General features: G+C 38.1%; 1 protein-coding gene across 3 annotated transcripts; it reads left to right on the top strand.

Moving 5' to 3' along the window:
• The first annotated feature begins 8,031 nt into the window (after positions 1-8,031).
• Positions 8,032-56,144, top strand: flrt2 (fibronectin leucine rich transmembrane protein 2). 3 transcript variants are annotated; one of them, XM_077587330.1, is made up of 3 exons: positions 8,032-8,047; positions 27,250-27,354; positions 50,313-56,144. In XM_077587330.1, the coding sequence occupies exon 3, from the start codon at positions 50,771-50,773 to the stop codon at positions 52,751-52,753; it is 1,983 nt and encodes a 660-aa protein (XP_077443456.1). In that variant the 5' UTR covers positions 8,032-8,047; positions 27,250-27,354; positions 50,313-50,770; the 3' UTR covers positions 52,754-56,144. The 3 variants fall into 3 exon arrangements, with proteins under 3 accessions (XP_077443456.1, XP_077443455.1, XP_077443454.1); XM_077587329.1 differs by lacking the exon at positions 8,032-8,047 and adding an exon at positions 35,677-35,798 and having other exon boundaries at positions 27,177-27,354; XM_077587328.1 differs by lacking the exons at positions 8,032-8,047; positions 27,250-27,354 and adding an exon at positions 47,921-48,388.
• The last annotated feature ends 15,945 nt before the right edge of the window (positions 56,145-72,089 follow it).

The raw sequence follows: 72,089 nt of genomic DNA on the forward strand, positions 1-72,089 counted from the left end.
TTGGGGAGATTTATGGAACATTTCGGCTTTCTGATAGCATCAGGTTTTTTTTCATCTATACTATAAATTCTGTATTTGTGTTTGTCTCTTGAGTGCTTTTGTCCACTGTGCTTATTGTTTGCCAATGAATGTTTCTATATGTACTAAATTTGTATTCTTTTTAATGTCCTCTTGAATTTATTATAGTTTTATTTGTGTCCATTTTGCCCTGAGTCTGTTCTGGGAATCCAAGGCATTCACGGCCGAGCTGTGTCCTAACAACTTTATATATTCATCTTCTGTTCCCGTTATCCTCACAAGAGCTGGGAGGCAATCATTCATTCATGCATTCATACCTAGAGACATTTCTAAGTGGTCAATTAGCCCACCATACATGTTTTTAGATGTGGGAGGAAGCTGGAGTACAGGGGGGAAACCACACAGGCACGGGGACAACATGCAAACTCAGCTGAGGCCGGAGATTGAACCCTTAATCTCAGAACTGCGAATTGGGCATGCTATCCACTCAACCAGCGTCTCCTTTCTACATCTTTATACCAATCATAAAACAGCATATTGTCATGTCATTTTGGCTGAAGGTATACAATATGAGCAATGCGTTCTTTGTCTTATTAGATATCTATGGTAATGTTCCACCCAATTACAAGTCATGTCTGTTTGCGCCATCACAAATGCACAACATTTTGCAATCAATTGCATCTACAACAGTTAACAATCTTATTGGGAATATCAAATTGAAATGTGTCTAGCTTCACGCAATATTCACATCTTAAATCGCGGTAGGGTTTTTTTCATTAATCTAATGTGTTAGTAAGGCTGACTGACTTTAAAGTCTCATTGTCATGCCAGTTCAGCAAGAATCACAATATCTAAAGATTAGATTTTAATAAAAGTCCATGGTCAACAGAAATGTCACATAGCATGTCAGAAGTTAATCTCTTCATACAATAAAGGCATTTCATTTGAGATCTCTTTTCCCATAATCACAAAGCTGACAGCAAGATTTGCCTGTAACTAGTCATCGTACTAATGCTTTGACATAAATCATACATTAAACAGTTTTGCAACCAAGACATTCAATGAAAGACAATGTTATGTGGTATTATCTAGTACAATATGTTTTTTTCTATGAGCTTTTGCAAAATGAGTTTTAATGAGGAAGCTTAATTTGAAGAACACATTAACTTAAATTTGATACAAGAGGCAGCATTATCTTCAGTTTTCCAATTTCCAATCATAATTTCTACTTCAACTTCCAAATTACAAACAGGGCAGGCTTTTATTCATTTATTTCAATCTCTTTCTAAACAAGACACGCTATCATGCAGCACCTATTCACTCATTTCCTTTGATCTCCACCCATTTTCAAGCCAAAGCATTGAAATAAATCATTGTGGGAGAGATCCACAATGGACCATAAGAATTAGATTTTGCAAAATCTTCATGTGTAAGAGGATGGCTGATCACCCTGGATTTGTTATTATTACAAGTGAATGTATTCACATTCCCTAACGTCTGGATCATATTGGCAAAATACTACCTCGGAAATTCCCATTGATTTGTGAGCTTCAGAGAGTGACAAGTGGTAAGTTTGACAAATCCCAAACTTCCTTGACAGGGTTTTGCTGTTTAGTGGGAACTCACTTTACAGGCACTAGCAGTGCCACCAATGCGACACATTCATTCCCTCATGCCATGAATGCTACATTTAGTGTGCTATTATCTTATTTAGCATGGTTGTGCAAAAGAACAACTGTGCTGTTCACATGTCTTATTTAGTTTAGCTGAATTCAACCAGTTTGTTTGGGCAGGTGTGAACACAGTGATGACGGTTGGGTGCATACCGAAATGAATTGACCGCGACCTTGAAAGGTGGTCTCTGTCTGACAGCAAAAAAAGATTCTTATGGTAAGAATACTATCATACTCTCATATTATTTGCAAAATCAGTAGTTTATTCAGAAAATTAAAATGCTTTTAAATAGAGGCATGATAAAAAGTAATTTATATCATTATTCACCCAGTGATAAGCCTGATACAGTGATACTTACAAAATTGCTAATTGGTCCCAGAAGTTGTTTCTTAAATTGAATTTTTCGTGACTACCGATGCATTTTAAATGTAATAGCCATAATTTGTTTCAAACGATCTAAGGTCCCCAACTACCCCTCGACACCATTTGAAAATGAAAGAGTAACAATTTTGAAAGAAATATGCGAGAAACAAACAAAAAAGGGAAATCATGAAAGAAAACTATTGTGATTGAGAGGATAAGCGGTTCAGAAAATGAAGGAATGAAATAATAATGTTGTTAAATTGGAGTGCATAGGTGAGAGGGGAAAAAGCAAATACTTGGCAACTGACAAAACATCCGGACACATGTACATAAACCCATATGTTAACAATTTTAAGTTATAAATTCAATTAACTTAATTTTCTTGGTGCATGGAGACATATAGCTCCATTAGAGGCAAGGCGAAGCCAGCGGGATGTTGAGAGACAGCCAACAAGAAGCCATCCATGTGTTAGGACAACCAATGGGCGAGAAACTTGACAATCTAAAAATACAATACAAGCCACAGGAATTATATTCACGTTTTGGGAATGTTTGATTTTTTTTAGAATTTCCATTTCATAACTTGAATTTGTTTCGCATCCTGAAAAAAAAATCTGATTGTGCCGTTTCATAACCTGAATATTTGATATTTAGAGACATTTGTAAGTAGAGTTACCACCATATATTTTGGATGGTTAGCAAGCAGAATAAACGTGACATGAGCATGGAACATGTCTCAGGCAAAGATTGAATTGGGTGTGTGTGGATGGTGGGGTGCCTTACATAGTGGACACATAGAGCTGGAGAGCATCACAACTGTTTTTCTTGTTAGCAGGTTTATGTTGTAGCTCTGCCATATTCCCTCCCCAGGAAATGTGTTTTATTAATAGGGTTAAAAGCACACCATGCCTTTGTGACTTATGGTTTATGTAAGCCAATGTGGAGGTGCATTGTTGACAGGCTTTTTGTAAATAAAGTCAGGGTAAAATTTCAGGAAAGATGGAAACAAAAACTTTCTCAAGGGGCCTTTCAGGAGCACAGGACCAACTGGTTCTCTGGCCCAGCCTCTAGGGAGGGCTGTATTAAGCAAGCCACTGCATTCCAGGTGTTGTCTTTAATTGGCAATTCTGCGTGCAATAAAGCATTTCACGTCCTTTCCCTTGTAAAGTGCTTTCATTCTAGCTCCAAATGATGTAATTACATTGCTGTCCCTGGCGAGAGGGCAGGCAAGAGTGGAGAGACTCTTGCTCTCAGCAAGAAGTCGGGAGAAGGGTTTGTGCAATGTGTTTTCACTTCAGAATGAAAACACTGGAAAGAGACATGTTCACTCACCCAATAAAGGTGCACTTTAATTTTACTTTATACCTCCCCTGCACAGTGAAAACAAAGCATAAATAAAGGTTGGTTTTGATGCACCTTAAGGAGGCGGTTCTAGAAGGTTTCACAGAGCTTTGATCACAGTTTTAGGTTTGACATTAAATCTTTAGTAAGATGAAGGTCATCACTTAAAAATGTTTCTGCTCTCATTTGGCACGGCCATCTCAGTCAGCGTTAATATATTCACAATGGCACCTTCACAAGTGATTTACTGTATTTTCGGTCTGGATCCAATTACAAATATGGTAATGTATGTAATGATAACTACCCTGCAGAAAGATGTTATCGCTCAGTATTTAGGCGAAATTCCGCAATTTAGGTGGTGTCCACTTCCCCATGAGACCCCAAGGTCAAAACCAATGGCAAGTGTTGTTCGGCCAAGCGTGTGGAGACGTGTAACAGTAACCTGCAGCCGTTCGACCGGAGCGGATCTCATGATCCACCTGAGAGTTTTTGAAACCTCAAGAACAAGTTCAGCCTGTCATTCATGGTATGTAACAAGGACTCCATTTGAACAAGAGAAAATTCACAGAAGTGAGATGAACAAACAACTGAGGAAGAAGGAGAAAATATGACTTCTTCATGAGACCTACCTGGCTACGATTTTGCATATCAGACCTGCCCAGTGGCTGTCATGGTTCCAGAAGCGGTATCATTGCCAACAAAACACACAACAACACAAAAACAAGTTGTTCGTGATTGCCTCTGTTCCTGTCGCAATGAGCCTTCAGAGGGTTTGTTAACATACTCTCCTGTACTCATTGTACAAACACTACACATCATGGCCTCATACGCAACCCTATTATCAGTCCAAGTGATTAGTTGGCACCAACTGTGAAAAATACCACAAGGGGGAAAGGAAAGGACAGGGTTTTCTGAGATTTGGCTCAGAAGACTCATTCACAAACTTCCTGTCCTGATAAAGACCACACATGCCCGCTGGTATGTGGGTATGTGTGCCGGTGTGTTGGAAGAGGAGCTGTTGAAAAGAAAGCTGGTTGGCTGCATAGTTAAATCCAACATAAAAGTAAACACATTTTTGATGTATTTAATAAGCCCCCATTTTTTATTGCAGTGTGCAAGATGGAATGACAGTTTAACAATGACAATCTCACCTCACTTTTCCTTGCCAATGATTTTTATTGGTTAATTTTCTGTTGTGGAATTGGAAATGCATAGATGTGCCAAGAAACAAATCCATTAAAGAAATGCACCTACTAATCCCCAAAACAGTGCCTGTCTAGGTCAAATGAGGGAAGTTATTTTCTATTCCTTCATTTTGTACTGAATAATACATGAATCAGAATACAAATAGTTTACAGGAGTTGTGTATGAAAGTCTGTCATATGGTCTTCATCCTGATTACTGGATGTGCTCGACTCACTCACATTTGACGTCAGTGCAAATTAATACCCTTCATAAAATGTTCTCTGTATTGCCTCAGGTACGAATGTTCCCTTATAACCCAACACACATCAAACTAAATGAAAGTAAGTAATATCAAACCTGTGCATTTTTTACCAAGCCAACTGATGTCTGTGAACTTTGAAAATAGCGTACGTGTGGAGAAAAACATTAATACAATGGGATGAGTTGTCTTGAACATAAAGCATCTTGCATTAATTAACAATACATATGGCAGATCTTTTGTGTTTATTAGCAATGGGTGAAATGGAAATTACTTTACTTATTTACAGCAAATTTAGTTTCATATATTATGGTTAGCACATAATCATAATAGGTGATTGTGAATGTGCATGTCCAACATTTGCAAAAAGGGATAAGAATGATTATTATTATGTCACGTAATTAAATGACTCATAGGGGGCTGCCATCACGCTGCAGGTAAATTCCGATGTCTTTCCCCATTGGCTGTCTCTGTTCGTAAAAGAGATGGTTCTTGTGCTGCATTCAAAACCACCCCTTTCAGAGGGAGCTTTTATTGTGTGCAAATATAATATTGCTTTGCCTGATTTGGTAAAACAATACTGCAAAAACAGTCAAATTGTCGAGTCAATTTAAAGCACACAAGGATTTTCTTTTCCATGTCAATGTATTACACGTTCCAGTCACCACAGAAAATGGTCCTGATGATCAGGAAAAGAGACAAATCTGTGTTTTGCGTCACAGCTCTCAGTAGTAATAAATCATATCTAGAATTTAAAGGTCTTCAGAGTGGTTTGCCGAACAAGGGCGCAGCTAGAGATTTCTGGCTGTGTGAATAGAAAATTACTTTGGAGATTGCCACTTGAATGGCAGAAATATAAAATACCCTCCTGGTAAGTCATGTATCCTTAAAACTTAACTTTTGTTTTCAATTTTTTACATCCCTTCTCTTGTATTCAAACCAGGTGAGCATAAACTGCATCACATATTTTCCGGTTGTTTAAATTGTGTTTTTTCCTTAGGTTGATAACAAGAGATATTTGATAAAAGATAAAAAAAAATAAAAAAAATTGGAGTTGACAATGAAAAGTAGCTCTGTAGCAAATTTACAACATAGAACAAAATAAAGAATTGGATTTACTTTGTGTATATATTTATATTTTAACATAGAAGTTCACATTCTGTATTCACTTCCGAAATATGGAGGAAAAAATAAATACTTCTTGAAACGTTTGTACCGTGAAGATAAGGTTCTTTTTTCTTAGAGTATTTGATTTTTAATCTGACCACAAAGGGTACATTTATTGAGTAATCACATGGTATTTTTACTTTTTTTTCTATTTGCACAGTGCAGTTTAATCCACTATTTACAAATGTACATATTGTCTTGCTCATGATGTGTGTATACCAGCAAACGTGTTATTATTTTGTTAACAATAGTTATTGAGGGAAAAGGCTATATATTATTTAATTTGGAATATTGTAGCATTGGAATGTGGTTCTTGAAATATGATTCAACATTTTCCCCCCAAAATTTGCAATTTGATGTTGGCTGCTCTGCTGCAGAATGCATTGAAAACCTCAAGATCAGAAATAATGTAAGCCTTGTTGTGGGATAATAATTGATGCTACTTTTATGGTTTAAAACGATTAATATCGGAAACTAAAAAAGGTTGTGTTAATGTTACCTGTAGTATTTAATGCTATTTGCAGCTAGACTGGGTCAGATTTTGCAATGACTAATGTGGGTTTTGTGCAGGGGTGAGATAACTATTCCACAAAGGGCCACAGTGGTTGCAGGTTTTCATTCCAACCCATCAAGAGGATGGACACCTTTTACAAATCTTGTGTTCTACACATGCAATCAGTGAATTGTAGTCAGGTGCTTCACGTTTCCTGCAGAAACCTCATTGGGTAAACTGTGTGCTGAATGAATCGGAACAAAAACCTCACCCACAGAGGCCCTTGAGTCCTGGTTTCCCTACCCCTGTTTTAGTCATACCTTCTCGTATTCTTCTCATAACACTTCTTATTGAGACTGGGCCTTCTTTTGGAATAAATGTAGTAAGAAAAGCAAGAAAAATGAAGAAAAAAAAACAAGGAAAAGGCAAAACAGACAGAAAATCTATCCCTAAATGCTCGCGTGTGTTGCGGTTTCATGAGTTAAGTCTTATGTAACATCATGTTTGAAACCAGCTAATCTTATGGAATTATGCATGACTCAAAAATACCAACGAAGAAGCAAAAAAAGTCATTTGATAGCTTTTTATGCACGTATCTTACTTGATGTCTCTCATCATTTTGAAACCTCACGTGTTGTTCAACTTTAGAGGCATATATTAACATGGCATTCAGAGGTTACTCAGTCTGTTTGTATATTCTGAATATTACCGTATCCATTATACGACTTGTGCTCACTTCACTTAAGATTATTCCTTGAGGCAAAGACCCAAAATGCTGAGTGGGCAATAAATTTGGCGCTTAAGGGAATTCAGTAACTTCAAGTCCACAGTGAGAGTGCCGTCCAATGTTCTTTTGGCCTCACGACATCCGCTGTCTGTGACCCCTTTAACTTCTGTTTTGTTCTCAGCACTGCAGGCCTCTCAGACTACCCCCAAATCCTCCCTGACCCCTCAGAAACATAGGCACAAGATCACCCTACATGGTAGACACCCCATGAGACAGACAACCTCTTGACTGTGTTCCTCCACACGAGCCCAGTAGCCTTTGACCTCAGCAGCACCTCTGGCTCTCTGTGTGGCTGCCCTTGCATTCCTGTGCAGCTCTGAAACCCGAGCCCACAGTGAGCTCATCGCCGGCCTGCAAATATTCAGGAGTTAAATGATGACCAAAAAAAAAATCTTGAGGGAAGAGAAAACGGGGAGAAAAAAAAGGGAGAGACATCCGTTGGTGTAAGACAGGTCTGGAACTACTTCTGTTTGCGTCTACTTGGCAAGGCACCTCAGGGGTTAAGTTACATGAGAGACGTAGAGAAGGAAGGGAAAGAACCCGTCTTTGCTTGTTGTCTGTCTCCTTTTCCTTCCCGGGCCTGACTGAATGCTACCTTCATTTTCCTCTTGACACGCGCTAGCAAGCCTCCTGCCACCCCATGTGTGCTTAAAATTTAACGACCTCATACGTGGGAGCTTTCCGGGGATGTGAAGATGACCCGATGAGCTTACGTTTGCCAGTCTTTTTCTGCGCTATTACCGCAAGTTGCTCAAAGACGGTAAGTTTACCTCTATAAAAAATATGTTGTGTGACTATATATACAAATATTTTTTTTTAAAAAGGCCACAAAATTCAAACCCATTGTGCAATCCAAATCAAGCAATATAAAACCGGGTTACAAAGATGGACACTCTTGTGCAATTTTTTGGAATCATACTCTCAAACAGGAGGTAGTCTGTGTCTAATGTGTAAAAATGTAGAGGTTTGTGGATATTTTGTCTGTACTAGAATAAGGAAATCAAAACATCAAAAGTTGAGAATTTAGATTTTTGGAGTTAATTATAGACATTTCACTTCAGGATCTCATTAAAGTTGCTACGGCCAGCACTTAAATAACTTACATGTGTGAAAATGTAGTGAATAGATACAATTTCAAACCTTCATTATGTTGTTCTCAAGATGCTCTACTCGTATATTGTTTCTTGTTCCGGCTTAATCACAGCACATATAATTAAACCAATCGGCGTCGCTCTCCTGCTGTTTGAGAGGATGTCGCAGGAAAGTATACAAAGAGAAAAGAGCAAATGGGAGGGAAAAAAGCAAAATCTGAAAGCTCAAGTGACTCCTTAAAAGATGTAACATTTTATTTCCTGCTCTCTGTCTGTTGTTTATTGACCCCATGCACTTGTCTTGTCAACCTTTTGGTTGATGTCCCTTTTAAAGCTTGCTTTAAACATTGAATATGTGGCCTAAAATATAAAAGGTTTGACAAATACTGTTTTAAAGAAACCATAGAACATCCTTTCATGGTGGTTTCACATAACCAACAATGACGATTGGTCGGAATTTTATGTTTATACTCATAAATCTGTCACCTACGTTTCTTCTCAATGTGAAAAACAATTTAAACTAATTGCAAGCATTTTCATGCAATAACTATAAATGTCTGAGGTGAAACAGCAGCAATTATCTTGCAATGGTGTTATTATTTAAATGGCTATGAATTACTCCATTGCTCTTGCAGGTAAACACACAATTCTTCTTGGAAAATAACTATGCGCTGTGATCAAAAGCGTTTTCTTTTTTTCTTTGCCAGGGATAGCTGCCCCAATAACCTCCATTTACAAAGCCTATTCAGAGTATTCACTTAACACGCTAGCAGCAAGCAACTACTGCCAATGGACATGATTAATGAGTAAACATTACAGTGTGCAGGGAATATCAGCACATAACATTGTCATCACCAACACATAACCCCAGCTCCTTAATGAATGCAATGAGGTCACTGAGGGTTTTCATGGACATTAATTTGCCTTTTAGCTGGTTAATGTCTACTGGAATTTCACTTGGGGATAAATAAATAAATAGATAATAATAATAATTGAAAATTATCATGTTATTATGTTATTACATGCTCTGGCTAGCCAATGGATTCTAATAAATGGGACCAAACATCCTTTCGCTGATCTAACCTGTCTAATATTGCAAATGTGTTTGTTTTTGGTTGGATTCTGTGATTAGTTAGTGTAGTGGTTGCTTCACTGGAATTTATTTACCATCATGGGAGTAATTGTGGTGGTAGCTAAAGTTCAACTTTGCACTATTTAACACTAATTAACCAATTGATTGAGATTGCTTATTTAATTTTAAAGATTCACTCCACTGAATAGCCTGAAGATGTATTGGTAGAATTTATATCTTGAATTATATAAACGTGGTTGTGTTTTTAATGTTTTTTTCATTTTGAATTTGGTATTGCAATGTGACTCTGGGCAAGTAGTATGTTAATGACAAATAATTTCTCTTTAGTGACTTAGAATTCATTAACTTATGAAAAACTTTCCCAAAGTCTTACCTTGTATTAGTTATTGTTCTAAGTAACTTCAAATCAAGTGAATTGTAAAAATAAATAAATACAAAAAAGTAATGTAAAAGAAAAACATGTTTTGGACATATAATAAATTGCAATTAACACAAAAAAAATTGTATTATATTATCATTAGAGCTAGTAGCATAATTGCTGTGGTGTGGTATTCAATTTTTAAATGTCAACGTGAACAATAATCAATGAAATTTGCATAGTATTTGTATAGTAACCTGAATTTTGCCAATGGGATGAACAAATAGTCTAATCTATCACTCTATTTGGTCTTTTCAAAAGTAATTTCTGTTTGAAAGGCATATTGTCTGCATATTTACATCAACTCCCCCTCATGTCTCATCTCTTTGAGGCAATCTCTATGATCAAGATGTATTCATTTATTCATTCATCTTCCATACCACTTATCCTCACAAGGGTCATGGGGAATGCTGGAGCCTATCCCAGCCGACCATGGGCAAGAGGCGAGGGACATCCTGATCTGGTTGCCAGCCAATCACAGGGCACAATGAAACAGTCCACCACTCACGCTCACACACAAACCACCGCCGAGCGAGAATCGAACTCAGACTGCCCGCACCGAAGTCAGAGGGAAGAACAACTACACCATCGGGTGGCTCAAGTATTATTATTTTTGAGCTGTTTAGAACCCACATTGTCACTTTAGGGAAAATATAGTCCTCATGAAATTAAATATTTGAGAATGTATTTTTTAATGCTTCAATATTCAACTAGATAAATATGATGATGTCAATTACCCAGTGGTTAAAAAATTATAAATATAGTAGTAATATTAATTTTCCTTGAAAAAGGAAACAAATGCTCAATGACTAAAGAAAGGTAAAATGTGTACGTTACTACCACCTCTATTTTTTAGTTCTAAAGTTACAATAGTGGACACCTAATAAAGTGATTATTTTGCAGAATTGTAAAAATAATGAAACACAAAGTGTTTGTATTTATTTCACGTTACGTTTGTAACATGAGAATATGAAATAGTGAAACATTTGAAAATTCGGAAGAGTGCAGCATTACTTTTTTAAGAAGAATGCAAGTATAATATTGTTTTTATTTTGTGTGTTTGCTTTTTTTTTATCAGTGTCTCTTTCATTTAGAGCACATGTGTCAAAGTGGCGGCCTGGGGGCCAAATCTGGCCTGCCGCATCTTTTTGTGTGGCCTGGGAAAGTAAATCATGAGTGCTGAAATTCTGTTTTAGGATCAAATTAAAATGAAGAGGATAGATGTATATTGAATTTCCTGATTTTCCCTTTTTTAAATCAATAATTGTACTTTTTCAATCATTTTTTTTCTGTGTTTTTAGTTCAAAAATCATTTTGTAAAATCTAAAAATATATATATATAAAAGCTAAAATAAACATTTTTTTTAGATCTATAAAAAACTGAATATTCAGGGCTTTTAATCCAGTTCTTTTAATCCATTTATAAAAAAAAATCTAAATTGATATCTAAAATGGTCCGGCCCACGTGAAATCAAGTTGTCATTAAAGCGGCCCGCGAACCAACCCGAGTCTGACACAAAACAAAATTGGAATATGTACATGTACATGTTAAAAAATATTCTAAAATTTTCTCACACGAACATTGGGCTCAAATTGGTTAAAATTATTGCAAAATGTTAAATTAATCCACCAACCATCAAGGGTAAAAGTGCTTTGACTCAGCTGAGGTATGAATGCATGAATCAGACATTGTCTGGACATGACCTCAAGACTCAGCCCAGATATGTAGTGGAGGAACTAGAGAGTGGTGAACAACCAGAGAAGTATTGAAATGGTAAGGAGGGGGAGACTGAGTAGAGACTGGTCCCAAGCCAACTGGAAGATTCAGCACAAGGAGAAGCTTGTTCTCGTTTTTTTTCTTCACATGCACCACAGGCACTGAGAAAAAAATAATAATTCTGAAATACCAGCAATAATGTAATTATAGGCAAATAGAAGAATAGTGTTTAATTGGAGTTAAGTATCTGTAGAATAGAAAAAAAAGCTAATGTTCACATACTGTATAAATATATGTGGGTCAAAGCGTCATCCTGCCAAGGGTGCAGAAGAAGCAGAATTCCAACTGCTGCTTTTAAAACAAACACATAATTCAGTAGTTCCGAAAGTCTGCTTTGAGTGTATATTTTTGGAAGATAATACCTGGCTATTTGAGGTCCAATCATTAGATTAGAGTCAACCTTGACGTGAGATGAGAATAACACGAAGAAAACACGGAGCTGCTTTAAAGGGCAGAGAAATCTAACCCTTTGCCATGATGAATTCTCCTCCTTGCTGTTTTTATTCAATTTTATAATCTCCCACTCGTGACTGTTCATGCACTATTTGCGTGTTTGAGCATGCATGCATGGTTTGGGGGGCTTAAAAATAAAAATGATGACCTCTAAAAAGAATAGATTACTCTTTAGTATTCATCAGTGTGAAACTTACATTTACATTTAAACATCATATCCATTCATTTTCCCTACCGCTTATGCTGGTACATGGTCGATTGGTCGCCGGTCTTTTGGTCGCCCGGAAGGTTATTGATAATTACCATTTATATTGTTGCTCAAATTCCCTAAATACAAACTGTGAGTTACTATTTAGTCATACTTAATGCCCTATTAATTATTAGGCTAAAGAAAAGCTCCAAATTTCCCGGACTTTTATTGTTTTTTTGGAGAACTTGTTAAGACCCTGACTGACGTACCTTCCTAAGGGGACAACTCATGTACATAGAAACTCTTATACACTCACACGTCGGCTCAGTGAAACTGCTCATCGCCATTGTTGGCTTTTATTGATGCGTAGACCGTGTTGTTTTACCTTTTTTTGTCGCCGGTCTTTTGGTCGTCGGTCTTTTGGTCGCCCGTTCTCGTGGTCCGGGCGACCAAAAGACCGCGACCAAAAGACCGCAACCAAAAGACCGCGACCAAAAGACCGCGACCAAAAGACGGCGACCGATCGACCGCACACGCTTATGCTCAGGTTCGCCGGGGGTGGTGGACTGCTGGAGCCTATCCCAGCCAACTCTGGGAAGTAGGCAATTGGTATGAACAGCATATAAACTGTAGAATTCAGTCTGGTTTGATAGACATTACATTACCTATATATATATGTCCCAGTGGTTAGAACATCTGCCTTACATGATCTCCTAATGTCGAGTTGCTTTTTTTAAGGTTGTACCCCTGGTCCACCCCTCGTATAAGCAAGAACATGCATGTTAATTTCCTTAAGGAAATCTAAATCCTCCAAATGTGTGGATGAGAATGATTGTTGTGTATATGTTGTTGGATGTACCTTACCTCTCATCAAAATTCAGATGGATTAGACTAACCAATGGTCAATGTCAGGTTTAACAATACAGAAAATGGATGCAGAGTTGGAGTTTATACATGTGTTTCACTTTCATTAGTAACACATGTAAGCACGGTTGGGTTGCCAAAGTAGACACTTTTTTTTTTTGCTGATTTCCGTTCTACTGAAATGACAATAAACATTTGCAAATGACTTCCTAAGATATTCATGCCACCCAAACTGAATTATTTAGTGCAATTTTCAGACATGAAAAAGTTTGACCAGAATTTGAAAGCTGTTGATTTTCTGTTGGAGAATCAGAAACCATGCTCATCTTGACAATCAGCCAATGTATGACAATCATACATAATGTGTTACTTTGATTTCTGCGCTATCCTTGTTTTTAAACGGCCTCTTTGATTCATTTCTTTGTGAAAGGCACCCTGATTGGGGTAACATTGTGATCTGCATATAACACATATGATTCATTGCTAAGAAAACAACGAAATGATTTATATAATATATCATTTGATTAAATAACAAGAGAAAAATAGAGCCGTTATTAAGTTGATGAAAATAAAACATTACCATGAGCAGCAACCTGGGGGTAATGTGTAGCCCTCTTTATATTTGTAAAAACATGTTTTCAGGTCGAGTTTCATGTGCCACTCATTAGTACTTGAAATTAAATAGAGTTGTTTTTTTTACATAATGATGATCCAAGAACCTTATTTTAAAACACACAATATTTTTTCTTGTATACTAGACGCTGCATGAAAAGGATACTGTTACCATGCCCACAATACTCTTTAATCAATGCAACTTGGTAGAATGACTAGTTTAACTGATACTGTAACTAAAGTTGATTGATTGAATTGAATTTTAATTTTGCAAGAATATTATGGTATGTGTCAGCACTAGTTTAAAACCTCTGAATCATATTGTATTTGTGAAATAATAATTAATCAAACCCATTTACAATATCTGGGTGCTGTCTTCATGCCCGTCTACAGAGGACCACAAATTGTGTCACAAACAGGCACACCCTTTGAACCCAGGACCCCCGAGTTTAATAAAAGGATTGACCAATATTGATCTATATATAAGACACACTGACGGCTTTTGAGGAAAAGTCTTATAGTATGGAAAATACAGTACCGAAAAAGTTCTGCCAGCATTTTTGAGGAGATCCAGTGTTTTAAATGAATTTTAGGAATAATTACTTTGCAGATGAATGTAAAATTCATCAGATAAAAAGAGAAAGTGAAATGTTTTGACAGGTTGAGTTTAGTTCCTTCTTAGTCTCATATTAACTTGATGAAGTCCAGCTATTTGATTGGAGTGTAACCTAAAATGTTTGGCTTGAGGATCGTTGCAATCTCAATGCAAGGAACTGACATGATTAACCCGTAGATGAGCACTCAGTCATTCATCCTTCATGTCTCCAGTCTGTGAAACCCGACAGTCCAGTGTAAATTATGGGGTATTGTATGAACAGCAAAGACTAGCAGTCGGCTCTGAGTTTGAACAATCTGGTGATTTGCCATCACATCTGGACTATGAAAGAGGTCTTATTATGGATTCCACTGCTATTCTTGGCAAGCCACGCCCTGCATACCGTGCAAGTTCTAAGACTGGCCGGAGACAGGATTCTAGAAAGCTTGGGTTTTTATTGAAAACATTTAGGTTATTTATCAGACAGTAAGTTTAGACATAATTAATAGGTATGGGGCAGTTACAGGAGTACATCAGAACCAGGATGTTGCCATCACCCGAGATTCAAATAGAGGCTGATGGCATTTGGGAATTTAGGGTTTCGATAAACCCTTCCAAAAAACCATTCCAGTACAGTTTTGGGTGAGCTAAAAGACACATTTTGTGAAATACTGTACTCTTTCTGTTGGCATAGGTTTGATATGCAAGTTTTATGGGCTGTGAGCGAGGCCATTCTTGTTTGCTTTGGAGCCTTCTGAAAGAGGCCCAAAAAGCCCTAGTGAACTCTATCCAGACCAGCTGCCAGCAGGAGTGCAGCACACTGCTTGGAGACTCCTTGTTTTGCTGCAACCACACTGAACTTTTAGCCGTCTCCGTGATGTCGACGCATTGTCGATTCCACACAAGTCTTCATCTTAATCTTTTCGTCCGTCTTCACGCCTACTAAAAAAATAAAACAATAAAAATAAACATATTTTCTCTCTTCAATCTGATCTCTAAGCATATTAATATTGCTTTGGTAACACTGATGCATTCAGTAGCTGTTATGTCCCCAGAACAGATGTAGAACGATAGAAGACATAGGATTAGAAGTTTGAAGACATTTCCTCTCACACACTTCAAAGCAAGCGATTCTTCAGAGACTAGGAGGATTAATATGTAGAGGCATGTTTCATGTGGCAGCAGCGGTGCAAACTGTTTATGTTCAAGTTCTTTACTTCAGTTTTCCCTATTTATCTTGTCATGATTTTGCTGGCAGGTCTACAGTAAGCTGAGCGATAAGACTTGTGTACTTTAAGCGGTCTCATTTCATTTGCGAGATTCCAACTGGGCAAGTTTACTTTCCTTTGCCAATAGTACCACGACACACTTGACTAAAGTAGAAGAAAGCTTAAAATCTACTATATACATCAAGCCCTAAAAACAAATCACCAAATATTTTTGTACTGAGAATTAGATATCTTATCGTTTGTCTTTTATTATCATTACATACCTGATCTATTGTCTTTATGCAAACTACAAAATGTTTTGACACACTTAACTTTTCTGCATTATGCAAACATGTATTAAAACAATTGACAGTGAGGGTATATGGTCATAGTCAGTGATAAAATTGAGCATATTCCAGTATACAGTTGTACCTCAAGATACGAGCTTAATTAGTTCCGGGACTGAGCTCGTATGTCGATTTTCTCATAACTCAAATGAACGTTTCTCATTGAAATTAACTAAAAGCAAATTAATTCATTCCAACCCTCTGAAAAAAACACCAAAAACAGGATATTGGATTGGCATTTTTTTTTTTTGTTCTAATTCGCCATCTATTAACAAAGTAACACATAACTAGTGGTTTAATGTTGCTAAAATGTGTTTAATAGTACTACTCCCAGGCTGACTCTAATCTGGACCATTATCTTACTTTTCGGGTGAGATCACACTAACAGATATGTAATGTAAATAAATCTTCTGCTTTTTCTTTTCAATCTAATGTTTGCATTTTTATTTGGAAAGATGTCACTTTTCATATACGCATTTAACTTGTATACTGAGGAAATACTCTTTACCACATGGCCACCTACAAATGATAATTGCTTTTTGTTAAAGCCAAATGAGGGAAATGAAAAGCAACTTATATTTCAATGGGTCTTGAAGATTTAAAAAATAGTACAGCTCCTATGAACTTTATTGCCATTCAGTAACTTTCTACATTGGGTAAATTGATGGTTTACTGCTGTATTTGAATGCTTGGGTTGGCAAACCGTAAGTTATTACTGGAAATGGATTGGAAGAAAGATGGGAAAAGAACAGTAGAGTTATATTGATGTATTACTCATTTTTGGAGGTGATAATGCATGTAGTAAACTCTTAGAGGACAGATTAATTTTACTGTGAGATGTAGAGAACGTTTTTTTTTTCTCTTTTTGCAGCAGTTAGCAATGATATCATTGTCATATGTTCTGGGTTATATCTACAAGTGACGTAAAGGACAGTGAGAAATCAGATTTAGATATGAAGGATAACTCGGAAATTTGATTTGAATCAGATTTCACTCCAATCTACAGCATAACTCGCAGTTATTTCTTGCCATCGCACTTGACTAAAAAGGATCTGATTCCAATCTTGGAATGAGACCCCAAATCCATTTTGTCAGCATAAACATAAGACATATTAGTCATTTTTGCCCTTTCCTCCTGTTAATCTACTCCGTCTGGCAGTCTTTAGCCTTTGTTTGACACTTTTTTCCTCACCAGACAATGTGACCTCATCTTTTAGTGACTGTCGCAATTCCCAAACAACACAATAGAAAAACTTCAGTTATAATCTAAACTCCACAAAGGTTTTACACAACAATCCAGACTTCTTATTTTCACTTAAACTTTATCTTTAATGAGCCCTTCCCACAAGATTATATAAATAAACCAATTTCTAAAATGGAATATTTGATTATCAAATTATACATTATGTATCACTTTATTACAAAGTGTTTATATGGCTGATAAAATTGTCAGTCAGACTGCCACTATTTTCTTTTTTAATTTTTATTTCTTACATGCTGTTGCAACAAGACTGTGGCACACGACACCCTTCCTGATTTTATTACATGTCAGTCACTTATTTGCTTGCCATCAGGTATACGCTGAATGATGCATTCCTTCTGTCTCTAAAGATTCACGGTAATTATACAGTAATTGCTTGTCCAGCCTCTTGGCCCACCCGCACTCTTTGTACTTTTTGAATTTGGCAGACGCTACACACGTAAAAAAAAAAGATAAATAAATACGTATTATTGCCCGGTGGTAAGACATTGACACATGTTTCGAAACCAAATTATTCAAAATAATCTCCACTATATTTATGCAGTAAGAAGCTGTCTCTCCCATGTGGCATACAGTTTCTCTTTGTTTTAGGAAAAATAAGCTTTTTTGACTGAACATAGCCACAGGCAAGTATCCAGCTGAACCACATTCCACTTTCACATGACCTCCTCATAGACCTGGCCTGGAGCAAAAGCTGCACCGTTCATTTTTTGGGGCCACACCTCTTCCTATTTGACTGCCCTAGATAATTTAAGACCTATTGTTTTTTTTGTTTAGTTTTTTCCCTTTTACCTCCTCACTGTTTACAAGCTGGACTCTATTCCACCAGGAAAGCTATTGTCTTGTCAATTTCATTTATACGCTTTTATGGCTGCATTTACAAGGACAGAAACATCTCCCGTTGGTGTGGGCCTTTGAAATTCATGATAGTGTCAGGCAATGTGCTTTCTCTCATAAGATGAATACGGTTTGGGCATAAGCATGCCCTGCAATTGGCCAGGGTTAATGACAGGAATTAATCTGGTCATGCCCAAACTCTGGAAAATGCCAATTAATCACTTAAATCTGCACTAATGCCTGCACATTTTATCATTATGTTAACACTAGGTCATAAGTAGTGACAGAACACGAAGAAAAGGAATACTTTTATTATAGAATATTTTTGTACAATGCTGACGAGGGTGAAATGAAACTTGGTTCCCCTTCTCTATTACATCAATTGGCATTGAAAAGTGCCATCGGTGTGTCAGTTAAATTACAATTATTTAAATGATGCCCAAATAAAAATGTTTCAGGGGTTCGTTCAAGTTTGATTTAATGTCATTTTCTCTTTTATTATGTGTGTGTACATTTCAAATGACAATTATGCTTTGCTGTTTACATTAATTTATCTTCTGTACCGCTTATCCACACAAGAGTCGCGAGGGGTGCTGGAGCCTATCCCAGCCGACCACGGGCAAGAGGCGGGGGACACCCTGAACTGGTTGCAAGCCAATTGCAAGGCACAATTAAACAGTGCACTGGGTGGCTTTGCTGTTTTACAATCGGAGAATATATGAAAAAACCCATTTGCACAGATGTCCAAATTACTTATAAATAACCACTCAGATATCAACATCGGGCAGCGAAATTTTATCGTATGTACAGTCATTTAAATAAAAATAATAATTAATATGTTACGTAATGTTTAGTAGACCCATGCTGAGCTTTCCCTAAATTGATTTTAAATGAGGCTAACCTCTACGTTACATTAATGCAAGGTCTGCAACTCTAGGATTTGGAGCCGCATGGGGGTCTTTAGTGCTGCCCTAGACGCCCTAGCTTTATCAAAAATGTTTGAAAATGGAAAAGAAATATATTTTTTGTTTTAATATGGTTTCTGTCGGAGGACAGCGTGTGTTTTTCATATAGAAAAATTAATCTGCTATGTGCAGGTCACCAGGAAGGCCTGGTGTCACCTCTGCCAATGGTGAGGGAAACGAGAGCAGCATTATCACCCGCACCTCGGTATATTTAAATGCTCTTAGTCCTCTGGACAAAGATCAGTGTAGGATGTCAACAAATCCCAATACCGTACATTTTTTAGAAACCGTGTGCTTTTCTGATTAACACAACAACCATGTCTTACGATTCATGTATTTAGTCACCATATTTCATCAAGTATTCAATCATGTGCACACATCTTAGGCAAGATCGACATTTGTAGTCAAGTAATGAAAAATGAATAATAAACACAAGTTGTTTGCTTGTGTGTTGCTTCCTCGGGAGAAAGTAGAAGTGGTTGTGAAGAGAATTCAGGAACAGGCACGTAGAAATTTAATATCCCCAACAACAATGAGGAGATGGGACATCTGTTTGAAAATGTCACATCTGACAAAATGATGTGTCAGCCGAGGTTTTTGCATATATCTTGCCTTGTGCTTGGCATCCCACAGGAAAAGTCAGCCGTATGGGGAGATCTGACGAGTAGTCAAGGTTTTTGATCAAAGCTCCAAATGGAAATAAAAAGCAGCAAACAGAACAAAGTGCGTACACAACTCCAAAATCAATTATCTTATTGGGTCTTGGTGTTCCCTAGAATAGTGGATGTGTGGGCCAGGATGTTTTTATCTTCCTGCAAAGGGCATCTGGAGCACATTAAGGGAAAACGTGAGACTGCTTGGTGAAACATGACTCAGGTAAGGATGTAGGCTTTTAGACCACTGCCTTCCCAGATGCTGCTATTCTTTATTTGTCCATCGAGTAATAGAACACATACCTTTTTTATGTGAAAGAAAACATAATAATCCTGATCTAATTATCCATTTTTGCGTATTATTTTTTCTCTCTCGTATAAGGCTTGGGTGTTTTGCAACAGAGTCAGGATATTTAAATATTTTAAATTAACTGTCTATCCAGACAATATAACTTATAGTAGGGGAATATAATTTTTAAAGTGAGTGAATTTCTATTTTCTCCCTGTACACCACTAAACTACAGCAAGATCATTGGGAACGTAAGGGAATTTAACATAATAACAATTTAGGCCCAGCAGAGATGAAATTACCTGCTGATGATATTCAGAGGCCTTGTTTTCTTAATGTCAACATGGCTGTGGGTAGAAATCTTATTAAGCCCTCTGCTCCACTTGTGGCTGAGATGAGGCATGCTCAACAGCTTTCTTTCAGTTATGTATGGGTGGAGCAATCAAATGTGCTCTTCTGTTGTTCATCAGGGGACCCTGTTTCCTTGATGGCACCTGCAGTTTGACCAAACAAGGCCAACCACCACTAAACTCGATAATAAATGCCACAGAATTTGACTAAATATATTCAGCGCAAGTCTGTTTATTTTTTTATATATATCCACTGAGTGATCACTTAGTGTTAATAGCAGGGAGTACAACCTTTGATGTCAAATACTGGTTTACTGGATTATCCAAACCATATATATATATATATATATATATATATATATATATATATATATATATATATATATATATATATATATATATATATATATATGTACTGGTACATTACAGGGCTGGGTGATATAGCCTAAAATCTAATTGTCATCATGTTCTGCTGCTGTCGGTGGTTTTCCATTACAGAACCCAGGTGTGTGGCAGTGGGCGGAGCTCTCTGCATCATACCTGTGTTCCATTGCATCAGCATAGCATTTAAACACAGGCCAGCCAAGGGACAGGTGCTGAGATAGTGCCTTGCTAGTTGTCATCACCAGTTTGTCCTCTCTTGCCTTTGTTTTTCTTCGCTAGATGTGTATTGTCTTGATTTTGATTCGGTGATTGTTTTACAATATTTGTATTCCATACCTGTCAACCTCTGCCGATAACTGCCCTTATAAATGATTATGATTCCCCTTACAAACCCCCAAAAAACCTTACAAACACCGTACGACTCGTACAGTGTTTGTAAGGTTTTTGGGGGGTTTGTAAGGGGAATCATAATCATTTATAAGGGCAGTTATCGGCAGAGGTTGACAGGTATGGTATTCTCTGCCTAGTGTAGATATTAAGTGGTTTTTGGTATAAATGTACCCTTCTCTACCTCATCGCCTCGGTTCCCCTCAGTTTTTAATCAGATCACCGTTGACCTTTTTGTCACGGTTCCTTTTTGTTAATTCCATTTCGTGTAGCCTTTCACATGTGTTTTGATTTGAATAAATCTCGTTAAACGCCTTCTTGTTCCGAGTCGTCTTCTTTAGGGTCCAAATGTACTTCCGCCTCCCCCGGACCGTAACACTAATTAATATGATCATTTATTTCATATTTTGTTTCTCTTTTACTCTATAAACAAGACAATGAGTCCTAAAGACTATAAAACGGAACCTCTAAAATAAAAATAAAAACATTTTTTAATTGTTATATTGTTATATTAGGAAATAAGGTAAACCAATAATTCAAGTGTCAAAGCTTCCGTTATGAATGCGCTGCTTAATTGCCAAGTCAAAAGTTTAAATAAAACCTGTGTGCTATATGTGGGAAGAAAAATAAGCAGCTTTCTTTTCATTTGAATCTTTTATTATTTTTATTTTTATTTTCCACAATTTAAAAAAATGCCCAGGTTTAGGACATTGTAAGTAAATTGACATATGTGTGACCATAGGTAAGATAACAATGAACACTGAATGTATTTTATACATCAATATTTTTTTCATTGATTCCTACATTTCAAACTCAAAACCTTAAAAAGAATAACACAAGGTTAACCCTGATTACAAGTGACAATACGCATGGTCATAATGGCGTCTAGTTTATTTAAATGTGAAGTTAACTTTGTATGGTTTTAATTATGCAGTCCGCTTCTCATTTTCCACATAATAAGAAAAATCCAAACGCTCATGCAGAGTTGATCCATTGATGCTTGCCGAGTAAGATATGCTGAGGTGTCGTGCATTATGCTATTGTCAGGGTAACATCATGCACAATGGATTTCCAGGCTTTTGAGGTGTGAAATGTTGAACCACAAAAAGACGAGAAAAGCTTGCTGAACTGGAGTGCGTTGTAGTATGCTGATCTCTATTGTGACCTCGTGCATTACTGCAAAGTTCTGTTGAATGTTTAGATTTCAGGCATTGGAGAAACTACTCCGATTCTTAGATCTAAGTCTATGCAGAATGTTGACATTTGTTTTTTTGTGTATTCCTGCTCTTCTTGCGAACCGTGAGAAAATATGCGAGATGAGAAAGCAACTTGACACAGTGAAGTAGAGCCATATCTGGTTGTGCGTGCTCAGCCTGACAAGCACTCAGTGTGGCCCTGAGGATGTGTTAGAGGGAGTGATACGGAAATAAAACATTGTTTCCATTGCTTTACCTAATAAAATGCAAAACTACACAATGTCTCTCTTTGAGTGTGTGCCGCTATTCCGGAACAGGTTTCCATTTCAACCTTCTGGGCACATCAGTAACACATTTGGTTCCGACAACCATTTATTACCAGTCAATTGAAAGATTCCAAGACGTGGGTCATTTTGTATTGGTTCTTTTGGGAAAGTTTGTTCTTGGTCTCTCAACATAGGCTCGAGAATTTTAGCTTTCTTTTCGAAAGAAAGTGTCACTGTAGAAAAGACTAAAGCATTTATGAATATGGAACAAAGCACATGAAGAGTAAAGCTGATCACTTGCAGTGACATCATGCTTCACGATCATTACTGTATACTCTTTTTATGGCTTGAATTAAGAAGACACAACATAACAATGTAAAATATCAGAGCAGTTTTGAAAGACACTGTAAGGCATCGATCCATTTTTTTTTATGATTGTGGTTTTACTTTTCATTGGCTAAAGTGTATTACATTTTAATGTGATCGCTCTCCAATATTGAATTTGATAACATTGGTGAGTTTAGAATATTGGGAACTACACAAACAGCACAAATTAATACAAAGCAATGTTACAGACTTTAAAGGGGATTCAAAAATATGATGGATTGGACAGTGGGCTCAAGCATACAGTTTCTATTTTGGCACAGTTCTTATAGTTTTTATTTAGGGAAAAAAAGCTTTTTTTTGTCTGTTTTGAAGAAAGAGAGAACAAAAACAGATTACAGAAAAGTTTTTTTCTGATAAAATAATACAGAAATTCCTTTTAACAATAAATGGAACTCAACAAACAATCAAAGGTTTAGTGTGAACCTCTACTTCAATTAAAGCTCTAGTAAACAATAAGGTCACTTATTTCCAGCACGTATCAGCGTTTTAAATAGCTCCCCAAATTATATTAACACACAGCATAACAAAATGACCTAATTTACTACAATAAAATACTAGACCAGCTATGAGGTATTTTGTTTTATATAACTTTATTTATTGTTACATTTGTCTAGAATGGATCTTTACATTGTCAGTTTTGAAAATTTACTGAACAGTTGTTTACTTTTTCTAAAATTTCAATGGAGTTGTATTGTAAAAGGAAGAATGCAGCCTTGTGCGTCAGTGATGGTGTATGTTTGTGAATTGTTTGCTTCCCTGAAATGATGAGTGGTGTTGATGGAGGTGATGAACTCTTTTTAATGACAATATGTGATGCAGCCAGGGAGAGGTCTCAAAAGAAGGGGTATTGTGCACAGATTCAACATTGTGCAACAAAGAAATAGAAGTTATTAACTAGGAGTGCATTGTGGCCTTTTTCTCTCAATCCCAAGTGTTTTCAAAAAAATAGTAACCACTATGGACTCAACTCCCCTGTGATGTGAAACCCACATTTACTTTTTAAATGTTAAAATCCATCATGACCTTTCATTTAGTTTTATTTTCGCCCTTTAGGTTCCACCATCTGATTTGTAACACCAATTGACATTAATCTGTGTATATTTATATTATGAATAAACATATTTACTTAAGAAATTCAGCTTTGAATTATATAATATTTTAGAAAACCTAACTTTATGTGATTGTGTGATACAGTTTGCATGTCACTTTTTGGAAGCATCTATCTTAATGGAACACAAATTTGCAATTGTGACTAAAGTGTGAGCAGCGTTTTTTGGGAACAAGTGCAAACTATGTGTAAACAAGGAAAAAATGTTGTATAAAAATATTTATAGTGCAACCTTAAACTCAAATTAGATTCTCACACATGGATGAAAAATTGATGACGACCAATGTGACAATTGTGTAATTTTATCAACATGAACATTTATTGTAGTAATGCATCTGTATTGCATTAAAAATAATATATGCTGTATAGCAATTGAAAAATGACAATCACAGAGAGCTTTGTGATTTGGATAGTATTCAAACTTCTAAAAAGGATAGATGACTCTGTGTTGAATCATTTTTAATCTGAAACGCTGATGGCAAATGCCATGACAACAGTCTGGCCATGTATGCATCAACGTGAAACGTAACTGTAAACTGGAGAGTCCTCCATGTGAAAGGTGGCTGTGCCACATTTATTGGAAATAAGATGATCCAGTTTCAGTGGTGGCAAATAATGCATGTTATCCCCAATACACGTTTTAAACAACCAGTGTATGAGCCACCAAAATAAAGATCTGAGACATGAAATGGATATTAGAATTGACACACAGAGTATTTATATGTAATAGGAAATTTAAGATAGGGGTAAAATGACCGATCATGACAAATCATGTGTAAAGTTGCTGAGGACGAATAATGACATCAATCACTTTCGAAGTCAAATGGCATATTCAGACCAAAAAATATGCTGGATGTCTAAATTTGCTGTACGCTTATGACATGATGCCAGTACTTTGTCACACAATGCCTGGGCTCACGTATAATTGTTTTGTATTTTATTTTCTGCATCATAATATTTCAAAAAAATAATAATATTAGCATGTTTTGAATTTTTTTGCAACCGTGTTTCCTATGAAGGTCATGCACACTATGTTTTGTTTTTTTGCTTTAATGATGCAGGTAAGGAACTGCAGGCTTTAGCAAAAAATTATCTACACCTCCGTTATTCAGCCACATAATCTCTTCTCAACTCAATATCGTACCTTATTCAATAAGCCATGTCCACTTTAGAGCGATTCAACGTAATGTGGAAGATTGCATTTAAATCCCACCCATAACTAAATGGAAGGACATCATCACAACACTGATTCCAAAGATATTCTACCTTAACGGGATCGTAGTGTCTCTAAGATAAAATGATCATTATGCTGGTGTTCTATGCAAATGACTATGAATGCATTTTAGTTATACAGGCATCTTGGCTTAAAGGCAAAGAACAGCATCTAAGCTCACACAAACCCTCCTGAGTGTTCTGAAGTTGCATTACAAGCTTTTACTCTTTTCCAAGAATAATCATCTCTGAAGAAAAAACACTTAACACCTTGCCTCCACAGGGACCTGACTTTTTGTGTAATTATGACACACACCATGAGCAATGCAGCATTTCTGTTCCATGCTATTAAAGAGTAGGAGCTGCATTTTCCTCACTTTACACCGAGTGTTTACTTTAGTTAAGATTGCTACACCATTCATCACTGTAACTAATACAATCTATTGTATATCAACTATCTGTGCCTCTGTGTTCTAGTTCCCTCTTATTATTAAAAAAATATACAAACCCAATTAATCTCTCATCCATCCGGAAAATGTTACATCTGCTGTAAATGAGAAGCTTTTATTCAGTAATGACAATTAATCAGCCTTATCTCCATAACAATGCAAGGCTGATACAGGTAGTTGTCAAGATCCACCAAATAATGGGTGGGTTTACTGCATTTAATAACTAATTTTAATAATCTATACTCGGTGATACGCCCACTGATATATTTTTTCCTCACTCTCTGAGGTAGGTGTTACTATAAGTATCTATGTTTTTGCTTATAGTGAATACAAAAAAAAATAATTATTTGAGCGAAAAGGCATCATAGTGTGACAATCTTTGTCAGTTCAAAACCCCAAACTATGGCAAACAACGAGGCTAAAACGAGGCTAAAATTCCTTACTGATACTATGAATAGAGAAGTTTCAGATTTTTGGGGAGTTTTTTTTCCTATCACAAACATTATATGACAGATTATAGGAGGTTAGAGGCGGCCCGGCAGCTTAAGTGGTTAGCATGTCTGCCTAACAGTTCTGGGGTCCTGTGTTCCATTCCAGGTCGGTCCACCTGTGTGGAGTTTGCATGTTCTCCCCGGTCCTGCGTGGGTTTCTTCCGGGTACTCCGGTTTCCTCCCACATTCCAAAAACATGCATGGTAGGCTAATTGGACACTCTAAATTGCCCCTAGGTATGAGTGTGAGGGTGCATGGTTGTGCGTCTCCTTGTGCCCTGCGATCGTCTGGCCACCGATTCAGAGTGTCCCTTGCCTCTGGCCCGAAGTCAGCTTGGATAGGCTCCAGCACCCCCTGCAACCCTAATGAGGATAAAGCGGTTCAGAAAATGAGATGAGATGAGATAGGAGGTTAGAAGCTTAATATACTTCTATTGATGTATAGATCATCATGTCAAATGTTTCTACAATAGTGCATATTGAAAAATATTTTTGATTATTTTTTCAATTTTTCAAGCTTGGTATTCATGTTTTATTAATCGACATAAAAAAATACAAGTTAACATAATTTTCAGACTGTTAAACTTTACTTTTCTCCTGGGTTTAAAACCCTGCATTTGATATTTTGGTGTGTCTGAATTTTACTTGATATTTCAGGCTATTTAGTTGCACGTATTTTAAGTATACATATCCTGTAATATATTTTATTTTCTGATAATTCATACTACAATGGATAGCTACAAAATGTTTAATTTTAATCTAGCACATATAAAATTTTAGTGCGCTAAAAAAAGGATCAACATTTTAAATGGCTCCTTAAAAGCTGGTAATTGGGCTTTCAAAACCCAAATAAAGACTGTTAATTTTTTTTAACCTGACCACTTTGGAATGTTTCCATCACTAATGACACTTGAGTGTATTTTTCATCTCTGATTGCCTCACCAAATTACGTCCACCTGTTTCCTTTTAACTTTGACAAATCCATTTAAAACACAGCCTTCCTTCATTTTGGCATTTGCAATGAATGTGTTGCATTCAGTGACCAAAGTTTGAAAAAACAAACTTTATTTTTGTTTTCAGGGTTGTATTGTGGGCTTCATCAGATGCCTCATGTTGTAGACACATGACACAAAGAGGACAACAAACAGGAATTGCAGACACATTCAGGACCTGAAGAATATGCAGGTAAATCCTATTTTAGAAAATAGAAATTAATTATTTCATGCTGTTCTGTTTTTCTATTCCCCTCTCAGATAGATGGAAGTTGTTAAATCTGAGAAATATTTTACATTAAATGTACCCCAGTAAAACAGCAAACACTACAAAATTGGTGATACCCGTATAAAGATGTATTGCCTTTGTGAGAGTATCAACAATGAACCAGAAAGGGAAATTAACAGGTTCATAAAAGTCAAATTCACTGCAGAGCTGTTGTGCTAGACGTTTACAGCTGATTGAATGGCATCTTTTATTCGCTGTCACCAGCACCTCCTGTCACTTGCATGGAAAATGTGTGAGGAAAAAAAAGAGAATTTAGAAAACCGGCTCTGGTATCCTATGCATGCAAATACTGAACAAACACAGCAAAGCACGTCAGTAAACTACTGACATTTAAGAGCCAAAGGGAGAAGCATACTGATGGGGAGATAACTTTGTGGTGCAACTTTGTGGTTGAGATAATCTGCACTGATCTCACACAATACCAGGATCATGGAGGATCACCACAAGCAATCTCCCTAAATATATGGCTGCTCCTGTGTTTCAGGAGGATGGGTGGGAAGGTTTTTGCAATCCAATATACTAGAAATTGTAGCTCTTCAAATATCCAAGTCAAGTGAATTCATTTATATAGCCCTGATTCAGGAGTGTCCAAACATATATTTTTTTATTTTTTGCAAGGGCTGCTTTCATAAATATTAAATTAAAGGATCTGATGGGGTTGAATCCTTCCCCTTTTATTTGTCCAAGAGAGAAATGGAATACAGTTTTCATAATGTGTGTGTGTTTTAAGTATTAAATCTTCTTTGCCATTGATAGCGACAGACGTCCAATCCAGTTTGACTGGGATGGTCAGCGATTTCAGCAGGCCGCAGGTGGCCCGTGGGGAATAGTTTAGAAATTGATGCCCTAAATCAGGAGTCAGGGACCTTTTTGTCCAAAAGAGCCACTAACAATTCATATTTTTAAATATAATTCCTTGAGAGCCATACCCAGAATTTAAAAGTAAATATAAATGCCTGCATTTTTTTGTCATTTAAACACTTTTAAAGTACAATAAGTATCTAAATTATTTCAATGACATTGTTACCCGGTTGCTAATCAATGAGTATATGCAGCATTCGGAAGGGAGTCTAATGCAATGAAGAATTGACTAAAGCAGCGCTAGAGTTAGAGATGTGCCAACGCCAGCCTCACATTGGTCGATGCAGAGGCACTAGAATTTTTATCGGCGCCGCTGATGTGTTAACACGAGGCTGCCATTCGTCGAAGTAGTGTCGCGAACAGAGAGATGTGCCAACGCATCACTCCCTTAGGTCAATGTAGCAGCACTTTGATGTGCCAATGCGGGGCTTTTATTGGTGCGCTCAGGTCTCACCAGCCGGTTCAACATTTTAGCTTACAGGTCAGCAGAGAGCCATAAGCACCCATCAAAAGAGAAATGTCTGGCTCGCGAGCCAAAGGTTCCCGACCTGTGCCCTAAATCATCAAAAAATAGTACAGATTGTGCGTGGATGAGGAGGGTCAAGTGTAAATGGAGGGTTAAGTCTAAAAGAGAGACCTTGTTAGGACTAACTAGTATTGGTTTTGAATTAAGTGAATATTGAAGGTTTCTGCAGGTTTCTGACATCTGTATTTTTCTAAATGACCTTATTGCAATTGAATAATGGTTCACTTGCATTAGGAACACAGCAGAGATTGTTCATACAATATGCATAAATCATTGTTTTAACAACCCACCAATATGGATATTTTGCTACTTGCTATGTGTTTTATCAATGTTGTGATGGATTATCGTGCTCAGAAGTGACACATGAACTCTCTGGCTGTATATAAAGACAATTAATTGGCACAGTTTGGACAGTGTTAGTCGTTTAGTGTAATAAAATGACATTTCCTTTTAACATGTAGTGCATTAATGTCAATTTTTTGTTCACATGTCTGACATTTTTGAAATTTTGGCTATCCTGTGCTTTGTGTGTTGGTGTTTCACTGGAAAGTCCATGTGTAACCATGTGTTTGTACAGCAGAAATAAAACTCCCCATTGATCAGGACAAGTTCTTCTTGTTAACATATCAACCAAGGTGGACGTAGCCCACCACTGAATTGGCGTATTACTACACAACCCACTGCCATCACACAGTACCTACTATACGACAACTCAAAACACACACATGCATGGCCAGATAGTCTGGGAATGGAACATGTGTTAACACTCTCGTTTCAAGAGATACATTGAAGAGGACATTTAGCAATGTTTCATCTTGCATCTCTCTAGCGGCCAACCGATTGCAGGCGTCTAAAATGCTTCCATATGTAGCCCGTGCATTCCGGCTATCGCCATGAGGCATTTCAAGACTCCCCCTCATAGATATCAGATACCCAAGGGAAAGTAGATAGTCATGAGAAATACCTAATAGCCCTTAGTTGCCATAACACTTGAATAACAGGACTGGGGAATTTTTGTCATTCCGGTTGCATATCTTTGTACTCGTGCCCACGACTGTTTTCCAACTGTTGTGCACCAAGGAGATGGACTTCTTTATGACAGTCATAATCACCATCCCTGGCAGCTGCAGGGGGACATCAGCTTCAATGGGCTGTTGCAGGGCACACCTTGCTGTCAAATAAAAGTGTCTGGATGAAGGTCGGCGGAGAACAAAGAGGTTCTCTGTGTGGAAAAAAAGCCACTCTCAGAGGGCGAGATACAAACTTGTCTGTGACAGTGTGCACAACGTTCCGCCTCCAGTCTATTTGTTTAACCATCACACATCACTGTGGATGTCAGTTTAAACAGGCATAACTGGCCTATATTCTCTTACGTTGACAGTACCACATGCTTGATCCCAAGGTTGTGTCAAGCAAGTGACTAGCTATGACAAATGGTATTTAGTGTCAAAATTACATACACCATTTAATAAAACACAGGATTTCCACATCTGAAGTATTTTGGGTAATGTATGGATACTTAACATCTGTTTCCAGGGAAAGATCAGAAAAGGACATTCGGGATGACAAAACCACAATATTAGACAGGGTTTTAGCTAACTGGTGGGACAGGAAGTGTCATTATACTAGATATATACTGATTTACCAACCCTTCCTTTAGCATCAGGACATATGGTAATTCAAGAAGCAGTATTTAAAGAACTTGAAAGACAGTGGGGACTTCCTGCATTTTAGTATGTCTCTAATGTAGATCATAGGAGAAATTACTGGTGTTCCAGGGTTACAACTTTTAAAAGCTCTCCCTTTTGAGTGAATCCAAAATAACAAATCCAAAAAATTAGTTCAAACAAGATAGGTCTGTCAGATGAATCTGTTTCAATTTGCAACCACATGATTTTTCATCAAAACCCAATGCCTCCACCAGGTCCAGGTCTAACCATTTAATCAAGGTCTTTGCCAAGTATTCCAATCAATTCATTCATGACAGTACCAAGTTGTCAAAGTCCTCGTATGACGGTAAAAATGTCTTACCCATGGACTATGCAGGAGATAGAAATGACATCAGAGGAAACCAAATGGTAAGTCTCATGTTAAAACAACAACAAAAACATCTAAGCTGAAAAAGAAAACCAGTATGCATACTAACCGTCAATTATCCTTTTGTTCTTGCAATACGTTAGAAACTAATGACATCCCACAAGGTGCTGCTAAAAAAAATGAATAGTATAGTTCAGCAATTATTATTTGTCTCAATTGAAGTCAGTTTTCATTACTTTCTGTATTATATAAAATCATCTTCCTTCTCAGCTACCATGGAGTGTTGACATGACAACACAATGCAGCAGCCTGGCATGATATTTGAAATGTCACTTTGGTCGATGTATCTCAATCCTTTGCCGGCATTAGCGTCAAGTACCCCATTGTTTTAGTGACATTATTCTGGGTATGCGGTCTTTTTATAGAGTTGATCAAGACCAAAGCGATGACACATTCATCTTAATGTGACATGCTATCAGACAGCTGTACTGGCTTTTTTTCTACTTCTTGTAGAGAGTACATTTGGTCTGCCTTTTGCCATGTTGAGAGCAAAGAAAAGGGAGAAAGACAAAGCAAGAAAATGAAATGAAATGAAAAAACAACAGTCGGAAATTTGAATGCGGTGAAGTTTTTTTCTGTAGTTGTTTTCAAATAGTACAAATTTGCACTGCACCACACGAGTGAGGCCTTCTATTCCTAAAATAGAAATAACTCAACCACTGCATACTGATTTTCTTTCAAAAGGCAATTTACTATTACAACATGCATTTAATCTACTACATAGCCTGGTATTGTTGCAAAGTAAATTTAGTAGAGAAAACACATTTCTGTCTCATTGGTTAGGTCAGAAATACTCATATTTACCTCAGGGGCACAAGTATCCAAAATATAGGCCATTGAGGCCCTTAAGGCTTTTCAATGACGCTGCTCTACACTACAGGCAAACTGGAATTCAGAGTATCACTCCAAAATCACTGCTTTGATTCATTATCTGTACATTTTATCCTCTTGGAGGTCGTGCGTGTTGGAACCATCTCATGTGACCATGGGCATGAGGCAGGGTACAAACTTGACTGGTCAGCATTTAACTGCAGGACATAAACATACAATGAATCATTCAGGCCCACATCCTCTCCTATGGACAATCTGGAGTGTTAAATCACCAAAACTGCACATTTTTTAGACGTAGAATGAAACTGAAGTACCTAGAGAAGAGCCACGCAGGCAAAGGGAGAACAGACAAATTCTACACAGGAACACTAGATCGGATCCTGGATCTCAGAACTTTGAAGCATTGCTAATTAGTCATCCGGCGTGCTGCCAAAACTGTGCAATTTGCTGGTTATGAAGAATTTGTAACTGAACCTCATTTCATTAAATGTAAAATATGTATAGACAGAAAGAAAAACAATGCCATCTGGAGGACCAGTCCCCTAATGCAGAGTCATCATGAAAGTCCAGTGGGACGATAACAGCCATATGTGATTCTTTTACAAAGTGCCTTTCAATGAATGTGTGCATGGTTCAGGCGCCTGGCTTGGGCTTCGTGCCACCTGATCGTGGCAGAAAGAGCGGCCTTTGCTCTTCTGGGAGATGGGAATTGAAAGAAGATGCCGTTTCAATCGATTCACTTTTACATTGTCACTCACACCAAAGCTGTCCAGATCTCCCTCCACTTCCTTCACACTCATTGTTCTTACTTTTCACAAGAGATGAGGCCAGTTGAGGCTAAATAAGGCTCTCTTGATTCATCTGAGGCGCCCCAAGATGAGCGCTAATTCTTACGCAGGCATCCACTAAGAGACACCCTTGGGATGTTTTGTCAGACTATTTCTAAATTGGGATGACGTGCTGTGGTAGTAAGTGAAAGCAAGAGTTGGGGGGGCTCAAAGTAACCACAGTGACCAGATGGAACCACAGATTTTGGCATAGGGGCTAACTGCCTCAGCAAAACCATATGGGTCATAAGTGCATTTAGAAAAATCACATTTGTTTTTTTCCATGCCATCGTAAGTAGGACTGGAGAATCCTGTAAACAAAAGATAATGTTCTAAGTAAGAAAAAAAGAAGAAAATCCATAATTGTCATTTGCATATTCGTGTCTGCAGGGCATTCAATATTTTAGGAGTTATATTTCTATGTGTGAGCACAATTCCAAACGACCTAACCTACACAAGCCAAGTTTTAATACCACAAAGCATTAAGTTACAGGGAAAACGTGCCAAGGTTAATGCTATGGATCTGATCTTGAAAGAAGAAAAAGAAATAACAAAAGTAATCACGGTGATGATGATGAACTAACGACAGGAAAGAAACCAATGCCTGAGATCAGACTTATGAGTCATGGCACTCAAAAAGAAAAGACAAGTAGTACCATCAGTACAAAAAAGGATTAAACACCATAGCTTAGCCATGTCTGAAAGAATAATTGTATTTGAAGATGTCTGTTGGGAAGTGCTTTAACCTGGTTGCTGATGTAATCTGGATTTATCTGACTCCCTGTCTCATTTTGCAACAGGGGATTTTTCAATATGAGCATCAGTGTGGCGACATAGATAGGTAATACAGGCCTGCAACATACTGCAATGCACAAAAAAAGACATTGCTGCTGAAAAACTCTAAAGCTGAAAGCTATTTAGACTGAAAATAATAAATCACCTCCACTGCTCAGTCCATAATAGATAACCCTGACACAACCTGTGATGATAATAATAACACTTGCACTAACAACTCCTTTACCATTGCAAGATTCAGAATTAAACACATTATTTGCCCTACCTTGTAATTTTTATTAATTAAAGTACAGCAATTAATAAGACCCTTGAGTCAAACAAGTGTAAATTGCTGTGAGCTGTTCACCACTCACAACTAATTTGAAAACATGCAATAATAAATCAACAGTGAGGAGGTGTCAGAAGAGAAAAGGTTGAAGGGGCTGTGGTGTACGGGGTTTCAGGCCTCAGTTAATTAGTTAGAGGGGGAAGCTGATGGTAAACACAGATTGCTGTTCTAAGAACAGGCAGGTCCTTCTAACAGCTGTCAACTTAAAAGATGTGATGTAACAAGACCCATTGCTCTTGCTTCATTGTGTGACATGGCCAGACTTTTAACACTTGTTTAGTGATAGAAGAGCTTTTAACTAATTCCGAGGCCATCCAATAAGTTGTTGTTACATCTGTTTCTCATATGTAAGTTTTCATCTGCTCCCTGACATTTGTTGAGAGCTTGCGTTCCATATAACTGCTATGCATTCTGAAAATTCGGGAAAACCTACAAGACAGTTTCATGCCTTTGGAAACCTCCCATGGGTTTATTGACAACTGACAACATTTCAGTTAAATAAATACACCTGAGGGTTTGTGTGAAGGCAAAATTCAAAACACTGTTCCTGGTGTATTTATATATAAACTAACAATATCGGTAAGATAATTGCCAAAAGTGTTATTCACCATTGGGTGTATTTCTCTTCAAAAATTACAAGTATAAACATAATTGGAAGTTTGTGCCTTTATACTACTGAAAGTGGCCATAACTCCAAAAGAAACCTCAAAATGACAGATTACAGTTTCAATCACAGAAGGACGATACTTTAATTTTTGTGTACATTTCCTGTCCTCTGATGAAACTGAAATCCCCATAATGAGCTTAGTTACATGAAGAGTAAAACAAACAAATGCAAGTGGAGGATGAAGAATGTCCTCTACTGACAAATTTGTAACCCACAGAGGGCTGCCCTTTTTTTTCCGACTCCTAACTATGTATCCGCAATTATTTCTGGGTTCGTGGGCTAAATCCAACGTTGCTTCTCACTGTGAGGAGTTTGCATGTTCTCCCTGGTCCTGCGTTGGTTTTCTCCGGGTACTCCAGTTTCCTCTCACATCCCCAAAAAAATAGTAGGCCTGTTGCGGACTCTAAATTGCCATAAGGTATAAGTTTGAGCCTGAATGGTTGTCCGTCTCTTTGTGCCCGGCGATTGGCTGGCCAACGATTCAGGATGTCCCCCTGTCTGGTGCCCGTAGTCAGCTGGAATATGCTGAGGCACCCCTTTTGAGAATAATCGGTTCACAAAAATGAATGAATGTATGAATCAATCTGTTGTAAATTGTCTCTGCAGGGAGACGGAGTTGAAGCCAGATTCAGGGAATCAGGGGGACAAAAGGGAGTGCGGGTGAACTACGTAAAATTTTAATAGCTAAACGCTGTATACAAAAAAAAACTTACAAATAACACCCAGGGAAAAAGTAACAAACCAAAAACAAGTTGGCAGAAAACTAAGAACGTAAAATACCAAAATATTCAAAAGACCATAAACCACAGGATGGCGGGCGTCGAGCAAGGTGTCGGCACACACGGCGGGAATCAAAATGCCAAAAGCAATCCTGCGACAGCTTGCTGGTTGTCGCAGTTGTCCTTAAATACCAGTACCAATTCGCCACAGGTGTTTTGCACCACCCCACCCCATTCGGCTTAATCAGCTGCCGGGGAGACACTGAGTCTTCCCAGACAACAGACCGCGACATAATCAGCCATGATTCAAAAGAAAACAAAATGTCTTCCTCCAAAGATTGAAAGAACAGCCTTTTGCCTGTAAAAGAACATTGGTGCTTGTTTTTTTTATCCAATATTATTCAAATATAAAATAATGTATTTTGTTTTTCCATCACATCTCATGGCCACCTGGGCCCTTCTAAATGCCATCATGGATTTAATTTGATAAATGTAAGAGAGCCAAAGTCTGGATACTGCGTTTATTCAGCTTCTGAGTAAACTGAATCATGGATTACAGTTTTTTTTCTGTACAGTAAAGCCTGGAAGGCACAGCCGGCCTTCCACCCACCCAGAAGACTTCCTCTTTACTCGAGTCAGGAGAGGAAATTGAGCCCAGATGTGACTTCAAACAAAGAAAAAGCTAAAGGGATAGGAGGTGGGATTAAGCCCGTCTTTTTTATGACCCTTCTTGGGTCCTCTCTATTGATCACCCCCCTCCCCATTAGATTTTAAAATGATTGTAATATGCAGTACATCGGAGGCTTTTCTGTCCCATCACTAACTTAGTATCTCATCCGTACTTATAACAAAAAATGTGGACAACCACATCCTTACATTTTTCTGAATAATCTTTGGCATATGGTTGAGATGCTAAATATGGCTAAAAATGAGAACATTCCGTTTTGAGGCCTGTGATTAAACATTTGATTTATGTTTTGGCATTAAGTATTAGCCAAAACAGAAAGAAAAAGGATGAATGAGAAATCGGTCTTTCCGCTCTTAAATTGCAATATAGTCGTCACGACTCAGCTCTTTAGGGACTTTTTGGTTTCCAGGTCACAATGTTTGAAAATTCTTGTTTTTTTTGCACCAGTTGTTCTGACAGTGCCTTTACTAAGACTAAGAATAAGCCCATGAATCGTTTAGCATTGGAAATGTTTTCTTCCAAGTAGTCAAAGCAGACATTTGCATTGTGAAATTCCTTTTTTTTGCACCGAAAATTGCAGCGGTCTCCTTAATGTGGTATTTTGCACTGATTGCAGTGATTAAAAATCCGTTAGGCACATTACAAATGGGCAAAAAAGTCTGCTAAGTATAGAAAAATATATTTTGTCTGGAACTATATTATTTGAGCTACAAAAAATATTTTTTCTTTATGGTCTAATTAGTTGTTGTGGTTTATATATATAAATGACTCAAATGCTGTAGGATAGAACCTAAAAATCAAACTTGCAGGAGAAAATAGATCTCCTACTGTGACACCGAAGCATTTTCAGCTCATTGCTAGCACAAATAATCAAACATCAATGCCAAATGATAAACATTTACACAAAATAAATTTGCTGAAATAGGAGAATACTTAGCTGAAAGACTAAATCGAAATATATATTCCAACTTAAAGTCATGCTATTTTTAGAGTATTTTGAAGTCTGTCCTTTATCTTGAATTGAATGGTTTTTATTGTCATTATACAAGTATAATAAGATTTAAAGCTTCAACACAGAGTGCACAAATACAACAACAAACAAATAGACAAATAAATAACAAATAAATACGTAATAAATAATTAAGTAACAAGTAATTAAGTGAAATCAGTGGCGCGGAGTGGCCCTGTTTTCCGTCAGAAGTCCAGGATGAGTTCCGTGGTTTTGGAGACGTTCAGCTGAGTCTGTGGACTCAAAAACAAACAAATAAACAGATAGATAATAAATATATAGTAACGATAAATACATCATCAATAAATAAGTAATGGATAAATAAGTATTCAACATAATACATAAGTAGTCAACATAATACATAAGTAGTCAACATAATACATAAGTAGTCAACATAATACATAAGTAGTCAACATCATACATAAATAGTCAACATCATACACAAGTAGTCAACATCATACATAAGTAGTCAACATAACACATAAGTAGTCAACATAATACATAAGTAGTCAACATAATACATAAGTAGTCAACATAATACATAAGTAGTCAACATAATACATAAGTAGCCAACATAATACATAAGTAGTCAACATAATACATAAGTAGTCAACATAATACATAAGTAGTAGTCAACATAGATAGGTTCATGGCAAGAATTAGTATTTAACAGGTATTTATTTTGTATTTTGTGATATTATTATGACACTTCTTCTAAGCATGCCTCGTGATGTAGAGGTTCACTCGCCTGACTTCGGTGCGGGCAGGCGCGGGCTCAATTCCCGCTGGTGGCGGTATCGATTGGGAGTGTCAGGACAGCTGTGTTTGGCTCCAGCAACCCCTGAAACCCTTTTGCGGATGGGCGGTATGGAAGATGAATGAATGACTTCTTCTAAGCTATTTTCCTTCTTTATCACAGATCATCATCAGGAGTTTCTACTTTCATAGGCCATCATACACCCCTCAAACCCATATCCACAGAAATGTCACATACAAAGTTTGCTGACATTTATGCAATGTTTTGCTGTTTAGTACTGGCATCGTAAAGAGGCTCTTAAACAGCCCTGAATTGGCACACACCATTGAAAGATGTATAATAAAAATAAATACGTCATCATACGTGATTGAGTGGACAAACACGACAGATGGCGCATGAGGCATTTGACACATAGAGTCCGCTGTCGCACAGCCTTCAAGAAGGTGTTGCACGAACCAATGCGTGGGTCACGTGTTACAATGAGACAGTTCCTGCCCATGCGTGATTATAAATAAGCCTTCCAAAGTGTTGAACATAGATGAACAGTAACTGTCTTTTCCACCAACTAACAACCTTATAATTTTCAAGGTTATATCAATAATCATGGACAGCCTGGCGGACGGAGTGGTTAGGGTGTTGGCGTCATAGTTCTGGGGTCATGGGTTCGATCCCAGGTCGGTCCTCATTGTATGGAGTTAGCATGTTCTCCCTGAGCTTGCGTGGGTTTTCTTGGGTACTCTGGTTACTCTGCTCTTGACTGTAATTGAAAATTAATTTGAACAACTGAAGAGGGTTGATCAAAAGTTTTGTATTTGATTCTATTACTTTGGCTGCACTCAGTAGTAGGTGAAAGTCTTGGTAATACCATTGCTAAAAGTGTTGGATCCTTTGAGGTTTATCATGTGTATTTTGTTGCAAAGATACTAAAGTCAGCAGCGAATGGCCAATGTATCCGTCTTGCCTGACAATTACTGCATGTGTTGCTAAGCAGCCAGCTTGAGTATTAAATCTTCGGAAGGCACGGATGACTTTGACGCCTCATGTCAAAATAGCCTGTAATCCACAATCCTCTCTTCCTCTTCTCTTTAAGCCATTTTAGCTCCAATGCCTGTTCCCCTGAAACTATCACACCAACACCTTCCCATGTGTGTTCCCTTGCCCTCACCCCTCCAGCTACTAAACTAGAGGGGCCTGCTTGTTGTCAAGTGTTTTGTACAGGCATGCTTCAGCATTGGAAATCATTTTTTTCTAGCAGTGTAAGTTATAGGTTTTCACTGAAGCTCCATGCAATGACCCAGATTTAGCCTTAGGACATGTCCTAAAATTTGTTAATTGTCGTGAGAACACAGTTTTGTGGAATCAAAAGTGTGCTCCTGAAACAGTATAGTAGGAAATTGCACACAATTGCTGCATTTTTGTTCTTTGACACATGACCATCGGGTTTGTAGTGTGTGGTACATGCGGTTGCCTTACATTCTAGATTTCTGGCAAGTGGCCACATACCTAGCCACTGCTTAAACTGTTATCTTAAAATAAGTCATTCTAAACAAATGGAAATTTTATACTGTGCTTTACATTTCCTCTAAAGTCCTGTGTGAATTACCAAGAATCTCAGGTCAAACCTTTAATGCTACTTTCCCCACATGGAGGCTCACTGATTATCCTGCACTGCTGCACATTGACAGCAAAGAATATCTGTATATTTGTTAACTATCTAAGAAAGGTTGCCAATGATTAAAAGTAATAATTTTGTGTGGAAACAAGTGAATACACTATGAACATCTTTCCATCTGCATTAGTTAAATCGTATGTGCAATTCGTGTTCAGATTTATAGTTTTCTTGTAACACTAAATTGGCTGGCAACTTTTGAAGTGCTTTGGAGTGTCCAGATGTAAATGAATGCAGGGAGGAATGTGATAAGCTAATGATGTCTCTTGGGAAGGTCGTGAATTTGACTGAGGGATAAACATATGCATATCTAAGTTCCCATTTTCCCCTTTCCCTACCCTCCGTTAACACAATTTGGTGTGGAGCAGACGGACCTCAGCTAGTGTGTAGTGATCTTGTGTATCTGCAGTTTTATCAAGGTGCAGAAGCGTACAAAGTAAATATGCCACACCAAAGTCTCTTTGGGCGGAGAAGGGAAAGGGAATTTCCACTGAAATTGGATGGAGGTTATTGAGTAAAAAAAAATCTCCTGTGATTTTGAAATAGGTTCTTACAGTTTAAGATAGCTATGGGTCTCATTTTATTGAGTATTTTTGTATCAGCATCAAGGGTAATTTTGTGTTAACCAAACCACAACAATGATCAATGTAAACTACTAATTCTTAACAACACTTTCGAATTATTCTGATCTCATGGCCATACATCATTGGTATAATCTAAATGTCCACTGCTATTCCATTTGTGTGGATAGTAGTTAAATTTAGGTTAGTTGTGTGCATACTGTAACAGCAATAATTCACATGAGAAAATGTGGTTGCTACTGAAGAGGTTGAAAAATTTGCATACACCTTGAATATATTTCTCTGCCTCAATTTCTGTCACTACTTAGTGATATGAACAGGATTATAAATGGATATTCAAGTAACCAATGTCAACACCATTATGGAAATATTGCGTTGTTCAGAATACTAAGTGTAACTGCCTCATTGCTATGGATGTGAATACAACCATTGTCAGGAATATTTTGAATTATTATGGTTGTGTTTGTTCACAAACAATGGCTTTTGAATGCACACCAAAGATTGGTTTTCAAAGTCGATTATACTCATGACAAAATGGCAGCCATTGTACACTGCAAAGATCGTTACAGATGTCTATCGAAGCAAAACATTACAAAAAATAGACTTTACTCTAAATTTACACTATCAATAATTTCTATAACAATTTCACCCTTGTTTGTGTAAATAATTGAATTTAACTTTTAACCTGTACAGCCATGCATGACGGGGATATATTGCAGCAAAGATTAAACATGATTGTGTAGCGATAAAGGACTCGAGTGGCTGGTGCAAAGGACAAGGTGTAACGGAAAATGTCAATATGCTGTGGTGACCCTTCACAAGACCACCCAAAAGTGATGTAGTAGTAATAGAAGTAGTAGTCGTAATAGTAGTAGAGGTAGTAGTCGTAATAGTAGTAGAAGTAGTAGTCGTAATAGTAGTAGAAGTAGTAGTCGTAATAGTAGTAGTCGTAATAGTAGTAGTCGTAATAGTAGTAGTCGTAATAGTAGTAGAAGTAGTAGTCGTAATAGTAGTAGAAGTAATAGTCGTAATAGTAGTAGAAGTAGTAGTCGTAATAGTAGTAGCAGTAGTATTAGTAGTCGTCGTCGTAATAGTAGTAGCAGTAGCTACTACTACTACTACTACTACTAGCAGTAGCTACTAGTAGTAGCAGTTGATGGGGATGCAAGATGGCGGCGCGCACTGACGCTGCGGCTCTAAGCTCTCCAGTTCGGTGTCGTTCGTTATCTTACAGTCGCCAGGATTTACTCACTATCCGAAGGATATGCGATACATCCGATTTCTTAACACACTCTCCGGGATCTCCGTGGCTAGCCAGCCCACCAAAAGCGCGTCGAAGGCGGCGAAGGGACAGGAAACAGAAGCGAGGATGCCGAGGGGGCCTTGCTGCTAAGCTGAAACAACAACCTCACCGAGCTCCGCTTCCCAGTATCCTTTTGACCAACGCCCGATCCATCACCCACAAAATGGATGAGTTGGAACTTCGTATTGCTACCAACAGCTTTGTTAGAAACTGTAATATTATTATCATCTCCGAAACGTGGCTACACCCGCATATCCCCGACGCGGCGGTATCGCTAGCTAGCCGAACGCTTTTTCGCAACGACCGTTCTAAAGTATCAACAGGCAAAAGCAAGGGCGGAGGACTGTGCATGTATGTCCATAATGAATGGTGTTGCGACAGTAAAATTATTGACACTCACTGTTCCCCGGATTTAGAGTTATTAGCAATACGATGTAGGCCCTATTATCTTCCAAGAGAGCTTAACGTTGTCATAGCAACGGCTATCTATATACCTCCGAATGCTAACGTTAACACGGCACTTAACCTCCTGCTAGCGGCTGTTAACAAACAACAGCTTGCTCACCCCGATGGAGTTTTTATTGTCGCTGGTGATTTCAACAAGGCATGTTTAAAGACTGTTTTACCTAAGTTTATTCAATACGTAAATTGTAATACTAGAGGAGACAAAACTCTTGACCATGTCTATTCTAACATCAAACATGCTTATAAAGCCACTTCCCTACCTCACCTAGCTGGATCAGATCACCTCTGCCTATCTCTCACCCCCGCTTACACTCCACTCCGGAGGCAAACAACGCCACAAATAAAGACAATAAAAACTTGGCCCGACAACGCACTCTCTCAGCTGCAGGACTGCTTTTCCCGCACCAACTGGGAACTTTTTGTACACGACAACCTCCAGGACTACACGGACTCTGTTCTTTCTTACATAAAAAACTGCATCGACAACGTCACTATAGATAAACGAATACGGGTTTTTCCTAACCAAAAACCCTGGATGACCAATGAGACACAGGCACTCATCAAATGCCGTAATTCCGCCTTTAGATCAGGGGACAAGATAAAATATAGCGCTGCCAGAGCTGAGCTGAAAAGAGGCATTAAAAAGGCCAAGTCAGCATATACCAAAAAAATTGAGGAGCACTTCACAGAAAATAACCCAAAGAAGATGTGGCAAGGAATACGACATATTACCAACTACAACAAAAATACTATGTCTGTTAATGCAGATGCCTCACTAGCGGAGAATTTGAACCGTTTCTTTGCCCGCTTTGAGACTGACAAATCAGGCCCAGTCTCAACACCCCCACCACCACCCTGCAGCAATACACTGACGTTCCGGGAACAGGAAGTGAGACTGGTAATGCGGTCTGTGAACACCAGGAAGGCTGCGGGCCCTGACGGAGTACCTGGGAAGGTGCTCAAAGCCTGTGCTGACCAGCTGGCTGGAGTCTTCACAAATATTTTCAATTGTTCCCTGCAACTATCCATCATTCCATCTTGTCTGAAATCTGCCACCATCATCCCTGTCCCCAAAAAGCCAACCATTGGCAGCATGAATGATTATAGGCCTGTTGCCCTCACGCCTGTGATCATGAAGTGCTTTGAAAAGTTGGTAGCCCGCCATATCAGGAATACAATCTCTCCCTCAATTGACCCTCACCAGTTTGCTTATAGAGCAAACAGGTCCACTGATGATGCTATTGCCATTGCTCTTCATACAGCACTGAGCCATCTGGAACACCCTGGGAACTACGTGAGGATGCTCTTCATTGACTACAGCTCAGCCTTCAATACCATAAAACCGGACATTCTGACTGACAAACTCTCCCACCTTGGACTATCCTCTTCAATCTGCTGCTGGATAAAGGACTTCTTGACCAACCGACCACAGACTGTTAGACTTGGTCCCCACCTCTCTTCCTCCATTACACTAAGCACTGGCTCCCCTCAAGGCTGTGTACTGAGTCCTCTTCTGTACTCCCTGTACACCTACGACTGTACACCCACCCACCAGTCTAACGCCATCATCAAATTCGCTGACGACACCACTGTGGTCGGACTCATCTCAGGAGGGGATGAGTCGGCTTACAGAGATGAGGTCAACAATTTGTCTGCGTGGTGCTCGGTGAACAATCTCACACTGAACACCACGAAAACTAAAGAAATAATCTTGGACTTTCGCAAACACGGCACAGATCTGGCCCCACTCCTCATAAATGGAGTATGTGTAGACAGGGTCCAGTCCTTTAAATTCCTGGGGGTCCACGTCACGGACAAGCTCTCATGGTCTACAAACACCACGGCAGTGGTGAAGAAGGCTCAGACACGACTCCATTTCCTCAGGGTACTTAGGAAGAACAACTTGGGCTCCAATCTTCTGAGAACCTTCTATAGAACCACTGTAGAGAGCATCCTGGCGTACGGCATCACAGTGTGGTACGCTGGAAGCACGGCGGCAGACAAAAAGGCCATGCAGAAAGTGATTAACACTGCCCAGAGGATTGTCGGCTGCTCTCTGCCCTCACTTGAAGACATTGCCAGCCCGCGTTACCTCAGCAGAGCCAAGAACATCATAGGGGACCCTTACCACCCTGGTCACAATCTGTTCCAGCTGCTGCCCTCTGGCAGACGCTATAGGTCCCACAAAGCTCGGACAAATAGGCTTAAGGACAGTTTTTTCCCCACATCCATCAGACATCTAAACTCGCGCTAACATATCCCCCCTTCCCTTCTGCGGCATATGAATAGATGTTTGGTTGGTGATCTGCCTCCTACTAGCTGACTTGAAGGAAGGTAAGTGGCAGACAGCGTGCGGTAATCGAGAGGTAAGCGACCTGTATCCACAACAGCGGAATGACAAATTACAAGTCCGTAACTTACACTTATTTAGGTCTTTTGCCGATTAAACGTAGCTTATGGAGAAGCACCATCAATTTCGTCACACGCAGTTTCTGCGTGTGATGACAAGTAGGCTTTTGTGTTGTGGTAATGACGACATGGCCTATGTCCGATTATTATTATTATTATTATTATTAGTAGTAGCAGTAGTAGTAGTCGTCATAATAGTAGTAGCAGTAGTAGCAGTAGTAGTAGTAGTCGTCGTAATAGTAGTAGAAGTAGTAGTAGTAGTAGCAGTAGTAGTAGTAGTAGTAGTCGTCGTCGTAATAGTAGTAGCAGTAGTAGTAGTCGTCGTAATAGTAGTAGCAGTAGTAGTAGTCGTCGTAATAGTAGTAGCAGTAGTAGTTGTAGTCGTCGTCGTAATAGTAGAGTGAGTGAGTGGTTCATTTGCCTGACTTCTCTAAGCAGTGGGAAATTATTACCCAATTAATGTCTGCATGCATGTTTTGATTTAATCCAAATCACGGACGGTGCAAAGAACAAGAAGTGAAATAAGGTAAAAAGTTGAAATACTTAATTATCCGCCCAAAGGGGAAATTCAACAGTCCCGGAGTCACACCCGCAAAAACACATTCAGTTCAGGATAAGAAAAAGCAGGTAACAGGAGTAATAAAAAGGAAATAAAAGATGCACATATTCAGCCTGAGCTGTTCTACAAGCTTATAACAGCATGAATGAACAATTTCCGCAATTGCTCCATTCTGCACCATAGAGAGAAACCTGTCACTGTGATTGCACCTCTAAGCATACAGAGTACAGTGGAGCGGGTGCCGAGGATGCCCTGCATGAGAGTCCTCATGTTTCTCCCCAGGACTGCTCCCACTGAATCCACACCCACCCTATCACAGAAACCCACCGTTTGATCAGCCTGCCGGTCGCTTCGTGTCTGTGTCATGCTGTCCCCCCGCCAAAAAAAAAAGCATTACGCTGGCAACCTCCTACTGAAAAAAAAAAGATGTACACCGCATCCCTGCTCATAATAAAAAGCCCCGAGTCTCCTCAGGAGCCTGCCTTGTCCTTTTTATGCTAAATGGCCTTAACTTGATCAGACTAATACAGCTTGTGTTTTACTTCTTGTGTTTCACATCTTCTTTGAATCACAAAATATCTGCAGAGCCGCCACGAGCTTTCCCACACTATTGCTAAAATTATAGTATTGTATTGAGATTTTTACAATGACAATATCAGATGGTGATTTAACAGTATGACCAACACGACACAGGAAGCAGTCCACACATAAACAGTTCATTTAGGTAAGGTCTAATATGTTGATGAATTACAATAGTAAAGCCTTCAATCAGCTGACTTCAGTTGAAAGGCAGATTACACCCGAGACTGGTCGCCAGTCAGCCGTAGGGCACACAGAGAGACAAACGACTGCATGCACTCATACCACCACCCGTGGGAATCGAGCCCGCGCCTGTTTGCACCAAAGCCAGACGAGTGAACCTCTACAGCATCAGGCGGCTTTAGCAAAGTAAAATAATAACTGATTGGCTGAATTAAAAACCTTAATCAAAATCATATTTACCCTGGAACTCTTCTTTGGTTGGCATATTTGTAATGCTGACATGAATCATAAGCCTAAGGGAAATTAATGTATTGGCTGCCATTAAAGGCAATAGAGATCCAATCAAATTTACTGATAAAGCTGTCGGCAATCATTCGATCAAAGTGGAATGGACATCTATTATATTATAGTCACTGTCATTGAAACATGATCCTTCAATTCCAATTGTATTGAGAAAAGGCCCACAGAAAACATACAATGAAAGGTCGTAATCAACCAGCAATTGAACCCTCGATCTGAGAAGTGTAATGTGGGCTGCTACTTTGATTATAGTAGGAAAATAAAAAATAAAAATAAAAAATAAAAAAAGGTTCTTTTAGAGTTTGGCCATGAACAAAAACCTCATGTAAAATTAAAGGCATGTTGTTTTGGGCCAATTAGTTTTCGACCCTGAAACAGTTGCTATTCACCATTTATCTCTAGATAGCAGCATTTAACAACAGTAAAAAAATATGTTGACCGTCATTGATACTAAAAAGTTCAACATTTTTCACATCACAAACACTAAATAGTACATCATTAAACATCACACAGAGACTAGCTTGCCATTTTTACCATATTTAATAACATGGGCGCAAACACAGTTTACTATCATTAACATCACAGATGTGACAGACTAATGTAAAAGATGCTTTTGATGTCCATACATGAACTAACTCTGAACTTGCCTTCATGTTGCACAACTTTTACTCTCTAAAAACCAAAGATGATAAATGGCCAAATGGCAAACAGACTAGCCACATATGCCCTTAAGTTTCCTTAACAATTTTGGCAGAAAGATTACATGTTGCTTAATTTATATTCTGCTTGAAAAGCATCAGTTTTCAGGAATGTGTTATTCAGCCATTGATTGATATATATTAAAACAAATATATAAAATGTACCTCAACATTTTCTTGTCTTATACTGACCATACAAAAAGTTTGCAATTTCAGATGTGATTTTTTTATGTTGCTACAAATTATAAGAACTGTTTATAACTCTAAAGTATTACGCATAATCTTGGATTGTACACATATTATATGGGCATTTGAGCTACCATTCAAAAAATGGTGATGGTTTACATTTATGTGTGTACAGTACCTGCAAGCAAGTTTGTGTACGTTAACGTGAGTGTACGTCTGGGAATGGTAACCACAAGAAAAAAATCCCCATGAATCATTTGTCAGTAGCCTAAAAACATTCATCCTAACCCTCACATGGGTTTAACCCCTCAGTACTGTGAGGCCGACATCCTCAACACTCTCTCCCAGTGCCACGCAACTAAGAATATATATATATAACTAAGAATATATATATATATATATATATATATATATATATATATATATATATATATATATATATATATATATATACATATATATACATATATATGTATATATATACATATATATACATATATATGTGTATATATATGTATATATATATACATATATATACATATATATGTGTATATATATGTATATATATACATATATATATGTATATATATATATATATATATATATATATATATATATATGGTACATTGTTGGTAGCGTAATGTGTTCCAAAACTTATATAAATACTTCTTTGGGAGTGATCGCATCTCATTTTCTGAACCGCTTTTTCCTCACTAGCGTCGCGGGGGGTGCTGGAGCCAATCCCAGCGGACCAGAGGCGATGGACACCCTGACTTGGTGGCCAGCCAATCACAGGGCACAAGGAGACAAACAACCATTCATGCTCACACTCATCCCTAGGGGCAATTTAGAGTGTCCAATCAGCCTATCATGCATGTATGTCTTTGGAATGTGGGAGGAAACCGAGTACCCGAAGAAAATCCACACGGCCTGGGAAGAACATGCAAACTCCACACAGGTGGGCCGACCTGGATTTGAACCCAGGACTCCCACTGTGAGGCCGACGCGCTAACCACTCATCCGCCGATTATATTAATATTAATTAATTATATTTTAATTGGAGGTCCCATTTCATTTCTAATGCAAAAAATCTGAAAAATCAATCTAAACCTGGATTACCTTGGGCCTCGTCCCCCTTCTGGCCGTTTGGGTCACTCTCTCCCATCACTACCACGCCCAAGAAGATGAAGAAATAGAAACAAACGCACTGTGGTGGAGCTTTGGAACATGGTTTGGGCATTCTTGTAAAATCAAATGGCATGCGTTGAGAGAATCAACTATTTTCCGCAGTGTTAAGGCAGACACACAGCTATCAGAGGGCTGCTGGGGGATATGCATTCTTTATTCTGAGGGGTGGGACTACCAAAAGAGAGAGAGTGAGAGAGAAAGCGAGAGAGGGGGGAGAGAGAGAGAGAGAGACAGTCGGAGCGCACACGTCGCACTACCAACTGCATCCGTCTAAGAAAACAACTCCGGGCAAGTCTTGTAGGAGCGACGCTCAACTAGAAGTTGATTCCTACTAAAAAAAAGCGCACCGGGCGGACGTAGGCAGCTGTCATGGCCCGTGACAAATCAGGTGGGAGACACTTTCACGAGAGGGTCCTCGCAGTTCTGCTTGAGTGGACGGGGAGCTGTGGGAGCTGCGATCGTCGCCCTGTATTCCGCCCTCGTTCCTTGGCTGCGATGGTGTTGAGTTAGAGCGGCTGACAAACCCTAATCAAAATAAAAAAAAGTCAGGATAAATATGATAGTGCGACGCTTGATCGGAATCTCCTGGATCCAGCGGTACTAGTCGGATCTTCAAGTATGATCGTCGAAGGGGACTGCTTGAAGGATACTGTGTAAGGGGAGAAAAGTTCAACACAGCAGCGGCTTGGGGAAGGAGAGCGACTCGGGAAAAGGTACCGTTGTCATCATTATCATCATCATCATCATCGCACATGAAAATGAGAAAATTATTAACAATGTAACTTTACGTGATCAAGATGAAAAAAAAAATCAAAATCTGCATTTTTACCCGCCTTTAATATGCGCACTTTTATTTATTTGCTATTATAACGATGACTATTATTTCACATATCCAAGGTAAACCCTAAAAACGTTAAATATTTAAACCCATGGAGATGAGATTAGGCACCTCACGCCGTTCAATTGCTCTTAGAAATATTCCATCCGAGTGAACACCGCTCACTGGGCAACCTTTGAAGTATGCCTGATCCGCCTCTTATCGCCTCTTAAATACCTTCGCCGTTTTCAACTTTTAATTGCGTTTCTACCAGCAAATCCACTTCTAATCCGATTGTCCTGGCCACGTATCAGAGCGTTCATCTGGAGGTGAGAATATGTGCTCACTAGCCTGGAAATTTAATAAGAGAGGGATAGGGGACTGTAGTGGGTGGGAAAGTATATTATTAATGTGTACCAAAAACTCACACATCAACTAACTTCGGTTATAATGTTCTTTTTTGTGCCCTTTTTATGATTGCAGCAATAATAATGTTCATGCAGTTGCCTTGTGCTGCTCTGTGTGCTGCTGTGGCTGCACGTTTTATCGCCTCTGTGGTTGCTTACCCTCCCCACCGCTTATTTGATTAAATATAGTAGCCTTTTCAATTTGGAAAAGTAGATCACAGATGTGAGGATTGTTTGGACATTCATTCAAGCACTCATGCAAGACCACCCCGTGCATGGAATGTAAACATATAACCATTTTCACTCCATCAAACAGCAATGTTCCTTATCATGGATGTCACAGAAGAATAGTTATTTAATGTGGCAACCAATTGCAACGGTTGGCAATTCTTATGCTTAAAATTCATCCCGTACTTTCGCAAATTGTGTGTTGTCCATCAATGACTTAGGGTGGAGCTTCAGTAAAGCTGTAAGCAACCAATGACAATGAGAATCTTTCAATCATATTGCGGGAGAGAGAATGTTTGATGGGTCATAAAACTTTGAATAATGGATCTCTGGTTCTCAGTATTGCATTGGCCTTGTGCTTTACCAGAAAGCTCTCGGTTGTGAAAAATAGCCTATATTGATCATTTATTGCAGGTGGGGAGACTAAATTATTTTGCAATCCCATTCCATTTGACAACTTGTGCATGTCACTGGAATGAGAAGTGGAACTCGTTTGGGAATGTGTGGCTGTGTGTGTGTGTGTGTGTTTCATTGGCCTTTGTTTGTTTGCTTTTCACCTGCAATACCATTTTTCACCCCCTTAAATCTTCACCGAAATGAAGGTGCCGTAAGGGCATTAATAATAATAAGGTCCTCTGGGCCACTGGCCAAACATCCCTGCTGTTTACTGTACACGTGTGTTAACTCATAATCTGCTCTGGGCAAATAGGTAATTTTACCTATTTAGAATTTACTCTCAGGAACATTTTTTTAATGTTGTTTTTAAAAAATATAATGGATCTTTCTTTAAAGTTTGAAAATCTCAATGTGTGTGTTCGCGCATGTGTGTGTGTGTTTGGCGTTGTTGATCTCTTTTCCCCCTCTTGACAGCGCGAAGGGACAAAATCCTCTTTATGTCTGTGATACCGGATATGCAAGAGGTGTTCTGAATATTTATCAGATGCTTTGACTTTCTTTTCCAATCAGTCAGCGCATAATTTGACGTCAAGCGTGATGTGTTTGTCTCTTCTGGCATTCTGTTCAACATCATAACAGAAGAGCCAGGTTGAGGGAGAGATGCCAAATGAAAAAAAATAAAAACTGTGCATGTGGAGGTGCTAGTGGGGGACAGGGGTGTTTTACAAGGAAGTGGGGGGAGTGACCAGGCCACCCTGAAAATACTAGCATTTCTTTGTTTTCCCACAGGTCTCTGGTTCCAAATGTCACCCTCCTTGGACTCTGCCCCAGTTGGGGAACAGCAGCCGTGTGTGACGGACAGGCGAATGGAGCCTGCGGTGGCTCTCTCCCGCGTGGCTTCAAACAGGCCCTGGATGAGCTCTGCATGGCGCAACCAGTGACGAATCCTGCTATGGTCTGACGTCTCAGCATGGATGGAGTCAGTCAAAAGATACGCCACCACTAATGAGACCATTGCTCTTCAGTCGAGGACTAGCATATACAGGATTACCCCCACTTTCTCCTGATCATTTCGAAGCATCTGACATCATTAACAGACTCTCCACGGCGGACTTTTTTTAACTTTATTTTTTCTTGGAATAATGCATTATTTAGATGTATTTTATTTCTTTGATTAAATTCCTTCTGGTTCTTTTTTTATAGTTGTTTTTCCCATTTTCAGATTTTTGTTTTTTTTATTTTCAAGTATGGAGTTTCTGACTGGACCCTGGAATAAGGATTGGACTTCATTCTTACAATTTTGGTTGACTGTAATCCTAAGCCTTCAAATGCAATTCAGCCCAGGTGCCTCTTGCCCCGAAGAGTGTCGTTGTGACAAATTGTTTGTGTACTGCAATGAACGCAGCCTGACATCGGTGCCTCTGGGGATTCAGGAAGGCTACAAAGTTCTCTATCTGCATAACAACCAGATTAACAATGCTGGCTTTCCGTTGGAACTTCACAATCTGGCCTCTGTAGAGACTGTGTATCTGTATGGAAACCAGCTTGATGAGTTTCCCATCAATCTGCCTAAAAACACCAGAGTCTTGCATCTACAGGAGAACAATATCCAAACCATCTCCAGGGCAGCCCTCGCACAGTTGACTCGGTTAGAAGAGTTGCATCTTGATGACAACTCCATCTCCACAGTGGGGGTGGAAGAAGGGGCCTTTAGGGAAGCACTAAGTCTCAAACTCCTATTCCTCACCAAAAACCACTTAAGCAGTGTTCCCATTGGCCTCCCAGAGGACTTGAAAGAGCTACGATTGGATGAGAATAGAATCGCTGTCATCGCTGAGGAGGCCTTCCAGAATGTCACACGTCTGCAACGCCTCCTGCTGGACGGGAATCTGCTAACCGATGAAGGTATTGCGCCAGGGACCTTCCAGGAGCTGGCCAGTCTCCGAGAACTGGCACTGGCTCGCAATTCGCTCACTTTTCCACCACCCCTTTTACCTAGCCAGTCACTGGTAAAACTCAGCCTGCAGGAAAACCAGATAGACCAGGTCCCAGTAGCTGCGTTTGCAGATTTAAATAGAATGGAGAAGTTGGATATTTCCAGTAACCAACTTCAGACTCTTACACAGGGTGTATTTGACAACCTGTCGAGCTTAAGGCATCTCATTGTGCGCAATAACCCATGGCGCTGTGACTGTTCAGTAAAATGGGTGGTGGTATGGCTCAAGTCATTGCCTTCCTCCATAAATGCCCGGGGGTTTGTGTGTCAAAGTCCAGACAGAGTGCGTGGCATGGCAATCCGTGAGCTTACATTGGATATTATTGAATGTCCAGTCGATGCTGGCCAACCACCGTGGCCCACCCTTCGCTCTACACCTCCTCCCCCGCCCACCACCACCCCTCTTACCACCATGATCTCCACTCTTGAAACCACATCCAATCCCGACTACTTTGACTCTCCTTCCCCAACCTTACCCCCAATCTATATCAATCCTCCCGGCCCCATGCCTCCTTATGAGGACCCCCTTCAGATTTCCTTCCACGTGGTTAACTCTTCTAATATTGAGGTGAGCTGGGCTTCCTATTTCACCGTCACAGCCTACAAGGTCACCTGGGTTAAACGGGGCCAAAGCCAAATGAACGAAGGCATGCAGGAACGGACTGTGAGTGGGGGCCAACGGCATATTAGCATTACTGACCTCGAATCCAGGTCTGTGTACCGGATCTGCGTGCACGTGTTGGACACCCATAACTCCTATAGGCCCGGAGAGGATACAATATGTTCTGAAGCCAGAACCAAGTCTGCCTTGCCAACTAAGTCTCCCGGTTCCGGGCAAACACCGAAGGAGAGCGTTAATTCCACCTTATTAATGGCTGCCATCATTGGCGGAGCAGTCCTCATCGTCTTAGTAACACTGCTCAGCCTATTTTGTTGGCACATGCACAGAAAGAGCCGGTCATCTTCGACCAAGTGGAAATATAACCGAGGCCGCAGAAAAGACGACTACGGCGAGGCTGGAACCAAGAAGGATAACTCAATTCTTGAAATGACTGAAACCAGTTTCCAAATTGTGGCGCTGAACAACGAGCAGCTGCTCAAGGGAGATTTCCGCATTCAGCCTATCTACACACCCAATGGGGGGATTGGATTTAGAGACTGTCACCTCAGTAACAACAGTTTAGCCTACTGCAAGAGCAGCAACGTACCGAGTACAGAGTTTTGTCACACGTGATGCCAAGGCAAACAGTGCATTGGTAAACCCACAAACTCCAAAAACAGTAGACAATATATATAATACACACATACACTGTCTGTTTAGACAATAAGAGAAAAACATGAAAAAGTCTAGTGAAATATAACTGTACAATATATATAAATATATATATATATATTTCCAAATTCTGTCTCGGATGTAATTTATACTGTGGATAATAATGTGGGTTTTTCTGCTATCTTTTTTATTCATAGACAAAAGCGATCCAAGTTTTTCTTTTTTTATGAACAGCAGGGTTTTGAACGTTGTTTTAATGGTCAATACTGTACATGAACACAGATTTGAACAATCATGGCACCCTGGGTGTAGCTTCTGGCAAGTTCTGTCAGCCTTGGAAAATGTTGGGCACTGAGGGCTTGGATCCTTTGCTAACCACAGAAGTAAAAAAAAAAGAAAAAAAAAAGCTTTTTATTCATAGAACCGTCCCAAGTATAATAACAATGTCAGACAAGTGGAAATAGTGCTGATTAGCGCATTGTATAAAAGAGCACCATTTGTGACATTTTTATTTTTAAACTGAAGTGCACTTTCCTATTCATGGTAACAATAGTATTGGTTGGATTATCTCAAAAGGGCCTTTCCATCTAAAACCATTTTTGCTCCATTTGTTGATTCAAACAAATATGAGCCTTGGTCAAGAGACACTTTTTGGAGTACTCTGAAATTGGATCTGACATATTCTCCTCACTATTAGTCATGAGCACTATGAGTACCACATTAACAAAAAAAAGCAACAAAGGAAGATTGTGCTTGAAGCAATGCGTGAATGAATGTGTTGAGATTTGAGAGAACCCCACTCCACCACTAGAAAAAAATCCCCCAAGCTACTTTCTTCAGCCTTTCTTTGTAAATGTGACCACGAGGGGGCAGTTTATTTCAGTTTAGTTGAAAGAAAGGGTTTGAGACAGGCAGAATGGGAGAAAAAAAAGCCATTCAGATAAATTTGCCGCAGCCATTACCTTCTACTCCGTAACCCACTTGACATTTCTGTGCTCAAACAGCATTGTGATGCTGTTATAGCTCAACTGGTGTCTTTAATATGTAGAATACTATTAAATACAATTAAATAAATACAATAATTTAAAACATTACTTCTTGCTCTTTACCATAATGATAAAAAGCTTCACAGTTGTGGCAAATCAAGAGAGATTGAGCATTCCAAAGACAAGGCCCACTAATTCACCCCTTTAGATAGAACTTCATGTCATGCTTTTAATGCGTTAAAAAGTACCTAAAACAAAACAAAAAAAGCACTCTGCCTTGGGGCTATTCAAGATTATTTCAAGGTTCTCAATACACGTTCATCAATATCGTCATGAAATGTTTGATTTGGTTTTAACCTGCATATTGCATTTAGGAATGAATGGGTCTCACCCACCATTTTGCACTACTCTGGCTGCCTGCCTCCCCTGTCCCTTTCCCAATACCTCTGATCCCAGCATGGGCTCAATTAAAGCAGTTTCCCTGCCCTTCAGCTCTCGGACTGTGGCTGCAGAGCTTTGCATGTGAGGTGCCAGCAAGAGGTCTTCATTATGCACTTCTTAAGATGACTTTATTTGATTCGACATCATTTTATTTTGAGGGCAAGCTTAAGGAATTCCCACCCTCAGCCACTCTACTCCTCCGCCCTGTTTTCTCATAATCCTCCACCAAAATGGGAGAGAAGTATGTACAATTTACTTTCACTCGGCTGCACCCAACTGGTGCTAAGGAAAAGTGTCTTTACTCTTTGTGGGGTACACACCAGCAGCCATGCATTGAAGGAAAGAGTTTGTAGCTATTTGTATATTTATTATATAAAGAGGGTTTTGTAATGCAGACAGATGGTAGGATTAAAAACATTTAAAACCTCCTTATCAAATTTGTTTAATAATATTTAGTAGTGTTATAAAATATTGTGCAAAATTGTTTATCAGAAATTGATTCTTCATCATTAAACCAAAGCATTTGTCTTATGTTTTTCTGACATGAGCTCAATAAAATTGAATTCATTTCAGGCTAATCATTTGAGATTTAATCAATAAGTGACCATGTTTATGCCTGCTCAGTTTTGGGCAGCATATTAAGCTCTCATTTTCTTAAACCACAAGCACATTTATATTGAATTCAATGAAATAATAGCACAAAACAACACATTTAAATCCTTCGCTTGACTTTTAATTGTATATGCTGGGTTGCTTTCCAATTGTTTCTTCTGTGGTTAACAGAGCGTCTCCACTTTATGTTGAACTTTTTCTCTTAAAATCGACATATCAGCACACCCAGAAAATGTACCAAGTGTTTCTGACCTGCCCTGCTTTAACAATCGTGTGGTTTGCTCTACATGCTGCACCCACTGAACATAACATTCTGCTCATAAGCAACTTAATATTTCCACAATGAATTTGTATGTCATTTTAAGAAATTAGGTTGACTATTTTAATAGGTTTTTTCCCCAAAAGACATCAAGTGTATTTGCCTTACCTGTTCATACAGGATCAAAATGATTAAGGGAAAGTATAGAAAGTATAGATACAGGAGGAACACGAGTAGACAGCAACAAGAATGCCCAAAAGAAAGCACATTTACACGGCCACAGTGGCGACAATAACAGTGCCAATAGGAACAACATTGCTAAGCACCACACAATTACGCGCACACTAGCTAATGAGACTTTTCATCCAGACTGCCAGACTTGCAGTGCTCTTACACGGTGTGGTTAATGATTCAACCAGCCTGAGAAAGCGCTTTAGTTGTTGTTTTGCAGTATGCATTACTCCTCATTTAACACAATGCTGAGTCCGATGGAATTAAACTCAATGGAATGCAAAGTGACTGCCACTGTTGGTTTGTGCTGTTTTTTTTTTCCGTTTTTTTTAGAGTGATTGGGTGAACAACATGTTTTGTAACAAGGCTTTTCCTGTAGGCACATAGTTCACTTCAGATATCTATCAGCAAGGAACAATAAATTTGTTAATTTTGCATGTAGAAACTCATTTTCATTTTTACCCATATACTTACACGTTTAAAAGCACATTTCACAGCAATTGTCTACCCAGTGGTTGTTATACAGCGCATCTATAAAACCTATGTTTGCTACAAAATTTTCAGTGCATGTAAAATGGCTACCTTTGAAATATTTGGCCTTCCCAGCTTTCATCACATTAGAAAACTCAAAACAAGATGTTTCTTAGGAACCAAAGTTGAAAATTTATGTTTTCATTATGAAATGTTGATGTTGTTCCATGTATGTGCCTTGAGGTTAAACTTACAATGTAAAGTCCTTGAAACCTTTAAATGTTTTTGCACAAACTGTACATACCTACGTGAAGGTTTTTTTTTTTGAAAATAAAAGAGCCATTGGATTTCAGCACTCCAGTTTTCTTCAGAGAAACAGTCGGCATTCAAATGTACACTTTAGTATGGGATGTTCAAGCAAAGTAGCGTCGACACAACTGCTTAACACAAAGGTGGAGAAAATCCAGTGCATGTCAACAATTTCCTTGCAAGGCACAATTGAATCCAACAATAAGCCTCTAAAAGATAAATATATATATATATATATATATATATATATATATATATATATATATATATATATATATATAGTTTAATCATGACATTGATGTCAATTCCTGAATAGTAAACATTTATTTAATTTTTTTTTAAATTGTTGTTTTTGAAGGTGAAAACTGGGTTTAGAAAATTATTTTCTTGTACACAAAAACTATGATATGATATACAATAATTAATAGTGTGTTAACCACAGGATGTTACTCAGGATTAGGTTACAAAAAGTAATAGTTGCTTTTGGGCAGAATATTCGCGTCTACATAAATAATTGTGTTCAAAGCAAATTAAATTTTAAAGTTGAATTGTTATCAATCTATTTTCGACAATTATAGTGCAAAGTGGAAACTCTGAGCTTGAACACAATCCACACATTGTAAACTGTTAATTAAAATAGCGCTAATACAATAAATACAAATACTTGAATAACATTCGAACATGCTTAACTTTTGAAAGTATATAAATTAACTCAGTAAATTTCTTTGTCCTTATGTGACAAAATGCATGGTCATTCTGGCATGCAACACAAAAATTTGCCAACACCTTCAGTCCTGCTGCTTTTTTTTTACTTCATTTGACTGTTCTAGCTCCATTCGTCATTTATAATTATGTCCCTGTTTACACCTATTGTTCATGCTCGCATTTCTTCTCGAAAAAGTGTTGAAAATAAATTGGAAAGCAATATACATATAATGAATATTTGTGAAGCACTTTTAATATGACGCAGTTGTATGCGACCTTGATTGCATTTTTTTATGTTATTATAATTCAGAGGAGTTAGCATTCAAGTTCAGTGACGTATCTGCTTTTTTATTAAAGGCAAAATCAAATTCAAGTATATAACTACATTTTCTCATTAACTAATGAAGTTGAAAACAACATTAAATTCCATTTGAAATTTTATGTGAGCATAGAAATGTGAAAATGGTATGGTTAATTCAAGGTAGGATTTAAGCACGAATGAAAGTTGGTCCCAGTGGCGTTCTTACACAATTTTAAAATGAGAAGAAACAGTTTAATTCATACCAAAATACGGCAATAGAATGCAAAAACTTGAGTAAAAGAGGTGCAAATTGTTTCACTGTGTGAGTTCATTACAACGAAACCCAGACATTTGTAAACTCAAGGCACACAGTTTATATTAAGGATGTTTTTCCTCGTTAAATTTCCATCAAAATGGGTCCTCTTTGTTTCATTCTACTACACAGTATTCTCACTTCTCCAAAATTCTATTAGAAACATTTAAATGGATGTGTTCTCTTTTCATCTAGTGATCTTTCTAGGTGTATTATGCTCCAACACAAATTAGAGGGAATTGATCAAGAACTGCACATCTGCTGCTCCCATAGCAATGCCAGCACACTTTGTACTTTCTGCTTAATGAGGGTTCTATTTTATCTGAGAGAAAGCAGCTATGTTTTTAGTCATATTTCATATTGCACCAAGTAATGAAATGTGGATTTTCTGCTTTTGAAATTATTCTATGAACAGGTGTTAGCTCAAAAAGGACGCCTTTTGATATTTATCTTTAATATGAAGGGGGGACTCATTAAATGTCACAATTCAGAGATGGTATTAAACATTAAAAGATGTGAGCATTCGTTAGACTGAATAGTTAAGTGGTTCTTTGAAAGATTAGTTCTGTTGTTAGTCCCACCTTTTAGTCGGCTGAGAAGCTTTTAATTACAGCGTGACCACAGGTGAGGCCCCAGTCGCTATTTTCACCACCAGGCTAATGGATGTCAGGACGGGGTCATTGAATTTCTCCGTCCATTTGCTTCCAGCATCAAATGGCACGAACATTAAGTCAATCAGTTCTGTATCACCTTCATCTTAATATGCATAAAAATGAAAAGTACCATAGTCAATTTGGGTGAGAAAGAAAGCCATATCCAGTGGCACATTTACTCATGCTTAATATTTTTTAAACCATTTATATAAGCTACATAATTTCAGTTCATTAGAAAAAAAAGCAAAATAAAGTTTATTGGATGAGAGCTTTGAGGTTTCAATGTGGTACTACTTTACTATTAGTTTCTAAATATACCAGAATGAGGAAGGACAGAATTCCACAGTATTAGAGGTGGTTTTTAAAAAAGCCCACTTGAAAAGATTTAAAAGCTTGTTGACATGAAAATGGAGATGGAAGCAATTGCAACCAACTCCAAAACCATTATTCATAAATCCATATTAAATTTCCTATTTGTCCATACATATTTACTTCAAAACCAAAACATTACAACCTGTTATGATTGTGTTTTTCACCCTTCTCCAGCAAAGTATACATTTACTAAAATGCTACTACAGGACAACTGAGTGACATTTCTAATCATACTGGCATAACAGTCATGTTTTCAGAGGAGTATGAAATTGGATTGTTTTGCTAACATTGGTGTCAATGCAGCACTGTGTACATGAAACACACACAAAAAAAAATCCCAATTTTGACTAGGACTCAAGATAATTGTAAATAATAAAAAATGATTCAAGTATGCAGTGACTTAATTTTTTCAATTTATATATATATATATATATATATATATATATATATATATATATATATATATATATATATATATATATATATTTCAGACAATTGCTCTTTTAAACCTGTGTATATAAAAAATCCCAAAATAAGCTTCAGAAGAGAGGTTTTTCTTTTTTACAATGTATGAAATGGGACTAGATGCTTTACTTGGAGGCAAAAATAGTTTTATACTGAAAGCTGTTGTGTTTCTGGCTGAAACATAGTAAAGGCTGCAAATTGTTGATGCTAACAATGAGCGGTAGTTTATAGGACATTGGCTCCATGAGAGGTTACAAAGTTGTTTGTAGACAGTTTTATACTAAGCCTAGTTTGCCTTATAGGTTGAATTCAAGCTGTATATATATATATATATATATATATATATATATATATATATATATATATATATATATATATATATATATATATATATATATATATATATATATTCCAAAAATGTCTTATCCCTTGATTTCCAAAGAATGAGTAGGTTAGTGTGCTTTACTCACTTGATTGACTGAATAACAAAATAGTCATACTAGCACATACTTTTAACATTGTCTGAATAATGCTCTAGTAGTTGTACATTCATCTTCGGTACCACACATTCTCATAAGGGTTGCCGGAGCCTATCCCAGGTGACTTTGGGTAAAGGTAGACTACACCCTAGACTGGTCGCCAGTCAGCCGTAGGGCACACAGAGAGACAAACGACCGTATGCACTCATATTTCTCTTATTTTATTCTCTCTTGAAACACATCATCAGGGCCCATTAAAAACAAATTAATTATATGAAAAAAATAATTTGGCAGATTGGATTGTTGTTTTGGAAGGGAAAGAACGTGTTATGGTGAATATTTTTATTGTGTGTTTTTGTGTGTGTGTTTTTTGTTTCTGTAGGTCAGTGCGTGGTGTGGCACTTTGACTGCACAATTTTTTTTCTTATCTTTGTGTCTAACTTGTTCCCCACACCTGCTCTACACCATAAAGCGGCTATTTATACTTACTTGTAACAAATGAAATTAAATGCACACTATTGTAACTATTCAGCGGTGTGTATTGTATTTGTAAACTTTACTTAATACAGGAATCAAGACAATATGGTTGGACCAAACTGGAGAAAATAAACTAGCAGACAGAGATGTTTTTTTCTGCTTTATATAAACGTACTTTAATTGTAAATCACTCATATATAATAATAGAATTGTGTATTGAAATATCCCTACAGTACATTAATATTCAAACCAGACCACAGTTTTCTTGTTATTGAAACTAGCAAAGTACTGCACATATTTTTGCAGAGTGTACTACTTTTTTCTCCTTTGTGGATTGCTTCATTATGTGTTTACATCTTTCTACACAAAAGGAAACTCAAACTCATTTGTATGCTAATTGATTATTTCTGCAACAGGAATGAAGGGGGCTTCTTATTGAGCTATTATCATACTATAGCCCCCTCAACACCATTGAGGATATTTTTTTTCATCAGGAACTAAACAAGATTTTTTTCTATGTCCTTGCTTTTATGAGTACAAAGATTTGCTCTCTTAGAATAAGTTATGTAAATTGTCATAATATTAAATTATTCATCGTATAGAAAAGCAAGTTGATTGGGAATCCTGGTCAATCTGTCTACATATGCACAGAGCTAAAGGCAGCTCAAAACAATAAATCTACAGGGAAAGCTGCAAGTTTTTCTTTATAAATGTGAATTCCGAGTATTTCATGTTTGATCCCCCACCCCCAAAAAGAGTTGGTTGTTTTTCACTTATAAAGAGCATTCTGTCAGGGTTACTTGGAGGAAATTCTTCTATAGTTGGGAGGGTTAGAGTTTGACTTCCTGTCCCTGGACCTCCGAGAACTTGGTCACACCACCATATGTTGAGCCAATGGGTCAGAGGAGACACAATTCCTGGAGGGACAGAACAGCTGTGACCTTGAGCTAGACATGCTGCATGGGTAAGACCTACAATGAACGAAGATGGTGATGAATAGTGAAGGCAAGAAGATGAAGCTGGAAACCACGAACATACTGAAAAGGCTTTGTTTCTGCCTGTGAGAACACAAGGAAATTCTATCTGGTGTGTACTTGTACCATATTTAGACCTTTCATGAAATGTGAACATCAAAATGAATTAAAAAAAAGATCTAGAAAATACAAGAAACAATAATGTGTTTGTTAGATACCTGCTATTTTGTAAAATATCTATGGACAATATATTCTCTTATATTGTGATATAATAGCTTGTTTACTTTACATTATATAGATAGTTGGATGGGAAGAACATTTTGGATTCAGACCCGTCAGAAAAAAGGCCACCATGTTGCAAATAGAAAAACAGCTTCAAAAATATGAAAGCAACCTGAATTAACCATGAAAAGCGTGACCGGACGTTTGGTCGCCGGACGTTTGGTCGCCGGACGTTTGGTCGCCCGGACGTTTGGTCGCCGCACGTTTGGTTGCCCAGGTGAATATAATTTTGAGAGCTGGTTTCAACAGTAAACTCTGTCATGTTGTCAAGCGTCCGGGCGACCAAACGTCCGGCGACCAAACGTCCAGCAACCAAACGTCCGGCAACCAAACGTCCGGCGACCAAACCTCCGAGTACCAAAAATTGAGCCCTTGTAAATTGTCTGAAAATACCAGCTAAGAAAGCAGGATCCAATTGTTTTTGTCCTCGGTCATCATTGTTAACATTTTGTCTACCCCGAGGGACCCTGGATGAGGAAGTAAAACTCCCAGAATGGGCTCCCTTCCACAAACAAAAGTGATTATAGAAAGACAATATGACGGGAAGTATAATATGTAAACTAGGTTTGTATTTGCAAATTCTTCCTTCAAATTAACAATACATCAAACTCACAGTTTTGGAACATGAGTGTGAGAATGTACACATCACTAAACCCACAAACTAAATGGAATCAATATCCTATTTCAACACCTTCATCATTAAAGCAGGTGTGGTGAGATGCAATAGGATAGAGGGGATGTGAATCAACCAATACTGGGAAGAGTTCTTTGTTCACTGTGTGGAAACAAAATAACCACTTTAATGTTTTTTTAGCATATGGTGACCACTAGATGGTTGCTAAGTGGCTCTAACATCAGCAGGAAGCACACCTGCTGATACAATGCTGGATGGGCCACTTGGTCTTTGTAAATATTTAAACCGATAACTAGCCTAATAAGCACACTGCGCCAAATCCAGTTCAGCACAGAAAATGGTCACATTTAATTTGTTTTCCAATTTGGACTGGTATGTTGCTTTTATATTCTGATAAAATGTAAGACTACTGAGCATATTTTTAACTCAAAAGTATTTGATACATTTCTTGAGGATAGACTTGTATTTGAATAACCCTGGTTGGACATTAAAAAAATGCTTCGACATGATTGCATTATCTTCCTGTTCAAAAGAAACAATGAAAACTGACTTTTCACATTTTCAGTCAAAAATTAAGGGAATTTAATCAGACATAAAATTAGGTGGTCATCCACCAGTCAGAGTGGTACGGTACACGGTTGATTGGTCGCTGGTCTTTTGGTCGCCGATCTTTTGGTCGCCCGGAAGGTAAGTCATAATTACCATTTAAATTGTTGCTCAAATTCCCTAAATACAAACTGCGAATTATTATTTAGTCATACTTAATGCCCTATCTATTAGGCTAAAGAAAAGCTCCAAATTTCCCGGACTTTTATTGTTTTTTGTTGGAGAACTTGTTAAGACCCTGACTGACATAGCTTCTTAATGGGACAACGCATGTACATACAAACTCTTATAGCCTCACACGTTGGCTCAGTGAAACTGCTCATGGCCATTGTTGGCTTTTATTGATGCGTAGACCGTGTTGCTTTACCTTATTTTGTCGCCGGCCTTTTGGTCGTCGGTCTTTTGGTCGCCCGTTGTCTCGGTCCGGGCGACCAAAAGACCGCGACCAAAAGACCGGCGACCAATCGACCTCACACGGAGTGGTGCAATGACTCTCTGGTCAATAGGCCCTTTTTTTTGCATTGTGAGCTTTGCATCTTAACCGTTTAGTTTGATTCAAAGGAATTAAGTGTTAAGGTGAAAGGTCAAATCCTATATCGTGTTCCCCATTGTATTTATTTGTTTTACATATTTACATATTTGCAATTCAAATATCATTCTTGTTTTCAGCTCTGGGATTTTTCTTAAACAATTCTACATATTTTGATTTGCATGCGGCTATAACTATGCACTGTGTATGAAAGCAAGTTGTGCCACTGAGCATACACAATCAATCACCCTTGAGTTTATTATAGCTGGTAAATTACTGACTGCTTAAAACCACATTAGAATTAGCTGATGAGTACACTGTAAGACATCAATATTAATGTTTTTATTTGAATTTCATTTGGAAAAGCATGAATCAATCTTTTATAAGGCTCAAAACATGACTGGAAATTCAAGAATATGAGCAGCAATAATGGGAAATAATAATAACTGGAAAAAAAAGGTGAGCATTAAAAATTCTGGGAGATATGATGTCCATCCTTCTGTAATTAAAAAAAAAGAACAAAACAAAATAAAAGATTCAGGTTCCAGAACCTTGTCAAATGTTACGACCTGAATACAGTTATAAAAAAAATGTATCATATTTGCATTTCATTTTCACTCAAAAAGAAGTAAACCCACATTTCTGCTCATTTTTTTGCTCCTTTTGCCAATAAACCTGTAACTCAGGATAAAAATCTATTGAAACAAATGTGTATGTCTAAATTTGGAGCTCTTTGTAATTTCACAGAGATAATTGTGGGATTGGTACAATTTGATTTCTCTATACTGAGACCATGAAAGCTGAGTGGATCAGAAAAGACGAACATTGTTTCAAGATAATTCATATGGGCCGACTGATGTGGAATTAAACAGCTACTGTATGTTAAAAAAGGAGTTAACTTGCACACTCTCTCTCTCCCTCCCTGCTATGCTTGAAGTAGCAAATACAACAAAATGGCAAATAGCCTGAAATACTGAATCCTATAAAATTGTGAGGAGGAAAAGGTCCATGGTACACTGCTGGTGACAGTTCATAAGGCAAAACCAGAGAGGACTCCTGCTTAGATACAAAGCAGAAACCCTTTGTCCCGCAGCAGGGAAAACTGCGGCTCAAAGCTGTTTAAATGTTATGCGGGAAAGACTATTTCTTATGGGGCCTAGGTCCTGAGCGCACATTACATGTTAATGACTTGGAACACAGACAGACCAGCAGAGTCTCAAACTACCGTTCAAGCATATGCTGCGTGCACCAGTGCTATTCAGACAATCCTTATATTAGTGTTTGGTGTACTTCAATGGTGAGTCAAGCCTAGACGAAGTTTGCTTATTACTTGAGACCTATCTAGGTCTGCCATCTTCAGAAGCTAAACGGACATTATTCAGACATTTGTAGGGTGTTAAAAGTAGGTAGTAGTATATTTATGGTTATTTTCTCAAAATCAGGTGACTTAGACTCAGTCAGATGCAAAATTATATGATCGGGATATCCCTAGTTTAAAGTAAACTTATAAAAAGTAGTACTGTCAATTAGAACCATGACATTTGTTTTATTGTTATCTTTTGCCTTATTAGTAGTGGAAAAATGCATAACTCGTTTTGATCAAATTTTGTTTAGGGTCCACATCAAATTCAGTTACTTTTAACTTTTTGTTTTCCCATTCCATTTATATTGATGACCTACTTGATCCCACATTTGCATTGATATGCATATGATGTAAATTTTAAAAATTTGAAGAAAAGTAGAGATAACTTGACAGACACATAAAGTATACACCCCCAATATCAGCCTTCCACTTTAAACAATACGGAATGTCTTTTATGTGTGTGTTTTTTTAGTGGCTAACGTCCATTAGTATAATATGATCATTAAAAAATGTGGGTATATTTAGTCTTACTAATCCCATGACACTGCACCAAAACAAAAGCAGCAAAACTGGATGATCCCAAAGTGTCCATGAACTTGTCAAAGTTCTTCATAAATTGTGATTGAACCAAAGTTTGGAAGCCATCTGTACTGTTTCTGGATTCATGTTTATAATCTCCTTAGCCTGTGCACAGCATATTTTAGTCTTCATGTCTGTATTTTGCTGAAAGGATCCAACTCCTTTCCCCTACAATATCTACAGGCCTGCTACATGGACTCATCCCAACAGCAGCACTGCACAATGTTTCCAGTGTGTTATGTTTTATTTGGCTCACACCATCCATACCACTGTTTGATATACTTTGGCCACAATTTCCATCTGGACTCATCAAGACCCTAAATTAGAGGCTCTGTATACTCACAACATAACCATGTTAGTTTTGGCCTTTAAAAAAAGCCCTTTATACATGAAGGCAGAATCTGTTTTATGTACTTGGTTCTTTTTAAATCAAAAGTGGCATGTTCTTTGTTAGCGCTCACTTTGTAAATTAATGTTACGGTAAGTCTCATTTGTTCAGCTTGATGATCATGGTCTGCTCTGAATCGGGCCGTTAGATAAAAAGCCATGCCAAGTTCTTTATTGGATGACAGTGACAGGTTAAGCTAAAATTCATCTGATTTATTAACTCAATCACGTGGGCAACATCATGAAAATTCTCAATAGGTGATGTGAGATGCTGGCTATTTCAAATGGTGAAATTATGTCATATAACGCCTTGAATGCACATCCATCAGTGAGATCATTGCTAAAAGAGATTAGATACAAGTAATCCTAAGGCATTGTTGAAAGTTAATTTTCTTGCTGACACGCAAGTGACGCAATCAACAATGACATTTCAATTGTGCATGTTCCTCAACCACTCTGCTGCAGCTAACCCCAAACTACACCCATCTGCTGATAAATGTCTCCACACACTGAGAAAAGTTGGTGCCAAAAGCAGTTTGCACAGCATCTCTTTGACCTTGGCATGATTGCCTGCAAGGCACTTTAATTTAATCAGCTTCCCCAAGCTTGAAACTGTGTTCATTGTTAAGGGGAGGAGGACCAAAGCACTGAATGTGCACACATACACACACACACACACACACACACACACACGTGCACACCTCTATGCAACCCCCCACAAAAAAGGCAAATGCAGGCATACTCCCACGCATGCTAAGGCAAGGTTAGTGACAGAGCTAAGCTCCAGGGGCCTGAGCCTCACATCCTTACAGGGACCTAAAAGACAGAAGAGTTTGCCAGGAATCTCCATCAAACAGGCCGTTTCTAATTATGTCATCAATCTTAGATGAAATGATGGGCAGGTGCTCAATTAATGGCCATTGGAATGCAGCACAAGTAGTATTTACAGACAGGCCATGGTGCCATCTCTGTCATCTTAGAGGACATGCATACGCATCAATGTGTTTGGAGAATCCTGCAGGCTCGAACTCGGACAAACACATGCGGCCATTGTATGAAACGCAGAAATATGTTGCTGAATTCGAGGAATGTGTAAATGCATTTTTTCCAAAGTTGTAGCCCCATCAGGAGGGATACCTTCTCCTTGCAGGGGACATGTTTTGACAAAAAAAACCTAGTGCAGTCTACACAGCATGTTATTTTCTAGCATGTAGAATTAAAGAGACATACATAACCTTTATCACGTGCAACCCTGCGGAAATATTTTTTACGTTAATATATTGACAAAGCATGTAATTTCATTTAATTTTCTTTTAACGTGTAATAGTGAACCGAGTGTTTAGTTCGTCACCCTTACAGTTCTCGGGTTGAGGGTATGATCCCAGGTCTTTCCTCACTGTGTGGAGTTTGCGTGTTCTTCCCGGGCTTGGTTTGGTTTTCTCTGGCTACTCAGGTTTATCCCTACATCCCAAAAATATGCAGGGTTTGCTGCTTGCACACTGGAAATTGCCCTCAGGTATGTGTGAGCGTGAATGGTTGACTATCTCCTTGTGCCCTGCGATTGGCTGGCCACCAATTCAGGGTGTCCCCTGCCTGGGGCCCGTAGCTAGCCTGGATGGGCTCCAGCACCCCTGTGACCCTTGTGAGGACATGCAGTTCAGATAATGAATGAATGAGTGAATGTAAAAGTGAAAAAGAAGTCAATAAAAGCGAGTATTTCTAAGAAGTACATGCCCAACACTGAGTATCCCAAATCCGCCATTCCTCATCATATCTTAATACTCATTATGACATTCACCTGTTTTTCAGTCTATCAGTGAGTGTCACACAATGTCTCTCCTAGTATACACTGCCTATTTTTTTGTGTTTGAATTATTTTCTCCAGTAAGGAGGGCAAAAAGTTTGTGAATTGCCAAATTAAATATATTTCTATCTGTCTCTCACATGGACATTTATATTAGATGTTGTCTGTTCCTTCAACAAACAGAAATCTTGTATGAGTGACACATCTATTTCCAAAACCTATTATATATTTTAACATATAATTAAAGCAAAATAGTTGTCTTTCCTCCAGAAAGACTTTATGCGAATTAAATCTGTGTAAGTTAGACTAATTAATAAAATAATCATTTGAGAAATTGCATTTGAAAACATGTCCACTTGGCTCTTTAATTTGTGCTTTCTGGGGTTATTTACAGTGGATGAAAACAAGCCTATACACCCATTTTGAAATGGCAGGTTTTTGTGGCACAAAAACAAGCCCAAGATAAATCATTTCAAAACCTTTTCCACCATTAATGTGACCTTTCCACAATGTCTGCAGGGTGCGCATTGGACGAAGTAAATATTATCATCGATGTCTGTACAAAGGGGTCTGCAGAAACCCTCTTATGGGCGACTGCAGGCAACCCAATGTTTGTGATTGTGTGTAATGAATGAGTCAGGGAAAAAAACATAAAAAATAGACTCCTGCCCATGAGTGGGGGGATCATGTCCTTATTCTTAATTCAAAGGACTATAAAAGAAGAACACATTTCTGAATTATTTGTCTCTGGTTCACTATTCAATTTAATTTCTTACTCGTGTATCTTTTTTTATTTGCCAACCAATGTGGGTATGCATCGGAGACTGACGATGATGAACACCCAGAAAAGTTTGCAGCTACAAAATGCGCAAACTGGTCCATTGTGATCTCTGATGGAATCAAAGGTGGTGTAACAGAAAACTTAACTGGGAGGACTAAAGTTAATTCACAAAACACACGTGCAAAGTTACACCATTATGCTTTAAAGAACATTCATTTTCAGAACCGCTTATCCTCACAGGGGTCGCTGGAGGTGCTGGAGCCTAGCCCAGCTAACTACAGGAATTAGGCGGGGGATACTGAATCGGTGCCCAGCCAATCCCAGGGCACAAGGAGACGGACAACTAATCACATTCACGCTCTTACCAAAACATAATTTAGAGTGGTCAACCAGCCCACAATCCAAGTTTTTGAGACGTGGGAGGAAATGGGAGTACCAGGAAAAAACCCATGCAACTCCGGGCAGAACATGGAAACTAAGAATCCGGCACCGACCTGGGATCGAACCCTTAAACCCAGAACTATGAGACCAACATGCTACAGAATACATAACACCAAATAATAACAACAATAAATATATTAACCACTTCCCCTTTCTATCTAAAAAAAACGCTACATTCGAAAGAGGCAAACTGAAGTCTCTTTTCAACACTGAATTACATTTATACATATATATGATATCAGTCATATAAGCAAACAAGCTAAGCTACAAAGTGAATAAGCAAGCTTCCTTGGTGAGTAAAACACACATAAACATAAAGAAATAATTAATGGTTCACCAAGTCCCATTAGATAGTCTTCACTTTACTCTTTAAAGCTCGACTGTCCTTCTTTTCTACATCTTCGAGTATAGACCGCATGGTAAGAATGATCCTCGCACACCATTTTCAGTTTTCCAAGCCACCCAACTAGTTTGTAGTACGACAGATATTTTCCAATCTTTATTTTTTCATTCATTTTCTGGAAAGGTAAATACTGCACCAATCTGTTTTTTCTAAATAAGGTGATTTTTGTTGGGTTCATTTTTGAATATTTAATAGCCATCATCACTTACCATGAATAAATGATGGGGGGAAAACTGCTAATCCATTTGATTGACATCAATACCACAATCGGCAAATCACGCTCATGGAGGAAAGTTTTGAGCACAAAACCCTTAACCCTTATCTCTTACATGGAGCCTTGTGTCAACCTTATATATGGACCAACACTAAAATTGTTATCACAATAAAATAAAATGAATCAGTTGATAGGGTACACCGACTCTACTATTTTCCCGCTGACAAAGTACTGCGCAGTGACTGCTGGGATATGTAGTAGTTCTTTTGTCAATACACCCAATGGATTGTGGCCTGTATACATCGACATCAACACAGCTTGACGAAGCATGGAAAGCACCGTTGGAAAAGTTACGCTAGCTACCAGCTAGCTACTATTTGCGAATGGATTGTGGCCGCCTGGACGAACGTGTAAAACTCAGTGTTTTCGATGACTAATTTGGACAATTGTTCAATTCGGACACAGAAAATGAGGACTTTGATGGATTTGTGGGTGATGATGACATGAGTAAGTTGTAAAATGTCTAAATAAAGTACAACCGAACTCAGTTTTGCTCCCGATGCCTTTTTTAAAATGTGTTTTTAGCGTGTGGGTGTAGCATGCAAGAACTATATATCCCAGCAGTCACTGTGCACCGGAAACCGGAAAAAGAGTCTGGGGCTGCTTCCGGTAGCCAGCGCTATTGTGGTTAGATATTCATATATAATATATATGCGTCTAAAAAAAACGGTGCATCCTTTGTTTGTTTAAAATACAGAAATAGCACTCGTTACTGACACTGCGGCTAAAAATACGATGCACCATATAGTCGTGAAAATATGTTTTTTGACGCCTGCAGTAAATTATGTGTATTGAACATTTTTCAACACACATTGTACATATTGCAACCTTGAGATGCAATCCGTTGTCACATTGTCACTTCTAGCGCGGCTTAGATTGTCAATGGTAATCAATGTATGACACAGCATTTCTTTGTGTAACTATTTCATGTCAGTTCCTAGAAGTGAACAATGCACGCCTACTACTCAAGAGAGGACCGTTCGTTGTTTTTTTCTCAACCCTCTTGACATCCTCCACCGTGGCCACACTGTATTTCAAGAGCTTTGTGTGTGCTGTATAATGAGAGATGACATACAGCTAACGTGAAAAGAAAAATAGTGTCAAAAACCTCCTCATCGTTTCCACCATTATTTTGACCATTTCTAAAAATAGATTTTTACATGATTGATGGTTATTTTACACATTATTACATGTAGACCTTTGGCCATTTATCATAATTGCAGAGGATGCCAGGCATTATTATGCAAATGTGTAATGTAATGTAAAAAGTTAAAAAAATCCAATACATATTACCTACTAGAATTCGACAAATGTAGACGTTTGGTGATAATTCTAGTCCTATGCTAATGTATATCTCAGTGTTCATTATTGTAATTGTATACTTTTAGTTTTTTTTTTCTTAGTGATGTTTTCTATTTCAACCAGGAGTTATGTGTGCCTTTCTAGATCCATCCTCAATAACGAATTCTGATACTCTGATATTGTTAATTAATACTTAAACACAACATCCGTTCATTGTGTACCGCTGATCCTAATAAGGGTCTTGGATAAATACAACATAAATATTGCAATCCAATAAACATTTATACATTTTGCCGTTTGTATAAGTCATTTTTTGTGGTACTGCCAAGGCAAAAAAATAAAAAAAATATGATCAGGTTGACTTCTCCAAGAAAAAAAACACATCCAATACAAATCAAATGAGTTCGTGTAACTGCATTTTGCCCCTCCAATTTATCAGCTCATGCGGTCGAAATGTCTGATAATGCTGTGCAATGCACATTGATGCAGAAGCTAGCATTGACCCATTGTAGGCATCTATTTCACGCCTGCCCAGTTCAGGGGCCAATGGGCACACTTAGCATTTTACAAGTGGGCTAGCTGAATGATCGAAGGCCATTAATTCCACTGCAAATCATTTTGTACTCAGTCCAATTGAAATTGTTCCAATGTAGCACTGAGTGATAATATACTGTGTCATGTGATTAAGTGTATTTTCGAAATATATGTTGGCATTTGTATTTTAATTAGAATTGGATAAAATGTATCTAAGGTGTTTTGGGAGGAATAAAAAGTCACACTAACATATGTTCTCATGCATTTAGAGGTATGAGATATTCAAAGCATCCACATTTACATTTAAAAATACATATTTTTAATCAACTCAAAGTTAAGCCTCACATTAATAAACATTTTTTTACCGAAGCGAAAAACAAACTAATATTGGGAACTACAGGATCCCAATATTATTATTTCCATATTACGTTTATTCCATTAAGAATGTTTAGACGCATCCGAACATGAATTGCTTTCACACTCAATCATTGGCTTTGAAGAAAGAACAAAAAAAATCGTTAAGTCAAATATATGTTTTTTCCATGCAGGTTTTAAGTCAATTTGACACATCCCTGAATAAATTTTTCATTATTTGGTATAAAACTTGTACATAATATCAAATTGCATTAACACTATGGAACCAACACCTTTTTTCAGATCATATCCCATTACAAGAACAGATTTGTTTGTTTTTTTGCCATGGAAAACAATCACCTGCGAGCTTAGAGTACATTTTTGATCCAGTATCACTTCGTGTTGGGTAAGTAGTGGTAGAAGTTCCTGACTTCTCGTAAGCAAATGTAAAAAGAATACTTTTAGGAAAAAAAAGAATGTAAAAAGAATAATTTTCTCATTTGTACCGACAAGCTTTCCTCTTATGGAGTGTCTAGTACGAGATGGCTAAAATATTATATAGATTGAACACAATCAAAATGTGATGATATAGGTACTCCCCATCTTAATTTTAAGGAGGATTCCACTCCGAATGGATCCGATATAAAGAAGAACAACATGGCTGAAAGCATTAACCTTATGTGCATCATAATATCAAATGGACTCTTATGTAGATATTGTGTGGCACCATATTATGAAAAATGTCGCCCACTGCACCATGTTTATGCTGAAATTTGTGTCGTATCTTATTTTATTGTCCTCCCTTTTGGTTTAATTTAATCCCGCACTGTTATATTGGCAGGCAAACGTGCTAAATTGCGAGGCCACCGTGATTATAACAACACTGTCAGAAAAGAAATGAGATTTGCAAAGAAAATGGTAGATTAGAGAGAGTGGTTAGCGCGTCGGCCTCATACCTCTGGAGTCCTGGGTTCAA

The sequence above is a fragment of the Stigmatopora argus genome, chromosome 19 (assembly GCF_051989625.1).
Source record: "Stigmatopora argus isolate UIUO_Sarg chromosome 19, RoL_Sarg_1.0, whole genome shotgun sequence".
NCBI classification, from domain to species: domain Eukaryota; kingdom Metazoa; phylum Chordata; class Actinopteri; order Syngnathiformes; family Syngnathidae; genus Stigmatopora; species Stigmatopora argus.

Bases quoted from the DNA above. Each gene is read 5' to 3' on its own strand.
- flrt2 (XM_077587330.1), top strand. From the start codon at position 50,771: ATGGAGTTTCTGACTGGACCCTGGAATAAGGATTGGACTTCATTCTTA.